General features: G+C 37.1%; 6 protein-coding genes and 1 long non-coding RNA gene across 9 annotated transcripts; 4 read left to right on the plus strand and 3 right to left on the minus strand.

The window, feature by feature from the left end:
- Positions 1 to 3,172: 3,172 nt before the first annotated feature.
- LOC110859106 (mitogen-activated protein kinase mpkC) lies at positions 3,173 to 5,590 on the plus strand. The gene is made up of 2 exons (XM_022107974.2): positions 3,173 to 3,465; positions 3,757 to 5,590. Exons 1-2 carry the CDS (start codon positions 3,349 to 3,351, stop codon positions 5,302 to 5,304), a joined length of 1,665 nt encoding a protein of 554 aa, XP_021963666.1. The 5' UTR covers positions 3,173 to 3,348; the 3' UTR covers positions 5,305 to 5,590.
- A 1,182-nt stretch (positions 5,591 to 6,772) lies between these two features.
- LOC118438698 lies at positions 6,773 to 7,178 on the plus strand. Its single transcript, XR_004837000.1, has 2 exons — positions 6,773 to 6,891; positions 6,961 to 7,178. It is a non-coding gene; the product is annotated as an uncharacterized LOC118438698 (long non-coding RNA).
- Positions 7,179 to 11,546: 4,368 nt separating this feature from the next.
- LOC110859131 (progranulin) lies at positions 11,547 to 12,148 on the minus strand. Its single transcript, XM_022108004.2, has 2 exons — positions 11,692 to 12,148; positions 11,547 to 11,575 (listed from the first exon to the last, which is right to left on the minus strand). The coding sequence occupies exons 1-2, from the start codon at positions 12,056 to 12,058 to the stop codon at positions 11,571 to 11,573; spliced, it is 372 nt and encodes a 123-aa protein (XP_021963696.1). The 5' UTR covers positions 12,059 to 12,148; the 3' UTR covers positions 11,547 to 11,570.
- Positions 12,149 to 25,547: 13,399 nt separating this feature from the next.
- Positions 25,548 to 28,212, plus strand: LOC118438674 (zinc finger protein 624-like). The gene is made up of 3 exons (XM_035859256.1): positions 25,548 to 25,919; positions 26,207 to 26,614; positions 27,131 to 28,212. The coding sequence occupies exons 1-3, from the start codon at positions 25,809 to 25,811 to the stop codon at positions 27,506 to 27,508; spliced, it is 897 nt and encodes a 298-aa protein (XP_035715149.1). The 5' UTR covers positions 25,548 to 25,808; the 3' UTR covers positions 27,509 to 28,212.
- Positions 28,213 to 47,381: 19,169 nt separating this feature from the next.
- On the minus strand, positions 47,382 to 49,443 carry LOC118438657. The gene is made up of 2 exons (XM_035859200.1): positions 49,400 to 49,443; positions 47,382 to 48,929 (listed from the first exon to the last, which is right to left on the minus strand). The coding sequence occupies exons 1-2, from the start codon at positions 49,436 to 49,438 to the stop codon at positions 47,382 to 47,384; spliced, it is 1,587 nt and encodes a 528-aa protein (XP_035715093.1). The 5' UTR covers positions 49,439 to 49,443.
- Positions 49,444 to 60,092: 10,649 nt separating this feature from the next.
- Positions 60,093 to 61,383, minus strand: LOC110859149. The gene is made up of 3 exons (XM_022108019.2): positions 61,079 to 61,383; positions 60,387 to 60,523; positions 60,093 to 60,291 (listed from the first exon to the last, which is right to left on the minus strand). Exons 1-3 carry the CDS (start codon positions 61,273 to 61,275, stop codon positions 60,182 to 60,184), a joined length of 444 nt encoding a protein of 147 aa, XP_021963711.1. The 5' UTR covers positions 61,276 to 61,383; the 3' UTR covers positions 60,093 to 60,181.
- Positions 61,384 to 61,520: 137 nt separating this feature from the next.
- LOC110859151 (protein ALP1-like) lies at positions 61,521 to 66,409 on the plus strand. Of its 3 annotated transcripts, none has more exons than XM_035859283.1 (6): positions 61,521 to 62,498; positions 62,572 to 63,059; positions 63,616 to 63,735; positions 63,819 to 65,468; positions 65,531 to 65,770; positions 65,840 to 66,409. In XM_035859283.1, exons 4-6 carry the CDS (start codon positions 65,225 to 65,227, stop codon positions 66,379 to 66,381), a joined length of 1,026 nt encoding a protein of 341 aa, XP_035715176.1. In that variant the 5' UTR covers positions 61,521 to 62,498; positions 62,572 to 63,059; positions 63,616 to 63,735; positions 63,819 to 65,224; the 3' UTR covers positions 66,382 to 66,409. The 3 variants fall into 3 exon arrangements, with proteins under 3 accessions (XP_035715176.1, XP_035715175.1, XP_021963713.2); XM_035859282.1 differs by having other exon boundaries at positions 63,616 to 63,684; XM_022108021.2 differs by lacking the exon at positions 63,616 to 63,735 and having other exon boundaries at positions 62,356 to 62,498.
- The last annotated feature ends 5,680 nt before the right edge of the window (positions 66,410 to 72,089 follow it).

Raw genomic sequence — 72,089 nt, forward strand, 5'->3', positions numbered from 1 at the left:
TCGTATCCTTCCCTGTACTACAATCCACAAACAAAAAAACTCACTTTGCCTCGTCCATCGTATCCTTCCCTGTACTACAATCCACAAACAAAAAAACTCACTTTGCCTCGTCCATCGTATCCTTCCCTGTACTACAATCCACAAACAAAAAAACTCACTTTGCCTCGTCCATCGTATCCTTCCCTGTACTACAATCCACAAACAAAAAAACTCACTTTGCCTCGTCCATCGTATCCTTCCCTGTACTACAATCCAAATTCTACCCAAAAATAAGTATTCGCCCAAAGCACGAAAATCGATCACAAGCAATATCTGAATTGTATGTACAATAATGATCGCCGATTCAAAAGTTCCATTCAGAAACTTAATTGTACAACCATGTCGGAATTTCAACGAAAAGGATTCATGCTAGCTCGAATTTGTTGGCTTCATGTACCAAATAAATCAGGGGGAGAACTTGTATCTCCGGGAATGTGGATTGTTCTAAACTTTTACAGAAAGGTATTCGTAAAATTCTCCATATTTCCATTTTCGGTCGCATTGTCTGAACGGGGGATCCACTTAGATCGATTTACAAGTAGGAAACTCTCTCATGAAGTGAATAATAAACAGACTAGCATTGTAGTTCGACGGGATTAAGGCACACCCCCACTGGGAGAGTCTTGAAGCGGTCGTTGGACGGGCATCTACTCTAGTAAATAAATATAAATGAGACGTATATCTTAATTATTTATGTAAATGGTTGTCTAAAGTTATAGAAAAAATTTGTAAATACATATGTACAAAACAGACGAAATGTATTAGGAGGAAAATCCTGAAGATAACGGGGAATAATTTATTCTCAAAGTTTACTTTTCGAATAATTTAGGGAATAAGGAAATTGTACTATAGTACAACTTCTTATCGCCAACTAAATGAATACAAACAAAATTTGGCAGATAATGCTGCAATAATTTATTCGGAAATCATTACAATTTCTTATCGCCAACATCCCAAATTTCGCAAATTCATTTCATGCAAAACATCAAAAGTATTGTCTGGACGTTGGATATGTAAAACCTAAACAACTAGTCGGACAAATCACATCGAATATGATTTATGAAATTGCGTTTTTTTTAGTTAATTTGAATCACCTTTAGGTGAGCTAATATGTGTTTGAAACTACTAGAATGTTCGTCATTATGCTCATTGTTAACTACATATCATATTTACTTAAATAAGTATGCACACATATCGTATTTATCGTATAATGCTGAGACATTATGATAGCAGGATATGTAAAGTAATGCAATGCTAAAATCTCATTCAGTTTATAACTTTGCTAAATTCAGAGTTAGGGTATGAACTTGTGCAGAGGTCGACGCCGCCGATCGTACGCCGCCGCGCCGCCGATCGTACGCCGCCGTGCCTCCGATCGTACGCCGCCGTGCCGCCGATCGTACGCCGCCGCGCCGCCGATCGTACGCCGCCGCGCCGCCGATCGTACGCCGCCACGCCGCCGATCGTACGCCGCCGCGCCGCCGAACACCGGTGCATTTTAAGCGCCGCCGCCGCCGAAAAATTTGATTTCCTATTCGTTTAACATTGCAACGCCGCGCCGCGCCGCGCCGCCGACGCCGCCGAAAAATAATCAAAAACTATTCGCCGCCGCCGCCGAAAATCTGTCGGCGTCGACCTCTGAACTTGTGTGATGATCGATTCCACTGGCGCCAGGTTATCAGTTAAGATAAGCTCTGACACATATAAAAATGCAGACAATTATCTGCATATTTCATACTGGACGAAACAAAGTTCAACAAATGGTGATGCAAATAAGTTCGCATGAAAATAATTTCATAATGCAGACTCATCCTCAGTTTCCCACTGTTATGTTTATCGCAAATTTTCCATGGTTTTCTTAGTTCAGAAGTACATATAAATGTCAAAAACGCCTGGGATTGATGTCACATTAATTAAATAAACTACGTATTCCTACTACACGCGCTTAATACCACATATAATTTTTATTAAAATTGTCGACGCGGGAGGGAGGAGGAGTGTACTCCGAAACTAAATCATGAATTATGTTTCCCTAAGTTCTGAGCAATACTTAAATTACATACATACATATTTACATAAACACTTGGAATGAAACGTCTACGCATTTTCAAAACAAAGAACTTGAGAGTTGGAGATCGATTCAACTTGATATATTCATTAAGATACACCATTTAGCATACTGTATTATTACAGAACATAAGTAATCATTTCCAGTAATATGTAGCCATTTATATGTATGGACACACATATTTTCATACATATCTTTATTCGCGGTGCTGGAGGTTTTCTGTGAAATTGGCTCTTGAAGTTTACAGGATATATGACGCTGTGCAATATGTTGAGTGATGTTTTCCACTGTGAAGAAATGATCCCAGGACGTGTATCTATATTTGCATGACGAACATGCAGATATTTGTTTGCAATATTTACTTTGTGAACATTGGGAAATAATAAAATGCTTCAATACACTGTTATACAACCAAGTTTTCCACTCTGTCGAGATCTCTTGCTATCAGAAATTCCGGAGCTTATCATGTAATTATCTGGCTTTCGAACATATATTGTTCCTACCACTTTATACATATACACTCAAAATAAACTGGTGTCAATTCCGCGTGGTGTAGTCACATATAGACACTACGCGGTGTTGGTACGGGCAATTAACACCGCGTGGTGTCTATATGTGACTACACCGCGTGGAATTGACACCAGTTTATTTGCAGTGTACATAACTTGACTCTGATGATGATGTCACGTTAATGCGCAGTGTGCAATTTTTCCCTTCATTCATACCCACGTATCTTGCTCATGCTAAGCTTGACACGAGTTCTTAATCATCCGGTAAAGTCACGCATGTAATGATTTCTCGGTAATAAATTTGATAGTAATATTTTACCACGTAGTAAAAATTCGTCACCATGATGGTAAAACTTTATTACAAAGCCATGACCACACGCCACACGGTACCACTTATCATTAGCACTATGGTAGAGTCATATACTTGGGCTGTTCTGTAAGGTTTATTAGCAGATTATTCACAGTGTGCCAACGCATAATAATAACTTGTTGCCTGCATACTTACGTCCATATTTATCGCTTACGCCCTGGCTTAATTCCATATCTGGGATTCCAGAGTTATCATGCATCCATTTCATGCCTACGTATCTTATCTTGTTGCTAACCCAAATTAAACATAAACCATGATAATGCCAACTAACTACGCAGTTAATTATTCCAGCAAGTCTCAATATACTCTCACTCAAGTTAACTGCAGGTAAAAAAATATTTTGAAATACCCCGTATTCAAAAATGGACGCCATGGAAGTGGATCCCGACGTTCCTGCAGAATCAATTTCATCCTGGTTTGATTATCTAACGTTGGAATCTTTTCTTGGATCCGGGTCGTTCGGTTATGTTTTCAAGGCGGTAATTTTAAATTTCGATTTTAATACATATTAGGCAGTTTGCAAAACAACGTTCCGTATCTCGAAACGTAACCGTAGCGATGTTAATAGTTATGGCTACGTTTACGTTACGTATTACGTCATGGAAATTGCAAACTGCCTATTTATTAACCTAAAACTTTATTCGATAATTTTTAGACGCGAATTTTGCCATCCTTTAACATGACTAAATATACGCAATTAAAAAGTTGCAAACTCGTAACCTTTAATCCAGATAATTAAACTGATCAAATAATTCTTCGTTTTATTGTAGATCAGTGGTCAGGTCTACCTTTCCGCTGTCAAAGTCATATTCATCGACGTCGTCGTAGACAACCCGGACGACGAAGCCGAGAAACTCCGCCTCTCCCGAGAATATAAACTAATGAGAGGAAAAAAGCACAAAAACTTGGTGGAAATCTTGAAATCAACCGACACACCTTTCACAGAAGAGGATGTCAACGTCTTGCTAAACCTTCCATGCCTTCAGGACAATGAGACTGCCTTGGCTAACCTGCAGAAGTTTACTTTTCTAGCAAAACGACGAAAGAAAATTGAAACGTTGTGCATCCAAATGGAGTTATGTGGTAACACGTTGCGTCAATGGTTGCACATTAATAATGAAATTGACGACCCAGCATTGCATCCGGTTCGAAATCAAATTGTGAAGGACATGTATGAAGGGCTAAAATATCTGCATAGCTATAACATTATGCATCGAGACTTTCGCCCGGAAAATATTATGTTTTCCTTTTCACTAACTGGAGAAGAGTTCGAGTTTCCGGTTAAAGTAGGCGATTTTGGCCTATGTCGACAGATCCATAGCGAGCAAACTAAAACCAAGACACTAACCCCGGAAGTAGGAAATGCCATTTATCGGGCACCTGAAGCTAATACCGACCAGTACGGCATCCCGGCAGATCTATTCTCATTTGGTTTAGTGTCATGGGAGGTTCTACAGCGAATTAAGCAGAAAGACACAAGATCAATGTTCCATAACTTGGTACATGGTCCAAGGAATAATCTTGTTCAGCGCAAAAAGTGGTGGTTTAGAAAATGGGAACATATTATTCTTAAACTAACTAAAACACGCCCGAAAGACAGAATTAAGGGACATGCGGAAATAATGTTAATTGCACCACAAAATGCCGCAGAAATAATCATTGAATCAAAGGAGCAATTTTTCAATCTAAAGACCTTCTTAGTAGAAGGTGATATCGTAACTATTAATCTTAAGGACAGTGGACTAAGCGATTACTGTTGTTCCACGGATAATGTTACCTTCCGTGGCATAAATGCTTTCAGTCACCAAAATTTAAGTTTGGAAATATGGACCAACTCCTGTTCAATCATGAATCTGAACTTGAACTCTTTAAACTTGGATGGGTGTAACGATAATGTTGTGAGCAACGTAATTTGTGGTCATTTAACTGTTTCCGGCAATAGAAACTGTTTGGACAAGATTGAGATTTTACATAGTGGTCTGGACACGTCGGGAATTGAAGTTAGAGGAGATAAACATGTTTTACGATCAATCAAATGCTGTCAGGATAATCATCGAGAAATACAGAATTCCGAAATTAACAAATATACGGATCTCGACCTATATAACGGCCGAGAATGCTTGCGTCTGGACAAGCAGAGCTCCAATTGCACAATTACAAATGCTATTCTACGCAATGCACACATCGACGGAACCGGACATACTTTGAAAGACATTAAGTGCGATAGTTTTTTGATAATTTCCGGCAAAGATCATTCTACAGAAAATTTAGATGCTTTATATTTTACTCACGACACAAACAAAATAACCGTAGATTAAGTACATATTGGCATAAATATAACAAAGTACTACACTGTGAATAATAATAAAGCTAAACATATAACGAGAAAGTGGAATGGTATGTAAATGTTTTTTGCTCGTGTAAATATGTAATCAATGCAGATGGGCGTGTATATAGTAAAGTTAAAAATATCATATAAAGGGAAATACTTAATAATATTTTACACATGTAATTATTGGATAAATTAATCAATGTGTGTATGTGCGTGGAGTCTAATAAAATAAATCAGATTTGTCATATTATTGTAGGACCTACTTATAAAACAAACTCAATTACTGAATCTGTCATTTAAACGTCTACAATCCAATATTCCTACGGTAATAAATTACTCGACGAGCTATAATTAAATACTGGGTCATGCACATAAATAAAACTGGTCAAATATTGGAAATTGTATCATTTACTCGGTGACTCACGTGACATATACATATACACATGGAAGTGTGTACTTCATCACTCACTAAAGCTCCCGTTGATACAAACATACATTTATGTATACATAAAAGAATACCGGTTGGTATTATTTTAATACTGTTTTTCTAAGAGTGCATTTAAGATCAATTTAGAAACAATCTCGTGCACATAAAATATTTGTTTAATTTAAATAAATATTTTTAAATATTTTTAAAAATATTTTATAAATATTTTTAACTTTCTATTAAAATGTTTTCAAATTTTAGACAGATTTTCTTGGTCGTTTCCACAGTTTTTGTAACGTTTCTGATCCTCCCATTTGTCCAGATTTTTGTGCTTTTTCCACTCGCGATCTACAGAAAAATTGTGATCTTGCTGTCTCCCTGGAACAAGAAATTATCCGGGCCCTTAAGTCTCAACGATTGTGCGTGGGCCTGGGCCGATGTGTACAATCAGCAACTTGCTGGAATTACGGGGGTACGTTATTTGAAGGGGTCGCATTCATTTGGCGACCTCGTGGGTAGAGCGGAAAAGGCATTTGGCAAGGTTAGTAATTTTTAGGTATTAGAGTTATTAATTTAATTGGTTCGATTTTTAGCTCTGGTAAATTTACAGTTAAAAAATCTGGTCGTAATAGATAGATTGCGAGTTTGCGGATGCTCACGTAAACGCAAACATAAACGTAGAATTTAGCGTTAACGTTTAGGTTTACGGAATGCACGAATTTCACGCTTGCGAACTCACGTGAGCGTAAACTTATGCGCTAAATTTGAATTTCATTTCAATGGTTTGTTTACATTCTTGATGAAATATTTTTAGTTGCAATTAATTAATTTGGCTGATTATAAACTAGTTTGAAATGGAAATACTGTCAAAACAAGTAATAAATTTATTTTCTGCATTGGACGATTCCGAAATAGAGGACATTCTTCTCTTAGATAATCAATATCAGTCCATTCCAAGAATTGAAACTTTAAAATTAAATTCATTGGTGCACGAGTTCTGCTGCTCAACGTTCGATTTTACAAAATGGCTGTTTGAAACTTAAATACGCCCTTAAACTTTGGGGCACGATTGCTGATCAAAATGGAATTAAGGCGGGGGTCATCAAAGCTCTGTGCATCACTAAGAGGATTGGCATATTCTAGCAGGTAAGTGAGAGTATTTTATCAATCTAGAGCAAGTCAATTCACTAAATCATTTAATTATTGTACTCACAGATATGTCAACTTATTGAACCCTTGAAACCTGTCACGAATTTTTCATCAAAGCAGAAAAACGTCGGATTACTTTTGTGAAGCATCACCAGATCTTGCACATCATCTTAATTCTCCATGAAATTATACTTATAAAAAATATAGATGCCACATACTAAGCAAGCCTTTAATCTTGTATTGTATTAATTGGATAAACAATAAATTTACTTTTAAAAAATTAATTCAAATAATGCCTTTGCAATTGTAGCTCTTCTTTATGTGCTATCGTATTCACTTTCCATACTTCTATTTCCTTCATCCAAGCTTGATGTTTTGTTTTTAATAAATAGTACTACAACAGATTATGTAATTATTAATTAATTAATTTACAACTGACAGAAGCAAGAGAAAATTTATTGCTTATTTAGTTTGACTGAAAGCCTAATCATTTTTTATTTCTTTCATGAGCCATTACCAGTTCACTGTTTGTTTTGTTGCTTCACAATTAATTATTTATCACTGGAATTAAAGAGCTTATAATTAATGCATTTGTCAACAAGAAATTTACTAATAAACAAAAAAAACTGCATGCTTATTGTTCGTTTTTCTTAAATTTGTATGAAAAAGAAGCTTTACATAATTCTACGTAAACTGCACGCTAAAGGGGTTGATTTAACGTCCAAAATAACGTGAACGTAAAGAAAACGCACGTAAACCTTAAACGGGCGACGCCGAAAATTGGCGGGAGGCAAAATTTAACGTTTAAGGGAGAAATTTTTCACGTTCAAGTAAACTCGCAACCTATCTAATATTCCACATAAAAACACTTTGCAAGGAATCTTGTGAAAAACCAAGAATTGGGCGGACTCACGTCAAAATATTTTTGTTCATTTTTATTTATATTTTTGAAACGAAAATGTAAAAGGTTTTAAATTATCTCATTTTCTGATCTAAAGAACGTCCGGGAATGAATGGGAATGCGCGCTCTAGCGAGTATATTGACAAATCAATAAACCCGCGAACTATAATAATTTAAATTTCTGAAAGCCCACTTCATTAGGGTCAATTTGGTATATCACTCTTAAATTTCAAAAATGGATAAGGGTAGAAGAAGCTTGTTTGAAAGGGAGCTGTTAGCAAAACGAGTGATGGAGTTCTACAACACGACAGCCAACCGAGACTCCAAGGTGACCTGGAACTTTTTTAAGCAGGAAGGAATTCCAAGTTCAAATGTGTATTCCTACATAAAAAAGTTCAAGGATTCCGAAAATGTGCAATTCAAGAAGCCAGCTGGTCGTCCGGCGAAGCTAGCGACCACTCGAGTGAAAAATAGAATTGAAAAAATTTTCAAAACCAAGCCATCAACGTCAGTAGCTGTAGCTGCCAGGAAAGTCAAAATTTCCAAAAGCTACCTGGGGGAAATTAAGGTCCATAAATTAGGAATCAAAGCAAGGACCAAAAAACCTGCACCAAATTACAAGCCCGTACAAGAAAGTCGGATCAAGGATTGCTGTCAAAAATTGTTGAAGAAAATGCGTGGAAAAGTAGTGATCCTGGATGACGAAACGTATGTTCCGGTTGACCCTTCAAATCTTCCAGGGCGTCATTTTTTTCATAGCTCGGATCCCTCTGAAGTGGCTTATGAAGAAAAAGTACGAAAAAAAGACAAATTTCCAAAGAAATATTGCATTTGGCAATGCATCTCCAGTCACGGACATGTATCAGACCCGGTAGTTCTCGAAGGGAATATCAATCAAGATATTTATCTGAAAAATTGCGTCAAGGCTGGATTGGAAGCATTTATTAATAGGTTTCACAAAAATGATAAAGTTTTGTTTTGGCCTGACCTCGCCACTTGTCACTATGCAAAGAAAGTGACCGAGTACCTCAGAAAGAAAAATATTGATTTCGTACCAAAAGATATCAACCCACCTAATGTACCCCAACTCCGCCCAATCGAAAAATTCTGGGCATGTTCTAAGTCAGTATACTCCCGGCTTCAAGATGTGCCTGACACCTTTCGAAAATTCAAAGGACGATGGAAGAAAATCACCTCGGAAGTGGCAAAAACTTCGGGAAAAAATTTAATGAAAAATCTTCGCAAGAAAATCGAACTAGTCGCCAACGGGGGTGTGGCGGCCTTAGCTATTAATTAAATTATGTAGGTACGTATTTGGTATAATACATATGCAAAAAGTTTAAAATTCCGATAACTCATTGTGATTTTATGACCACATTTTCAGACCATTCCCATTCATTCCCGGACGTTCTTTAGTTGTCAAGTTTTTAATTGCTCATTAATTAAAGTTTACAACGTAATTAATCAAATTTTTAACTGTGATAAACTCCACATAAAAAATCAACACGTTTCTACACAAAAATGTATTTTGAATGGAAGAATTACGGAAATTAACGAATTTGATTGACTCACGTAGTAACGTTTACATATTATTAAATGTATTAATTTTTCCCATGACATTGTTAATTTTTTAATATTCCATAATTTTTATAATCTGATGTATAAAATTGATCGTATAAATTTGCTAAAATTGGAAAAAATTTAATCAGTTGGTAGTTAACTCTCAGAGATTGATTTAAATACATGCACGCCACGCAAGCAATTTTTGCAACGTTTTCTGAAGTTTTTAGATTATATTTTAAAGGTCGTCAAAATTTATTTGAAACATTGGTTTATCGAATTTCAATTATAGCTAGCCAAAATTTTAATTATAATATGATTTAATTTGAATTTGCAATAGTTGTGACAAATGCATCTTTAAGTTATTAGTAAAAACACAATAAACCCCAATAGAACTCAAGCTACAATTTAAACATGATTAATTGACCCCTAAATTTGTGTGATGCCTTTATCACGCTTAGGAAATTTGGTATATTTGTTTTTTTATGTTCAAAGAGGTCCACAATAAAAATACACATTATGAAAGCAAGGTAAAAAATCGGGTCCAATATTCTAAACCAAATAAAAATTAATAATTTCCACCTGATTAGTTATTTGAATCCAATTACAATATTAAAAATTATTTAAAATTATTTAAAAACCACAGATGAAAAATGGATGAGAACTTGGTTGATAAATTAATAAACTCAATTTTGAACGAAATGTGAAAGCGGATGACCTGGGGAAGATGAGCGCAGGAGATAATCGGAAAGCAGAGAGGTGAACTCCGTATATTTAGTTTCGCAAGGTGAAAATGCGCATTTTTGCCCACTTAAAATCTTCATTACTTCGCGAATTCTTCAGAAGTGCTCAAGTATCACACCAATTGTTGTTTGTGCTTAGCTCCTTGATATTTTAGTGCTGGTTTGAAGAAGATCTGTGAGAAACATGTATGACATGTGCATTGTTAGAACTGCTTTCACTGTACATGATCCAACCATGGTGCGGTACTTGGCGTCGAAAGCGTTGGTTATTGGGAAGTCGCAAGCAATCGTATTCACCTCCACGGTTTGACATGTAACCACGTTACCTTGGGACCTCCTACCTGTTCACAGGCCGCTTCCATTTGGGAACAGAAATCTGAGGAGTACATAGTTTCAAATTTCGAAATTTGGAAAATGCATTTATGAATTTTCTATGTTGTGTCATGTGTCACATATTTCAATCTACCTGAACTAGTGATAAGTAACTGGTACATATTAATGTTTAGTAATGTTGTGGCAATGAAAAATTTACCGCACAGAGACAAACTACTACCAATTCGGTAGGAAGTTATTACCAAATTAGCACCAGTATGGAATACTTAAATCACAGTGACTTTAGCGCATTTTTAACAGTGTGCACTCTTAGAAATTCAGTATTAAAATAATTCCAAACGGTATTTATTTAAAACTCTAGCGAGGTAGTATTTCTAAGATGTGTGTACATAGTAATTGGTATGTTGGGATTAAAGTGTTACCGAAGTTTTACGGAGTTGTGTAACTTGTGTAACTGTGTTGTGTAACTGTGTAGCACCAAGCCGTGGCAAAGTTACTACCGGCAAGTTAATATATACCTGACTATTCGAGATTTCCAAGAGTGTGCTTTGTTTGCAATAATCTACATAATCCGAAAATTACCTTTTTTGATTGTTGCAGCATATTAAATTTACCTCCGGCTTCAGCTCCAGTAAAGTTTATGAACACGAAAAAAATGACAAATACTACAATTCTTTCCGCCAACATCGGATTAATCGAACTTTTCCAGGCAATAGGAGAACTACGTAGTAGAAACCAAGCTTTCAAAATTATACCAAATAAGGTATGCACTCACTCAATTTTTGGTCTAAACTTCTTTACGTATGCAAATACTCATGCAGATGACGTTTTATTATGATGAAAATGCTTGCATTCCTTTAATCATAACTCATTCTTTATCGTAACGACTCTCAATTGTTGTCGCATTATTTCATTGCACTGAACACATTTATGTAATAAGAAGGACGCATTTATTACGTGCTGAATAAAAATAATTAAAAAAACAATGAACAACTTTTTTTGAAATAATGTAGCCCTTTTGATAATTACATAAATAGATATGGGCAAGACTTTACAATTTTATTACTCAATTTACAAAAGAAACATGAATAATTTTAAATTTGGCGATAATTTTGCAACCCTGGATTAATTATTTATTTCTAGCCTGCAAAATTATCAGAATCAATAATTAATTACCGACCGATTTTTACATTCCCCCCCCCCAAAAAAAAAAAGTTTTGCCAAAAACCGTCCCCAAAATTTATTTTAATCACAACTCACCCATCATCTTCCCCAAGAGAATAATCGCCACCCCCATCATAAAAACGGTCCCGATTATTGGACGTCCACTCCCCGCCGCACACTCATCTCCAAGCCTGCTCGGACATCGATACCCGGACGGACAACAGCCAAATAAATCCGGGCAACAGACCGCGGAAGAATACTCGCAGCAACCAATCAAAGCTCCCGGGAAGGTGCAGCACGTCTCGGTTCTGTCGCACTCTGCGCAGGTCGTTAGAAGGGGCGCAATGTTGCTGGAATTTTGGTAAATTTCGCTAAAAATTGATTTATGACCGAGATTTTCAGCTCCCTCGACCACAGCGAGGATCACGGCAAGGGCGACGATGACTAAGAATTTTGCAATCATTTTGGCAATGTTTTTAGCAAGCTTTGTGTTTAATGAATTGGTAATTATTTTATTGCGACCCGGGCGGCGTGGTTTTATGCGGAAGCTTATCTAAATTAATCGAGGACGTGGAGGACTTTGTCTGCTTTTATCAGTGATGGGACATGCGAAATTTGACGTTGGTGATGTTGGCGACAATGTATGTTTGTCATGGTGGGGACGCGCAAACCATGTTCAGTCCAGATTAACTTTTGACCAGCATTGTTGTTTAAGTCAGGATGGATGGACTCAGGATGAGTGACTCGCTCGAAGCAACGGGTTTTTTGTACTAAATTACCAGTTCTCTGCAATTACTTGAATTACATTACAAAGTGTACCAAGTGGGAGTGTTTTTTTTAAATCTAATGCAAAATGGTACTTAACATTCTTATTCATGTTGTTGCTAAACATTGTTTTTCTCAAGAGAAATCCGTCCTGAGTACCAGGCTTTAGAAATAACATTTAATATTAGAACCTGTGCAGATGCGAAAATTTCAGCTAGTTCGCGAAACACTAGATTTGAGTGCAATTTGGCGTCATCTAGGCCGTTTCGCGAAATGGCGAGGCCCTTAAGTTTCCGAAGTTTTCGCATCTTCGCAAGTTCAAACATTAAATGTTGTTTCTAAGAGTCAGCCTTTCCACTGAAAGTTTCTAATACTTAAATAAACCAAATTTGGACGAGTTCGGTGCAAAATTTGCAAAAATTAGCTAATTTTTCCTCGGCTCTCGAAAAATGCCAGCTGACCACCCCAACTGTATTACGGATTCTTAATGTTCACAAAACTACGGACATTTTAAGCCACCGAAACAGCTAAAGCGTGAAAAATAACTTTATCTCATTATATTTATATCTTAATAATCTGGCTTGAACATGGTTTACGTCCCCGTTGTAAGCGTCGTCATTTGTTCGACAACCATACATACCTACACACTGCATCTTCAATTGTTTAATTAAAAAAGCTCACCATCCTGGACACAATGGGTGGATAACGAGATAAGAATAAACCAGGCGCCGACGACTGGACTGGACATTGTTCTGTCTTGTGCGGAGAGTGGAGTTTTTACAAGGACGAAAACGAGCCCGTGTTGAGCCATGACGCGTGTAGAAACCAAATTGGGACATATGAACATACACTGCAAAATCTCACATCAATCTTTAACTACTGACGTATCACAAATAGCATTGCGAGTCATCCGTACCACTCGCTGAGGAAGATTATTCAGACCGTGGAGACATAAATTTCCATGTAAATTTAAGAAAAGTTTGAAAAATCAAAATCTAACTAATTGATACAAATAAAATCGCATATATATTTGAATGGCACTAGCTGTAGATTTGCCTTGCAATTGAATGTGAAAAGCAATATTATTACCAAATTTCAATATAATTTTATAATTATGGTTTAAGTTATCGTTCGAGGTCGCTGTCGATTTTTTATACTTCACGAATTCGAAACCGTGGCCACGGTCCCCACGCGAGGGGACAAACGCATTGTATTTTCCCACGGCAAAATTTTTGTAGGGACAGTGTCCCTATGTCCCCCCGCTTCCGCGGCCACGGATCCGTACTAAACCAAAGTACAATCTCACTTGGCCGATACGCGATTTTTACTACGTCCGTATTGAAACATGTAACCACTGGTGTTTGTAGAGAATACTTTTATACATTGTTTACACTGTAAATAATCTGGTAATAAACACTACCGAAAAGCACAAGTATATGACTCTACCAAAGTGGTAATGATCAGTTTTACCGTGTTGTAATGGCCTGGTAATAAAGTTTTGCCCTCATGGTAACGAATTTTTACTGCCTGGTAAAATATTATGACAAAATTTATTATCGAGAAATCATTACCTGCGTGACTTTACCGGATTATTAAGAGTGTACACCATCGTTTGTGTCATTTTACATTATAATGTCACACTTCTTAATAGTGACCATACATATCCAAATTGGGTGCTTACTCATCTGTAAAATTCCGTCACCTCGTGCTAAATATGCAGATACAGGCGGTTAAGTCATATACATATTGACACGGGCGATGTTGATTTGATAAATGTTTGTTTTGAGTGTGCATAAGTATGTACATATTTCACATTTGTACCGTACTACATAACAATACATATGGTGTCTACCCACATATGTACATAATTATGTATAACTGTTTCCGACCCTGTGTATGCACTGTGATACTCGAAAATGTTTCACCTTAATAAGTACTTAATTGCGATTTTACTTCTGAAGTGAATAAAATGTGGGAAACGAGTGAATTATTTTTACGGAAAATCACTTCTTACGATATAAATATCTAACAAATATAATTTTTAAAAATTCATCACCACATTTATTAAATCCGCAATAGTATAAGTATTAGCATACCGGGCAGACTCTATGTGGACATAAGACATTTGAGTAGCTTCTTCTTTCAATGCGATGACATGAAGTGTAACTTTCCGATTTGATTGAAATTTTAAAATTATGTGGCCCAAGTCAATACAACCAACGTTTCTTGAGGCAGTTCAGAATTTGACAAATATTTGAAGGCAAAGTTGAAAAACGGACGATTTTTACCAGGCGGAGGAGTCAAAACCAAACTCAACTTCTAATCTCTCCCCATACCAAAAATCACATAATCTGTGATTTTGGATTAGATGAAACATATTATGTTTCAACTTTTCCCCAAAATATTTTGGAAAATTCTAGTACCTTCAATTTGATGTATGGGTCGACCCTAGGTCATTCACTTTTAAAACGGGATTTAAGGTACCCTACAGTGGTAGTGGGGGCCGAGGAGCGGTGCACCTATGTCCTGACCACAAACCAAGTAACGTATTGGCACATGTACATAATTCGAAAATTTGGACTCTGTCCTCTCATCGGGTCAGGACCACGCCACGATTTGAAGGAGAATCAGATCTGATACAAGCAATAATGAAGACGAAGATATCCCCCAGCCTGGATAAGTACAGATGTATGTACATACGTACGTAACTAAATTATATAAGCATTTACAGCACCAGTCCATAAATTTACACCCGGTGAAATGCTGCGAGTTCCGACAGATGTAACTTATCAGCCAATTATATTACATCATTAACGTTAGGCTCATTTTGTACAGAATTTAATTGGCTTTCCAACGGTAGTACATTTGGTAGAAAAAATTAGTATGAATTCACAAATAATTGTAATGCAAAAAATCATAGAAAATTCGCCGGCAAAAGTTTAAACCCGTTCAGAATTAAGAATTATTTCCTGTGGAAGTGTTGTGATACTGGGATTCAAATACTTTTCAACGTCATCCTGGTTCCTTTAGTTGCAAAAAAAATAATAATGGGGAAGGGTCGAGAACTGACCGTGGCGGAAAGAAAGGTCATTGTAAATCTGCACGAGCAAGGCATGGAGCCTACAAAAATTAGTGCTATTACTAAGTGTAACATAAATACTGCCAAAACCATCATTACGATTTGGAAGAAAACGGTCTGTGATAACTAGACCAAGACCGGGGAGACCACGGGTCACATCTGGGCGAGTGGACCGAAAAATTGTCAAGACTGCAATCCAACACCCTGGAATCTCCCTCCAAAAGTTGACCTCTGACATCAACAAGGATTGTGGGATGCAAATTAGCGCACACACAGTGAAGAGGAGGCTCCATGAAAATAATCTAAAAGGAAGAAGAGCTCGAAAGAAGCCGTGGTTGTCGGTGAAGAACATCAGCCGAAGACTGAAGTGGGCCAAGGACCACGCGGATGGACCGCGCAAGACTGGAGCAAGGTACTCTGGTCGGACGAGAGTAAATTTTGTATTTTCGGGAATAAAGGGGTAAAGTATGTTTGGAGGAGACCAGCAGAAGGTTTGAAAAAGGAGTGTCTCGTCCCCACGGTCAAGCACGGGGGAGGTAAGTTGATGGAACTAACTCCAACTTTTTGTAAGACGCGTAATCGACTTTATATGATCAGGAGCTACTATGGTGTGGGGTTCCATGGCGGCTGGTGGGGTTGGAAACTTCGTACAAATCCCAACGACAATGAACAAAGAAGTTTATCTTCAAATACTAGAGAATAATCTTCTCCAGTCGGCTACAAAACTGAGACTTGGACGACGATTCACATTTCAGCAGGATGGAGACCCCAAACACACGGCGAAGTTGGTCACCAAATGGCTGCAAACCAAAAAAATTAAGGTCATGGAGTGGCCTGCTCAATCACCGGACCTAAATCCGATCGAGCATATGTGGTTTGAGCTGGAAAATCGGATCCGAAAACGTCACGACCAACCAAAAAGTGCGAAGGACCTCTTGAACATCTTAGAAGAGGAATGGTTAAAGATACCGGAATCCGTGACAAGGAATCTTGTAGAGTCCATGCCCAGGAGTGTTGCAGCAGTCATTAAAGCAAATGGGGGTCACACAAAATATTGAATCTTTAAGTTTAAGGGACATATTTGCAAACGGGTTTAAACTTTTGCCGGCGAATTTTCTATGATTTTTTGCATTACAATTATTTGTGAATTCATACTAATTTTTTCTTGACCAAATGTACTATCGTTGGAAAGCCAATTAAATTCTGTACAAAATGAGCCTAACGTTAATGATGTAATATAATTGGCTGATAAGTTACATCTGTTGGAACTCGCAGCATTTCACCGGGTGTAAATTTATGGACTGGTGCTGTACATAGTTATGTAAATTAGGATGTGCAGCATAATTAATTGACCTGCGGATCGAATGAGAAATAACGTCAAGTAATAGCTTATCTTTTATTTCCTTGTGATACACGAGACGAATAAGTAAATAATCTTGAGAGCTGCATGTACACACAAATGGGTACATATTCGTGAAGGAGATACACACATATTAATAAAGTAATCAATGTTGTGACAATTTGTGTAAAGACGAATATTTACTTATCAACAAACTAGCCTATAAGCCCGTCTTAAAGACGGGCTTAATTTTTTAAACGTTTCTAAGGAAAAAATGTTGTAATGTTACAACATTTGTTATAACAATTGTCGAAATCATATGCTTGCTGTGATTGGCGGATTCAGAAAGCAATCAGCCAATCAGAATGCAGGAATGTCACGGAAAATTTCACGGGACGGACTTTTGGAAATTATATTATAGATAAATAAATGTGCAGTTACCTAACTACGTACACAATCTCTGCAATTTGTTACAAAGTGAAAAAAATTGAGCACCATTTGCTAGGCAGTTCAGGTATGATGGTGAATAAATTTAGTAACCATTCCCCCGGGTTTAGACTTCACGTTACCATTACGTTCTCCTCCCAATCCGATTTTTTGATTGGTCGAAATTTTTAATTGTCTTAGTGATATTTTTGATTAGCCAATCAAAAAATCGGATTAGGAGGAGAACGTGATGATAACGTGAAGTCTAAACCAGGGTTAGTTACAACTGGTTTAATTAATTCGAGTATAAATATAATTCTACTCGCAAAAGGGTCTCGAATTATAAAACCTAGGGATGACATGTCGCCGACAGATTGACATTTCATACATGTCCAGTTTTTCAGACATTTCAGACAAATTCAGTCATTCTCTAATCACAGCGTGTCCAAATGTCATTTTTACATGGAAATTGTGTTACATCTTCGGACTACGATTGAAACAGAAACATGCACGAGACGAATCTACTCACAAACAATAGTTTTGCAAACTGTGCTAATCTTTAGAGAAACAATTTTTTGTGTCCACGGAACTTCCGGTTTTACTTATGATTACTAATTTATTCTCCTTTATACCCACACATTTTGACAAAATTCTTACAAATTCCTCCCTTGTCATCGAAAATTCCTAAGGTGACCCCCATCTCTTTAAACTTCTTTAACCTCGCCATCCTCACGGCCGCCTTCCCCCTCTCGATCACGTGGTAATCCACGTGGGGAAAAACCGTGGATATTCTAGCATAAAAATCCGGCACCTCGTCCTTCCAGCCCCACGCGGTGCAGAAATCTTCCCCTTGACACCGCCTTTCATTCTCATATTTCCCACATCCCAGTTTTCTGTGGGAAATCGAATTTCCAAATTCCTTAAGGTGTCACAAGGCGCGACACCTTCTGCCAAAAAGGTTTCTAACAGAAAAAGCATGGTCGCCTCAAAATGTAATTTGTCATCGGGATAATTGTTCACATTTCTCCGCCTCCATGACGCAGATTCCGGCACCATGCGGACAATTAACCTCTCCAACACGGGAAATTGTTTTCCGTAGTCTAACTTAACCTCATCCCTATCAGTTTCAAACCTTAAATGCAAATCGGGTCGAAACCAGTATGGCTTATCTTCATAAAGGATACCTTGTTGTCTCAAAATTTCGAAAGTTTTCAACCTAGGCATAATAGGGATCGTGGTAAATCTCCAACTTACTAGACTCTCATTCGGGGGGATGTTTCCCACCTCGGTAATGACCACGTGTTCCAGCTGTGGCGCGAGAAAGTGCAGTACATCGGATTCGCTGGTCATTGCGCCAATCGGAATGTTAAACTCGAACCGGGTTATGGTACCAAATTCTGTGCGAGGGGTGTCGTAAATTTAAAAAATTCCCCGAGTATTTTATCGGTCCGGGGTGTTCGTAAGAAGGAAATTGACGTGACGTGGAGTAAATTGAGAGGTCGTTGAATCAGCCAGCCAGGCATGTCGATTAAGGTGAGGTTTTGCACGTGCCTGAATACATATAGAAATCGGGTGGTCAGAAAGAAAATGAGGATTAGTTGAGGATCTGGCAAATAGGAATAAGGATGGATTTCGGAGACGTTAAGGGTCAAAGTTGTGAGTTTTGGGGGCATGTGGAGACTATCGGGAAGTAGGTCGGGCCAGTTCTGATCGGAAGAATATAATTCCTTAGAGTTGGCCAAGACTACTTGCAAGTTTAGAGATCTTAAGTTTTTGAAGGATTCATAAATCCTGGCTAATCGAGACGCCACGTGCCGCAAGGAGTTATCGATGGGGATTTTGATAATTAACTTTGTCACGGTTTTGAAACTGATGGCGGTAAACAATTCTATCTATGAAAGTAGAATCTCTGAATTTTCTTGGTGAATGGGGGCTACGACGTTGAGGTGTTTGGGGGACAGGTTCCTAAGGTGGTCGAGATCCGTGGGATCGGTGACGTTGTGGAGGTGGACATCGACCGGATTTCGGTCGATGTCTCAGAGCTTCTTTTTCCCACATGGAGTTGACGAGAGAAGCCGATTCTACATCCGGAGTGGGGATGAATTCCATAATTTTGAAAATTATCTGAAACACAGTAAAAATTCAAGGTACGAATTATGAAAAGTTTAGTTTACATAAAAGGACGCATAATTAATATAATTTCAAATTATTAACAAAAATTTCCTGTTGTTTAAAAAATTCGACAAAAATACGACAAACCTTAAATTCTAGCAAACACAAACTAGCCCATTTTTAATAAAGGCATAAAAACTGGCTAAGCGCACCGTCAATATTAGTACACATTCTTAATGTACAAAATATTTTGCAAATTTTATGTTGCCATACATCGCAATCGTTAGAGTGCGAAAAAATTTAGATTTTTTTTGTATGCATGCATACCTACTAAAATTATTTGAAGTTTTTCAAAATCGTGAAAGCGACAGTTATGCACCTACCTCAGCCAAGTTCGAAATTAAATGGGGCTTTCGAGTAGAAGTTTCCATTTTTACGTGCACTTTGATGGTTTTATCAGCTTTTTGAAGTATAATTCTCAAACCAACTTAACGTTTCGCAATAAATTCAGATTTTAAACTGTGAAATCGATTTTTACAATATTTTAAATCGCGATGTGAAGTTGTTCAGGTACACTCTAAATAAAATTTTTGCAAATCGCTACCAGACGGTGTCTATATATGACCTCACCGGTTTGGTAGCAGACTGCTACTAAATGGTAAGCGATTGTTACCGGTTTTGTAGTAGCCTCTTACCACCTGATAGCAACACTGCTACCATTTAGTAGCAGTGTCCTACTATTTAGTAGCAGTCTGCTACCAAACTGGTGAGGTCATATATAGACACCGTCTCGTAGCGATTTGCTAAAATTTTATTTAGAGTGTAGTGAGCTCTAGTCTGAAGGTATGAAGAGACTGGTCCCTTTTTGAGGGTCAACGACTCAAATGAGGTTTTCAACCTTCTCGGCAGTTATAAGTTATCCCGTGTTAAGCAAAATGCTGTGTAAAGGCAGGAAAGAAAAAAGCTCTAAAAATAACCTGGGATCAAACGTCGAAATATAGCCGTTTATATACCTATAAACGTGCGTTTTCGGGCTACATTGAGGGGGTGAAACTCTGAAGTGCGCAGCTACCAGACCAAGATATGTACGGTTTCTCACTCCTATGGGAGGGTACTACTAGCCTGAAAACAAGGGTGCGTCGGGAACCTGCGCTGGTTACACCCCCTCAAACTTTCTTAAAAAGTGCCATGTTAAACTTATTAAAAAATATGGATCCTGAAATTTTTAAATTTCATTCTTGATACAATTGAACCTATCGAACTGTTTTTTACATTTTGTATCCGGGGTGCACTTGAATCTCCAGTCACTTATATTGAATATTCGAAAATGTTTGACCTAAATAATTAGATGACAAAGTTGAAAAACGGGCGATTTTTACCAGGCGGAGGAGTAACTTCTTTTCTCTCCCCGTTTTAAAAATCGCATACTTTTCAAATCAGCCCCCAAATATTTTGGTAAATTCTGACCTTCGCACAAACTGCTTCGATAAACGTGGATTGTATCGATATTGAACACATAATTTCAAAATTTCAACCAAATCGAAGGGTTACACTTCACGCTATCGCATTGTTAGTGAAATACACAGGGGAGAGCATTTTCCCTATTGAAGAAATCTATGCAAAGCGTGCAGAAACACATCTCCTAATGAAACTCAAGGCTTAAAGAATTATTTATTTACATCGATATGCGACCTGGTTCTAATTAAATATTTAAAGAAACTACTTTTTTCATGGTTATTTATGTATGTACATCACATCCATACTTAGATACTGTAAGTGGCCTACTGACACGAATTCAAGACAAAAACAGCTCGAAAGTCGACCCTATTCGGGTGGTCGACAATCTGCGTGCAGGATTTTTTGGGCTAAAATGTGCCTAGACCTGCATGTGCATATTCCTAGGTCCATCCAGCTTATGTGCGGCTCCTAAATTTTTAACGAGGCTAGCATAAACAGCAACTTAACAGGTCTCAACTATATTTTTGACTTTCGGAAGTATTCCTTAGAAATTGCAATTGCTCTTAGAAATATTTAGCACCAACTTGTTTCGAAATTGTTATAAAACTAGATTTTAAACTCAAATCTAACAATTAGTTTAGGAAATAATCGTTTTCAACCAAAATATTTTCATACAAAATTTAAAAAGCGGCCTCTCACAATGGAAATCAGTACCATGTTAAACAGTGTGACTAATTGTGAAGCCCAAATTATCTACGAATCCCCCATGTTGCAGGACACCTTTCCCCTAAACCCATTCCTCCCTTACACCATTATTCTCATGACACCCTACGCCAACGTAAATTTGGCTTTGTTCCCTTTCCATTCCAAACTTCCCTTTGCCATCGACATCCTTCAAGCTCGATTTGCCGCTTGCAAAATATCACTCATGATCCCCCCGCTTTATCAAAGTATGGTCGGACAACGGCCACAAGTTGATCTATCTCAGTGGATGTATGCCCCACTAAGGCGAAGTTTATTCATGTTTACAACAATTCACAAAAAAATTGGCCGAACTGCGATGAGTCTCGGGCAAAAGAATCATTTCATGATTTTAATCCGTTCTGACGATATCGAGGATGGCTTCGTCTCCTGGATGCTATTTCGGTGTGAGCGGTATTTCCAAGGGGGTAAAATTGAGAATTTTGCTATTGTCACAATCGCCAGGGGAGGAACTAGGCATATTTGCGTTCTTATGCAAGGCTCTTATCCTAACTTGAGAAACATGAAGTGTCAAAGTGTCACAGTAGCTGGAATATCTGAACACCTGCTAGCCAGATTATCTACACCGCCACGATTCTGGCGTGGTCTGAGAAACTCTTACTTCGCAGCAGGAGCAATTTTTAATTACATGATAAATCTCGTCGTAAAGAAGGCCAACGCGAGTACAGACATTTCCAAAGTTTCACAAGTTGAGGAACCTTATATTCCAAGTATATACTTGGATCGTGCATTTGCTGAAAGTATTGTCACAGACATTATGCAAATCCAATTCCTATCGTGCTACTCAGTAAAATATTTTTCCTTCATGTTCTACCTACTTCCGTTCAAACCCGATTTGTGGGCCGGAATAGGGACGGCTTTAATTGTGCAGGTGATAGTAATCAAAATTTATCAGATGACGGTAGACACACTAAAAAATGTCTCAATTTCCCCATGGATTATCTTCTTTGCAACATTGTTTGAAGAACAATGCATTCCGTCAATTTTGGGAAAGACCCTGTTTTTCCGTTTAGTATTTGGCACTTGGTTGATATCCGTAATGCTTTTGACAAGTTGCTACAACAGTTTGTTGACAACCGAATTGAACGCCCCGCTGCCAGGAAAAGGTCCAGAAGCGTTTGAGGATTTAGTTTGCGAGAATTCTGAGCTGCTAAACTCCGCCGTAAATTATAATTACTCTGAGCTGTCAGCTATTCTAAAGTATGAAAAATACCACAGCTACTGGCGCACTACGTACGACTGGTTTTTTGAAATAGATAACCCACATTCTTCTACAGACTGTTACGCTATGCTGTCCCAATTGGAGGCAAACTACGTCGGGCCAACACGTAATATTTTCCAACTTCTACAACAAACTTACTACAACGATGAAATCAGAGTTTTCACAATTTTTGAAAATCCGTCCAGCCGCGACATCTTGCCGATTCTTTTGGCAAACCCGAAACATCGATTGTCACCTAAGGGTGTCAATAAATCTTTAACATATTTTACGCATCGAGAACTCGTTGAACTGGAAACTGTGGACTGTACACAAAAAACTGTGTTCGTCGCACGGTCTGACTTGTTAAATATTGAGTTTGAGTTCCTGTCGAAAAGTTATCCCCGTAAATTATTTAAGAAAAGTGTTAACAGCTTAAGCACCGTAATGATTGGTTGGTTTTTCGACGTCATGGAAGCTTCCCAGATTTCCAAAAATTTCAGACTACTCTCAGAATCTGGGATATATGGGTGGATGACTCAAGAAATGTTGGTGTCGTTGAATTTGAATAGAACGGCTGCGTTAAATATTGAGCAGGAAAATGGCGCCGTTCCGATGAGAATGGGTGGAAATATCGATACGCTCTTCATCCTCTTTGGGACCACGTTGGGGTGCGCCGTATTATGCGGAGGAGTGGAATGTCGCAGATATTTTTATGATTTGGTTGTCCGAACCAGTTTCTTAATTAGGGGCAAAGTAAGGCAGCTCTTAGGGCGGCGGAAGAAAACAAAAGCTCAACGCTTGGTTGGGCGTTGACCATGATTTTTAGGTTAAAGGTATTTCCGCTTTGGGTCACGGTGAACGGCGCAATTTGATTGAAAACGAAATTCTACACGTGGTGTAAAAACCAAGCTATCTTCTACCCGAAGTATAGTGTCTTTACGTATATTTAATTGTGTTCTGATCGTTGGATTAAAAGAAAGTGACTGAGTGAATATACGTGCAATTTAATCTACTTAAACTAGATTTTATTTCAACTAATTAAACGTGTACAGTAATTAAAAGAAACTAACAATTCTTTCAACTCGACTGTCTACCACGACGACTCTCAAGTAACTGACGATTTTCCTACTTACTACATACTACGACTTATAACAAAGAAAGACGCACACCTCTTTTCCCACTCATGACGTCACCATGGTGACCACCACCACGTCAGGGGGCAATTGTATACGAATACTCATTTTTACATTTAACACGTGGATTAAAAACATAGAAAATAGTTAGAGACAAAATATAACGACAATAATTTCAATTGGCCAATTTGCTACATTTATTTCCATCGTTGTTGGGAAAACGCCTTAATTAAATCAAGCACTAGTAAATCAATAAACATATATTAATTATGATTAATGACAAACAACTTTTTATTATTTGTACGACTATAAAGAACGAAATGCTTATTAATAATTTCAACAATTGTAAAAGCGTCACCTACCATCCAAAAATTCACGGCGATGCATACATCGCAAATTGGTAAACGTAATGTCTAGCTCGACACGAATATTTTGAATTTCTGGATAAAGGTGAGGTTCATCAGTGGCGAGAGTAAAAAAAAGCACAGAGAAAATTAATTTCTTACGTGAGAATTCTTCTGACTTAAACAATAATGCTTTCGATATTGTGTTATTGTTCAAAATTTAAACATTTTTACCCTTCTTTTATGCATGACAAAACAAGTACTATGATGACATGCATATAAATATGTTCTGTGTATAAAATGGAATAAATAAAATCTCAAAAAATGTGATTTAAGTGTGCTCTAATTTGATTTAATATATCGTAGATTCCTAATCATACCTATATTTCCACATATTTTTAAGTCTGTACATTTAGCCAATACCGCAAAAAATAAATTATGTCCTCATAGGCATCTAGAATTTTAACTGGCCCAGTCATTGCAGGTAAGTAAGGAGGAGTATGGGCCAGAGCTCAACGCCGACCAATTTGTCGGCGGCGGCGGCGCCAATTTTTGTAGATTTTTCGGCGGCGCGGCGGCGTGCAATCGGCGGCGTTGACCTCTGGTATGGGCGAGTTTGGTACTCTGGACTGCTGGTACAGGATGTACCATATATTTACTTATGAATGAATGAATTTACTAATCCCGCCTTGGGGCGAGGGGCCACATCATTGCGTTTGATGGGGTATAAGTATTCTATCATATAATAATAATATATTTACTTATTTGAGAATTCAAACAGCGGTGAAATGTCCTTTATGTCTAGAAAGCTAGTATTTAAAAAAGGTTGCCAGTAAACAATTTTGATAAAGAAGATACCCAAAAGAGATTCTAGCCAGCTAGCTGGGCTGATAATGGAAGGCCCAGAAAGGCAAAAATTGAATAGAACCCTAATAAAAAGTCTATAAAATATATTCTATATTTTGGTGACAAAATTTCTCATCTTCTACTAATGTCTTGATAATGAATGGCAGATAGCATTCGAAATATTGACAATAAAAAAATTTCTCTACGAATTTCCACTAAAACTCCGTGTAGTCCAATTATTTAAAAAAGTCTATAAATAAAATATCTTTTTACTACTGGATACATCAACCTTTTCAACATTGACCACTCGTCCTAGCCTACATACAACTTGGGACGTAGAGCAGACCCATCCTGCCATCAAAAGGGAAAAATAGGTTCGTCGACCAGTAAGGGTGCATTCCTCGCAGGAATTTCCTATTACATCGAGGTTTGGACTCGAGGTTCCAAATAATTCCATATTCACCTCAAATGCATACCAACTAAAATTTTTCTACCAACATAAATCTAGTTTGCATGGACCAGTTAAGTTTTCCACACAGCTCAACGTTTTTTTGTGGTTCGTCAAAAGCTAATAATATTTTGAAATACTCAATGAAGTAATATTTTATAAGTAATACTAATACTTGTTTTACGTGCGAAATTAATAACCGAGAAAATATCAATTATTCGTACTACTTAATTACCCAACACATTAATTATTCGATGCTTAATTTTTGACAAATTTATACTAATCCATACGTAGCAAGAAATGGAGCCCTATACTGGCCCAGAGTTGAAGTGTCCTACATGTTTAAAAATTTACAAAACAAACAAATATCTAGAGAAGCATATCCTTTCACACACTAATCTAACTTGTGAGGTAAGGGAGAAGCAAATATACAGGGTGGTTGAAATTTCACGCTACAAAGAAAAATTTTGCAAAGAGACAAGTCCCTAAATCTCCACTGGTTACAATATTTGGGATAGAGATTTTTATTTGTATTGACAAAACTGATGGCAAAATTTTTAAAATGATAAATTTCAAGTAACTAATGGAAATTTACGAATTTTTCCCTGGCATTTAAACCACCCTGTGCATAAAATCTATATGTCCACATTGTAGTCGTCGATTGTGCAGAAATAATCCCTATTTTCTCATTTTAACAGATTTGTGTGAAAACTTTTAAAAACCCCACGTGCCTCCGTCAGCACATCTACTACTTGCACGGCAATCGGCCTAAAAAAGCATGTAGCATTTGCCCCCGAGAATTTAGACTTTTGGCTCATTTAAGACAACACATGAAGAGCGTTCATAGCTCTGTGAAAAGACCTCGACTCCCGTGTAACTTCATCGGCTGTGCGAAAACGTGTTTGAACGAGCGAGACATGGCGTGGCACTTTAGGATGGAACATGCCGCAAACCCTGTCCGACTTTATTGTGCCCTTTGTAGCAGAGTGTTTAAAAAAAGTGGAGATCTTCACCGGCACATTGCGACTCATACGAAGGAGAGAGCCTACCCGTGCGCAATATGTGGGAGCAGGTTTGGGCAAAGTAGAACTTTGAGGTGCCATGAGGTAAGGTTATTTTTTAAATATCAGTTTTCGACGGGCAGAGCTGGGTGATTATTTGTTTTTGAGGGTGGATTAAGGATTATGGATTGAGCACAAAATAACATTTGTTTATGGTGATTAAATTATTTTTGTGAGATTAATTCATGTCCGGATTAATCCATGGATTCCGGAAATTTTAGGATTAATAATTCGGATTAATTGATGAAGAATCACGATTGAGATTAATCTGGATTAGTAATCCGTAATCACGATTATGGATTAATGACATTTCAAGGAATTATTCCCGGATTAATTCTAATTCCAGAAAAATCGGAATTATGAATTAGGATTAATGTAAAAATAACTGTTATTTCCGGATTAGAGATTATGTATTAATAATGCGGGATTAAAATTCATAATTCTTAATCAGGATTATCCCAGCGCTGCCCACGATGCAAAACCTAATAACGGTTTTTACCGCTCGGAAAACCTCACGCCGTTTAGACAAAATTTCGATATTTCTTTTTGATTTTCTACTAGCGAACCCATCAGGACACGTCATCCCGATCAAGGTTATCTTGCCGGATTTGTCCAAGGACGTTCTTGAGCAAACTGGGGTTGCAAAACCACCAGAATTTCCATGAAGGTCGCAAATATCCTTGCAATTTGTGTCATAAAACCTTGGCGACATATTCCGGCCTGAAAATTCATATAAAGACGAAACACTCGGGGGACAAATTGCCACGTTTTCCTTGTGGCCAATGCGAGTACAGAACATGGACCAAGGGAAACCTCGACGTCCATGTGGGACGAATGCACGGAGGGGTGAAGGAGCACGGTTGTTACTTTTGTGGAAATAAGTTTTTCACCTTTCACGGCTTAGTGAGGCATGTCAGTTTTCACATAAATGAGAAATAAACCGTCGTAAAGGCACATAAGGAAGTATCTTTAGACTAGAGTAAGGAAAACCCCGGGATTTTGCTATTCAAAATCCATACCCCGGGGCTTTAGCTGGGTTTTGCGGGTAGTCGGGGTAGTCGGGGTTTTAGGGGCTAACTGAGTCACGACATCATGTATTAAATTTTGAAAACACTAGTTTATGTATATGTATATATATATATATATTTTGGCAATTTCGCAACAAAGCAGCTTATTAATTCAAATTTAATAAAAATTAAATTGTTTAATTGTTAGTAATGTCCTAACACGATGCTTCATGAAATTCGAAAACCCCGACTACCCGTTGGTATTGCTCATTTTTGCTACCCCAAAACCCACCAATACCCGCAAAACTTCAATTCCCCAAAAACCCGGGGTAGCATACCCTGCTTTACACCCATTTTACCCCAACCACTCTCACGACATCGCAGGAAGACTATATCAATAGATTCAATTTTTGTAAAAATCTCATTTTACCCCGACCACAATGATTGAAATTTTTGATGTTGATTATTTTCATAGTTAGAGATATATTTCATGAATTTTATTACGCAATTAATAAAGTCTCTAAAATTAACTTACGGAGTAAAACATTTAGTAAAATATTTAGAAGAAACACATTTTCTTCAAAACTGGCAATGTTCATATTATTATGGATAAATATATAATTGTATAATTAGTAGTTTGATATATGTGGTATATGGTCCAAGTATTTCCTGCTTGTGCGGGGTTTGGCCATTATAATTTTGTAATTTATGAATTTTAAAATCTGAAATGCGACTTAATAAACTATAATAATATAAATAACATATGTTTGGAAATTTTATAATATTTAAAATTAAAAATAAATAAACCAAAATATTTATCAATGGGAGCAAGTTTGGTCTCCATTTTGCCAGAAGTTGGTACCAAGTTTATAGATGAGCTTTGTATTTTACATGTCATATAAGAACCACTACCTGCACTCACACATTCTGCTTGTACTCAAAGTGTTTAATGGTCGAGGAATTTAAATTAAAAACATTTTCATCAGCATTGCCTAACCCAAAATGCACGAAATCTCAATTTTAGTACGAAGATTATCGTTGTGTGCATTAATTTTGCATGGATAAGCTCAACATGAGTACATATTTTAAGCTGAATGCAATAGACAATTATGTCCAAATATAACAATTTGATGACATACTGGACATATATACCATATAACTATTCTATATCATGATCATTGTTGGCATAAAAACAGGTCAAATCGAGTTGATTCGACCGATATTCAAATAAGTATAAAAGATGGCAAGCTTATTAAACTCCATATCGCTCAAATTTACTCATTCATGGATTATACTTATGATTAAAACCTTCGATTGTAAACTAATACCAACAAATTGATTTCTCAACGGATTTAACTGAACCTGAAACACTTATTTACGACGAGTCTTAAAATATCTCTGTCCAACAATAGGTATATAACAATAGGTACATGCATTCTTGAGTCATAATCATGTTGTTCATCTAATCCCTCATCCATCAGTAAAGTGCGAAGTTGTGTTCCTACATAGTCATCCCACAATAACGTCAGGCGTATGTAAATATTTATTGATTACCACGACCTCGCTAAACACTTAATAAAATCCACACATACCTCGATATTCCAAGTTATACATTGGAATGTATTATTAATTACGATGATTTGCTTGTCTCTCCCAGCCACATTTATAAATCAGGTACGTATGCAAGAAATTGGTTTATTGGTTTTGTAGGAATCTGCGCAAAATATAGGTGTGGTTTTTTTGTGTGGGATAATTGTTGAATTGGAGACGTTAATCCATAATTAAGTACATCAGTTATTTAAATTTTTTTCACCACTTAATTAGGGCGGATTACTTTGGCCAATTTCATAGAAAAAATTATGTACGTAATCAATGTTCTTTTTACAATTTGATCCGTGTGACCATAATTTGTAATTTGCAACTTTTTGTTTCTTGGCCTTAAACCGGGTTACAATTGTTTCACTTTCTTTTTTCGTCCATTCACATGTTGCGTAGAATTTCTTCCACATTTCATTTCTTACAATATATCTGCGTCTGTTTATTTCTCGATCTTTATTTCCCCATCTATTCCACCTTAGAACACATTTATTGCATTTTCACCACATTATATTTCTCATACGTTGCAAATCATGCACTTCGGACACCATTTTGTAGCATCAAACATGACAATGACGAAACACTGTTTTAATTAATTACAAATTAACATATTTACACAATATAATTTTGACTGCATAGCTGTGTATGTAAAATGACAATGTTCACGTCAGTTCCACTGAATCAAGCAGAATGGCATAAATGGCATTGAAGAATTAACTATGCAACGAATAGATGCAGTAAGTCTGACTAACTTTGAAGAACGTAACAGTTTTCTATACAGCTAATTTGTCAGTTATAAAATGAAACATATTTTAAGTGGATTAGTGTTAATTTTATTTAGTAGGAAATGTGTGGGAAACTTCACTCCGGTAAGTTTCTGGTATCCTTACATACGAGAGATTTACCGCTTACAATGCAAGTCTTTTACGTGTGAAACTCCGATCTTATGGGGACCAATTTTATTTTGTTCAGCACTAAAAATAAGCTTACCCGTATTTTTGCATTTTCCCTAATGCGCTAATTTAAGCGCGTGGAGCGAATTTTAAATTGTTTTCCAGCCAAAACCTCAGGTTTAAAAAATTCCAGAACTCTTCGAATTTTAGCGCGAATTAAAAAATTCGAAAACATGTCTTTTCGGAATGACTTATCTGCCATATTAAAAATTCAAACAACGCGACAATTGAATTTTAGGATTTTTTTCCTGCTTTGAAGTTTTTAAAAACTGCGAACCCCTGCAGAGTTTTATATTTTTTAAAAATTTTGCAATTGGATTCTAAATAAATCAAGTAAGTCATGAAGTCGTTGACGTTGCCAATCAGTATGTCCCGGAAAATTTCACGGGACGGAGTTCTCGAAATTACAATACGGGTATGGACTGTAAATATCGATTAGTAAAATATTTACCTACAACTATTTTGTACTGGAGGCACAATCTTTCCAAAATAATGCTCCCATCATCAAGCCCTTATTACCGACACGAGGGTACTGTAAAACTGGGAATAGTCAGTATGGGGTCCTGTCTAAATTTGGAAAGTCTCGAAATTCACTTGAGAGGTTTAAGAAAAATTCCAGAGCTGATATTTCCACCTTCCACGTTATTGTTGGACATTTGTACTACATTCAAATTAATTATATGCTATGTTTATTCATTGGAGTATAAATTGTTTTCGCAGAGAACAAATAATTCAAATTCAAACATTCGAATTAAATAACGATGTACTTATGTACAAAATAGTTTACTACGAAGAAAGAAGCGTTCCAGTCTACTAAAAAGCTTAATCAGTTCAAAGCCATTTTCAATTGCAATATCAAAATTGCAGAATCCTATAACTGTCATACATAATTTTATGATGCAAATACGACTAAGCTGACGATGAAATCTTTTGTAGAGGAAGGAAGGAGTCAGTAAGGAAGGTTGACTTCATTTAGGCGATGCGTCCAACTTTTGTTAACATCATTTACACATTTGTTTTCAAGTTTTGTTAAGAGGGTAGACATTTGTGTGAAAATACATAAACAATTAGCTGTTAAGTTAAATGAACTATGTAATATACTGGTAATCTTATATTGACTAGATAATTTATGGTTGCATTGTTGTGTACCAAAATAATTCAAATTAAAAATTGTCAATAAAATTAAACTTAAAGGCGTAGAATTTAAAACCAACTTACTACATGCATTCTACACGCACACGATGACACAGTGCATTTTGTATATGATTACGATTAGTTATTCCATCATATCCAACCTCTTCTGTTTAAGGACAGGGAAATTGACCAATGGCTACCGTACACGTGCCTTCTCTAGTGTGTGTTGTACTTCTCATTTTTCTTAAAAATACTTGTTCCCCGCGGAGCTTCTACATACTTTTATTGTTCTCTTACAAGCTTGTTTAGCCAGTCCAAACCTTCCTTCCCCTTCCATGCATACATTTTACCATAAAAATTTTAAGGTCGTAGCTTGATTGAATTATTACTAATAACTTAAACCCGTATAACTGAAGGAACTCACCACTTCCGTTTGGGTATGACATATTTATTTTATTCATTAATTATTTAGTATTTATGTTGATTTTGGAAAGCGTGGCTTAATCTGGAAATTAAATAATTTTGCATCCCCACGACTATTTTTCAATAACAAAACCAAAATTGCCAGGCTGATAATATATAAATTGGCAAAAAGCTAAAACGGATATTATGGTTGACCGAGGTACGCATAGCAACATTTAATACAAAACGTGCATTGTATAATATTGTGTGCTTATTCCTTAGTTATTAATTTAATTAAGGTTACTTTCATAGAAGCATCATTGGGTAAACAACATTTAAAATTTCCTGCAAATCCTAACGAAATACAATTAAAATGAATTCATTTTGAATAATATATCGAATTTCCTAGCCCCAACTCATGTAAATAAAATTATATCAGCACAAGTCAAAGTTGCGGACGCTTCATGCGCTAACAAATAGATAAATCGTGCTTTAGGAAGCCAAAATAGTATGGCGGCTGTAATATTCAAAGTTGCAGGATCGTATGCAAAAATTTACAAACGTTTCCCCCGTCTTCCGATCGAATTTGATTCTAGAACTAATCGTCTAATCGCCGTCACCAAAATCCAGGACCTATTGGGATGCATATTTGGTTGCGTCGTAAGCATGGCTTTATGCGCGTGGATGCCAAAAATTGCGCAGCTTCTATATCTCATATACCGATCCCTTCAGCAGGGTCACTTTCCAACCACCGCGGAGGAACCGTTTGCTTCACCAATGCAACTTCTCTCCATCGCGATAATTACGTTCGGATCTGGCGGTGGGACTGTAATCACAGTGTTTTCGTGTATCTTCAACGTCGACCTGGTGCAATTGATGAACGGACTCCTGAATCTCGAAGAGGACTTGGTTCGCCGGGGAAGTTTAAATTTCGTTTGTTTGGCTGTACAAGTTAGATAGGGGGGTTCCTCATAGGTATATAGCCTGGAAACTTTTCTTACCATTATTTGCCTACATGGAACCATGTATGCAGCGTCTTAGATTTTTGTAATGTTTGTTTCCTCTTGTATAATTGTAGTAATTGGTTTGCACGTAGGTATTGAAATGGAGGAAATCAACAACAAGAACAAGTTTAAACATAAGAAGCGAAAAATTCCCGCTGTGAAAAAACTTATCGGCGATTTTGTATGCCTCCTTCCATTCTTTGTCATTTACATGGCGCCAGCTTTATCAATCTTTGGCGTCTACAATGAATTAGACTCCTTTCACTTCGTATTCTACTGGTGGCCTGCATATTAACACAATGGTATGGTGCGAATGGGTGTGAAGCTCAGCTCCTTTATCTTCGTCACTCTTTCTGCAATATCGGCTGGTCAAATCCTTCTCGGAATGGGGTACATATTTGTGCTCACGACATGGATAATTCTCCACAACATTTGCCAAATTGACCTGGATTACAAGCAGCGAGGAGTTCTGATTGTAGCGCGAAAAGAACGGAGGTAGGCAAATATAATTTTTTAAACCCTGAGACAGATTACAAAACCTAGAAAATAGATCGCTAATTGATGAGCAGGCAAAATCTATGTAAAATTAGCCAGACGTACTCGTTTGTTAAACTAATTTGCTGGGAAACCGGATGCATATATTTCAACCTCTTGTATACAAACTTGCCATCTAACTAAAGAGTTGACTTAAACAAGATGACTAGCCAGGCACAAGCTGAACTGTTTAGCTCCAAACACCTAAACTAGCCAGTCCCAAGACTAGACAAAATACTACAATGACCAAATTTTTTATTCTTTACTATTATGCAGAAAAATGTATCACAAAAAGTATCCCAAAAAAAAACTGACTACGCAGGAGTATAAAATACTTAATTTTATGATATAATAGCTTTAAGTTCATTTGGGGTTAAATATTTGTATTTCGAATGCTCCAGGGCAACTGTGGTCTTGTACAACCGAATTGTGCTACTTCTCCTCAACGTGGCACCACCACTCTACTCCGTCGCACTCTTCATGCTGGTCGGCTGCGCCGGTGTTATTGTGGTACTGAACTTAATGTCGATCAAGATGCATGGAATACTTCCCTTGAATATTTACATACTGGGACCGTTCTTTTCCCTTGGCCTCATCATAGTTCTGAACACCGTGCTGAAATGTGCCTCATCCTACGAGGTTCGAACCAAGGATATGTTACACAGGTGGAAAAACGATACTCAACTGGTGGCCTCTGGAGCTCAGAAGGAGCACAGTAGGCGAGTTGCGGCGATGCGACCAATCCTTCTCTTTATGGCGGTATGGCGGACCAACATCCTCCCGGTTGATATCAAGTTTATGTGCGACTATAATGCCTTCCTTGTGGATGGCACGATTGCAGTACTACTAACTGATGAATAGGATCCTGATTTCCAATTCTGGTCACCAAAGTGTCTAAACTGACAGTCCGACTCTACATGGAAGTGTTTGCTCGTGTTGATGGTTATGAACGTTATTCCCACAATATAAATGGCTTGTTAGTTGTCCTAATTTAAAAAATTTCGAGCTTGAATTATATTGCTACGATAATCAGGAAAAGAAATTATTTATTAACCCACTAAATAGTGCTTTGTCCTCTAAAACAATAACTCTGTTGGGAACATATTCGTAGATATGTTGAATGAAGCAAACTGGTCTAGCTAGACATAAACGTACAATACAATGACGCCAGCGGTCTCGCTCCGATTTCGACGAAACCAAGATAATTGTCAAATTACCACGTAGTTAAGTATGTACATATTTAAAATTATATTTGTGAAATAATTAGCTAGACATTTCTATAGCGTTTGCATATTGTATGTCTGCAAAACTCGATACCGTTTTGGATAATGTGAAATTGTGAACGATTGTAAAATTGAACGTTTGTCAATTAGTCAGAAGTAGAGACCGTCAAAATTATGTGACTTGTGCGGTACTGATTAATTTTTACGTGGTCAATAAATAGTTCTTGGGAGCGAATCTAACTTTTCCTTGAGACAAGTCTTCTGCATTTACGAGTCATAGTCTAGATCGGGTAGATTTAGTCGTCTTTCGAAATTTGGTGACCTCGACGTGATACTTGTCAAGTATACGAGCCATGGATCGTCCCAGGAGAGCAAGAGGACCACTGCGACGTTTGTTCACGACAGTAGTGAATAAAATAAAAGAGGAGCTGGCCAAGGAAGACCCTGATGAAGAGGTCCTTGAAGTCCAACTCAACCGTCTAGAAGATCATGCTGAAAGGATACAGCACTTGGATAATGTGGCTATGGATGCACTACTGGATGCAAATGCCACAGAAGCAGAACTGGATGAAGAGATAGATTGCAATGATGAATACTGGAAGGAGCTGATGACCATGAGGTACGCGGTACGCAAGTTTCTTTCGAAGAAAGTGCGGTCAGTCAGCCCTTACCTAACCAGCGTTCGTGGTCTGGAGTCTTTTCCAACCCGGAGGAGAAGACGTATCGCCTACCGAAGTTGGAAGTGAAGAAATTCGGAGATTTCGTACAGCAGGAAGTACAGAATAAAGAGAGAATATCGTTGACATGTTCAGGATTTGTGATGACAAAGGAGGGAAAATCTCAAGAAGATGGTGGTGGTGATAATTCTGAAGCGTCAGCATGGAGAGGAAACGACAACATTGAGGTTACCTCAGTTTGTTTGACATCAATGGACGAGTCTAAGCTGTGGGATCTTGGTGTCATCGAATTAAGGACTCACCGAACACCTTGCCAAAGAGGATCGAAACAAGGAAGGAGGACAAATTTTAAAAAATCAGTAGTTCGAAAGAGTTTAAACAAAATTGTGCATACCTTCATTATCTCCACAGAGAGAAGAAATAGATCACATTTCTTCCCCAGTTTTTCCAACCAGTACAAACCGTCCCCAACACCCCAAGCGAAACAGTCATCGTCACTTTGATTATATGCGTTCATTGCTCGAACAAATAGGTCATCCCGTGGAGAAATATATTTCACTACTTTTTCCACTAATTCTGTAAGAAATCTGTTTTTGCTTCAAGATTAGGGCAATAATGGGATTCTCGGCATCCCAAGTTTTTAGTGTTTCAGAAACTTCACAACTTTTTTCAATTTCAATTCTGAATCTACCTCGTTTTCACTTTCTTCACGGTAATCTTTTTCCGACTCAAGAAATCTGGCCATCTCTTTACCCGAAGGTCTGATATTAACATCCCAATCTAACATTTTTTTGATTAATGCAATTTCACCCAGTTTCGCTTCTGATTGTAAAGATTCTGGAAGGTTCCGTTCGTCAGATGGAGCCATCGCGGAGTAAACGGTATCCTTTAAATCCCTTAAGGTCGTAAATGGGCACAGCAAACAAATCCACACAAGTCCCAAAGAATAAATGTCACTTTTATGATTCGCACCTATACTCTAGAAAAAATTGAGTAAAATTTACTCAAGTTTGAATGAAATTGCCACCCAGACAACCATTGAGTAAAAGTTGCCCGACAAAAGTTACAATTTATCCAACTTTGAGAGATTTTTGCTCAACCTTGAGTAAATTTTACCTTTGGCGGGGTAAATTTTACTCAATAGTTGTCCTGGCGGCAATTTCACTCAACTTTTTATACAGTGTACCACAATTTGTCCACTTTTCTGAAATACCTCTAACTTTGCCCATTCTGGAGGATGGAAAAGCCGCCGGTTTTGAATTTCATTTTCCATCTCTCCCCCACTAAATTCTTCATCCTCGTCTTATTCTCTAAATCCTCTGGTGGTAGAAATAATTCTTCTGTAGGATGCCGTTAGACCAAAATCTGCCAAATTTGCGACAAGTTTTCCACCACTCTTTTTACACCTCGTTAAAAGCACATTGCTTAATCTCACGTCACAATGAACCAATTTCTTGATTTGGAGATAGCCCAGGCCTTGCACGAGTTGGCTAAAAATTCCTCTCCTCATTCCGTGATTATTTGCAAAAACTATCCAGTTGTGTAACGTTCCTTCCGTGCAATGTTCCATTTGCATGACGAGAAGTGCAGGGATTCGGTACGGGGTATGTTTGGCACGTATAATTTGAACGGATGGATAGCTATCATCCGGTAAAAGATCGCTTGGCAAGAAGTTTAATAGATTTCCGATTTCTTCGCAATCCTCTTCCGCCTAGACGTTGTAGCTGGCAACGATATTAGGATGACAAAGTTTCGACATGAACTTAACCTCGGAAAGTTTACCTTCTGGGATTAATTTGAGGGCGAACGTACCTTCAAGATCCGGCTCGATTACGGAAGATTCTTCATTCCAGGACAGGTTGTACACATTGAATTTGTTAGTCTCGAATTCGACTTGATCTGCTCTGAAGACGCAGCCAAATCCGCCCGTTCCTAGGGGTTTTGGGCCTAGAGCGAAATGGGAAAAAAGTGGGGACGTAATATTTCCTTGGGGGGAATTATTATTCTCCGAGGTGGATGTTGAAGGCGATGGATTTGTGTTTGGATGCGACATTGAGAAGACAAGTATGTTATTTCTGGTGCGTTTGGAAAAATACGAGAATGAGTTGTAAAAATAAACAAAATATTAACTGGTTAGTACTTCAATCGTTTCACAGTACAATAAGCATATCGTCGCAGTTCGTGCAAAACTTGTTCGATCAAAAACCAGGTGGAAACAAAAATTGTCGCCTCCAAACCTGCTGAAAACAAAAGTTGTTCGCCTCCAAACCTGCTGAAAACAAAAATTGTCGCCTCCAAACCTGCTGAAAACAAAATTTGTCGGATAAAAATCCGGGATAAACGAAACACCATGTTAGAGTTATGAAGTCTCATGTCTCCCAAAAAATCATCCGACAAGTTTTGTTTTCAGCTGGTTTTTGATCAGACAACGTTTGTACGAACAGCGACGATATGTTTGATACCCAGCTGAAGTAATACGTATATGTATTACATACCTCAGCAGTATTAATTTCATGGTCGGCCGATTAGTGTGATGAGTATAAATTGTTTGGTCAATATCTTATCTTGAACCAACACGGCGAAGCATGTGTGTATGTACATAAATACAAGATGTGTGACGCATCATGGAAATCAGAATTTGTATCATGAATCAGTTTTCTCTTATTTTCTCTTCTCTTCAGTTTATTGGTCTATTTTGTTGACACATTTTATAGTCCGATATTTATGGAGTATGAGGACGTGAAAAGACCTCAACCGCTATACTAATGCACAGTTGTATTTTTTGCATTACAATTGCAAACATGTTATAATATCACGTACATATCTATGTACATATTTAAGTAGGAAGAGCCAACTACATATCGTCGGAATGATTCTAAAACCACGTAAGTGCACTCGCTGCGTAATTCTAAAACCACGTAAGTGCAGTCAATGTTTAATTCTAAAACCACGTAAGTGCACAACAAAAAACAAGAAAAATAACCTAACTGCAATTCCAATGTAGTAATTTTCTTATTAGTTTATAGTATGATCTTGTATAAATAATTAACTGTATATTACTTTGGAATTGCAGTGAGGTTATTTTTCTTGTTTTTTGTTGTGCACTTACGTGGTTTTAGAATTAAACATTGACTGCACTTACGTGGTTTTAGAATTACGTAGCGAGTGCACTTACGTGGTTTTAGAATTAAGATGAGACTGCACTTGTGTAGTTTTAGAATTAGTCCGACGATATGTACAAAGGAGTCGAGCAATATAAAACCCTTATTTGGACGGAAACTCACCTGGACATATTTGCCTCTCATATGTCATAGATTATGGTGTGAACATTAAAAGAACGGATTTTTACCTTTGCTGGAGCATATTCACATACATGTATAACGTTGAAACTTAAACATTACATCGTTTGGCCTGGTCGCTTATGCAAAAATCGTTATTTGTGAAAAGTATCAATTTGAAAATAATTGTAATTTATCGCCCATCGCCACAATTTCATGTACAATTAGTCAGTTTCATGGATTTTCATGAATTTTTATGAAAATTTTTTAGTAAAAATTATTTCTGGGTGACGATTCCCCGGACCTTTTTGGGCTTGCCGCTCCTCAAATTTATAAGAAATTTGTGATTTTAGGAACCTTTGCAACTACAAAATATTCTAATTTTTTTATCCAATGTTCTTCATTTGTGGGAGGTTCATTTGAGATGATAAAAATTTTCTTAGGAAATTTGCCCAATTTATAAAAAGTCGGGTCTAACCTGCCACCTCCGTGTTTCACTGTGGGGTTCAAGTTCCTCGGTTTTAGAGCTTCGTCGGACTTCCTCCACATCCTGGCACGCCCATCCGAACCAAATATGTTATATTTACTCTCATCAGACCATAAGATTGAATTCCAGAAATTTTGATCCTTGTTTACGAGCTCCTTGGCAAACGCAAGACGTTTCTTCAAGTTTGCTTTTGAGATGAGAGGCTTCTACCTAGCTCGGCAACTCAAGAGTCCTTCGGATTTCAGCACTTTGGATGTGGTCTTTCTATCAGCCTTCTTTCCGGTTTAATTTTCCACCTGAACCCGGATTTTAGAAATCGTCAATTTCGCATTGATCTTGACTTTCTTTACAATGGCGCGCTTCTCCCTCACAGAAAATTTTGGCTTTCGTCCTCTACTTTGCTTATTTACAATCAACCCGATTGCTCTGTACTTTTTTATAATAGACTGAATAGTGGGGCGAGGAATTTGAAGCAATGTCGCAATTTCCTGTTGCGTTTTGTGGCCATTTTCATCCCCTTCGTAATATAGAATGACCAAGTTACGAACGTCCAACAACGTCTCCTTCTTCTTCTTCGGCATGATCTGTTCAATATCAGAATGATGTGCAAATTGAAGAAAAATACCTCCTTTAACTAATTAAAAATAAAAAAAAATTACCACCTCCGAATAAAAATGTTTCCAACATAAACACTAAAATGATGAATAATTTTTACCCACTTTAATTTTAAGTGTTCACAGAAAAGTCTTCATTTCCCCCAAACATATTTTTTTTTGACAAATCATTTTAAGGCATGATATTTTCAGTTAATTTATCTACCAATTGCAAAAAGTTTCACTGGAATATCACTTTTAGTTTTGGAGAAAAACTCTTTGCAACAAATGGCGTGGCCAATGATGAATAATAAGTCGCCTCAGTGTATTTGCATACGAAGAATTATTAGATGTATGTGGGAATTAAATAATTATATCAGAATTTAGCACTTAATAATTGAATTAAAAACAAGAGAATTGAACTAAAAAATTAATAAAAAATATATGTGTATACCAGTAATTACCTGTTTATGTAGATAAGACTGATGGGAATTTATGTCTTAAATAAAAATCCTCTGCCTTTCTATTTTATAGGATGGAACTGTACCAAAAAATTGAAAATGTTTGCTTTACGAAACTATATAGATATATATTCGTATACAGAGTACTCAGAATGTAAATTATGTACAAAATATCATACCTTTAGTCAAGTTTATAATACACAATTTGAAATATGACAATTTCTATAGTTTAAAATTGATTAAAAATTGGTTAAACATTGATTAAAAAGTATATTTAGTAATGTCTGGTATAGTTGGCGAGAGTGAAATACTTGAGAAAAAGCTCATACAATTTCATATCAAGCTCAAAAAAACATTTTAAAAATACTAACAATGACTGACAGATGGCTGCTCTAGGTTGGTTCAGACTTGTGTAATTGGTTATTAAATTTTCTAATGAATTAGGGATAAAATAACTTAATATCAATTTCATATAATAATTTGTATTGGTTTCTACTTCATAGTTATGAATTTCACTATGTAACCGTTCAATAATTATTGATTTATAATTATTAATCTTATAGAATGGAACATTAATGAATATCTCATTTTGCTTATAATCAGACTTATTATTAAGGTGGTGAATAATGGGTTGTGACAATTCGTAATTGTTATATGTAAGATGATCTATAATAGCCTTACTCTTTGGTGCACGTAGAAAAATTACATCTAGATTCGATAATTTAGTAAAAATATAAATTATAATGAGGGTGATAACCCTGCCGAAATTGAAGTACGTATTGCCGAGATCATCAACCCGATAGTTGTGAAACCCCACAAAGGTGGAACATGACCCTTTAGATAACCGGTCTAAATACCTATTTCCTCCGTCGCCTAAAAACCCTAGTTGTCTTGCATTCAAAATACCGGCGCACCTTGATAAATCCAACGGAGATTTTACGAACAGGGGTCATAAGCATGATTTCCAAATCCCTCATAACCCCCAACAATCGAACCCATAATCTTTCACCACTCGAAGCGACCTCCACGATGTAAACAACCCCCAAAAAAATGGTTGATATACCCACAGTTTTGAACAAGGATCTCAACGTGTTCATGGTAGGGTGACGCATCTTTCACATCTTTCCACTTCATTGCCAACAAATTGTATAAATGCTTTAACTGCTTTTCACATAAAATAGGAAATCCTCCTTGGTCCAGACTTTTTATTTTGTTTCCAATCTCAACTCTTATCATGTTGTGTACCACGGCAAATCTTCCTTCCATCACGGCGATATCAGGAATCTCAAAACATTCGTACTCTCCTCCCAAGACCAACTTTTGTAAGCTAAGATGTTCATAAGGTACTGAGTGCTTGCCGTTCAAGAGGATTACGTTTCTTGGAGTGTGTTTCCTGACGTAGGAAGTTTGATTGCCCCAGTGGTCCCTTGTAATAACAATGATCGGTTAGTTACCACAACATACAGCGAGAAGTAAGCTCTGCATATTTGGCAACTTTTTGTAGTTAAACATTAACAATATTCTCCAGCGTGGTTTAAGTTTAGAAAAAAATGTTTAGTGGACTTTTTGTAGGGGATAGTAAGGTGTTTAATAGCTGCCCTACCAGTAGTCTAGTTTACTAGACATACTGTCGAGTGGATTAAGCAGGCATACCAATCTATGGGTGTCTTTGCATCCAAAGGGGCGTACATCAAATGTGCAAATAGTATGGTCAGGTATGGATGGAGTGGCTACTTGGGTCTACTGGTCTGTTGCAAGGGGCAGCAATCCGGGGTAACGTTGCGAACTTGTGATAGGGATGCAGGAAACGTGAGGATAGGGGGTCCGCCCCGTTCTCTAACCATCACCTGTAAAATACCTGCAGATCCTGTCTGCTCATTACCACCACCATGAGTGAACCGTGGGGATTCCTGTGCTCCACTGGGACTGTGCATGGTGAGGTAATCATATAGCAGTGAGGACATATGCAGGATAGCCATACTAGCACGTGTATTTGGGGAGCCGGCAATTAGACTTGAATGATCTACCGCCGTAGGCTGGCTTTCGGGTCAGTCTACCCACCAAAGTACAAGGTGTTTAATAGAGTTAAGTTGCCTATCCGTCCGTTGGCAGATCCGTTGACCGATCCGATTCATACAGATCTGATCGAATCGAATATATTTGAAAATTCAAAAACGAATAGAATCGGATATTTTTGAAAAATTGAAAAAACGGTTAAGATTTGATTTTTGAAAATGTTCGAAACTGGTGTTTAACCATATTTCGAACAATCCACGTATGCTTATCGTTTCTTCCATTCTTAATTAAAATATTAATGTTTATCTGTGATGGATGAAACAGTTACCAAAGGCGCAATTGAGCAAATATAATCACAAGAAGATCACCCAAGGTGCCGACCGAATCTTGGACTGATACTTCAACCAAAACGGTTAAAGTTGTCGCCTAATGAAAGAATGTCAAGGTTTCGGTGGAAAACAATAATTTTTTACTATACGGTGTGATGACTGGTATGTTTGAGGAATTAAAACTAGAGCCATTTCTTGATGAAGTTTCATAAATAAATGGGGGTAAATGGAAGGAGAAGGGCTTACTTTGTAGTACTTTGAAGGGTCCGGATTAGGCCTTTTTGTCAACGTTTCGGCCTCAAGGGTCTTCTTCAGGATGACGAGGATTTTTGGTAATTCGTGAGTGAATCATCCGGACCCTTCAAAGTATTACAAAAGTAAGCCCTTCTCCTTCCATTACCCTTATCATATCCTCACTGCACAATTGAATCATTATTTCATGGGTTTAATTAGAATATGTTCTTCCATAATAAAAGAAAGTATCAAACAAGTGGAGGGTGGAGCTATTCGAACTGAAGCATGTTCCGTTCTGTTTAACGGAAAGGTCTGAAGCATGAGATATGCGAGGGCGGTAGCTAAAAAATTATTTTTGATAGAAATTTGGTCCCTTTACTTTTGCTTTACTCAAGCTTTTTGGTTCAATTGGTATCACCTGAGTTCAACAGGCGCTTGGAAAATTTTCTCTCAACACAATGCAATTAACAAATCAGTAATGTACCTTAGAACGATGGTTTTATCATGGGGAAAGGCACCCAATTTCTTCCTGACAAACTCCTCCTGTAATCTGGACTTCATAGACTGGTATTTTCCAGTTTTCTCAGACGAATAAACAAGGGTAAAATCGTAAGTAAAAAATTCACTTAAGGTTTAAAGTACTTTATAACGCGGTGGCGCTAGCAAATTCCCCGTCAGATACAACTCAATCTGGGCAAGGAGCATAGCACTTGCGAAAAATAGCGATATAGTGGTCCACATCGTGAGATACTTGCTACTTGAGTCTTGCCTCAGAAATTTACAATAAATTGCGAAAACCAACTCCCCCACAGTTCTAAGTAGCTCGTAATTAATAATAATTTTTTTCATCAGTATCATATACTTCGCAATGCGTGCACGAATTACAGCCACTACGATTATAAAGCTAACAAGCCACACCTCGACCGGAAAGGGTGACACCCACATGGCCAAATCCGAGTTTTCTGACCATACGTTGAAATTACAATACACGGCATCAAGTCCTTCCTCACGGAATGAGTATAACATGCTAATATCTGAATAAGAGTAACTGTAATTTAGGTTGTGCTGGTAAAATCCCCACAAATAATCACCTATGGCTGAACTACGAAGCTCGACCGAGGTAATATTTAGACTGGCAGCTATTGTTAAATATTGCATTTCCGTAGGGTCCCAAGCTTCCTTGTAGGGTGCATTTAAGTTTTGCGGCTTCATACCAAGCACTTCTTTATCTACTTTTTGCGCAAAGGAGACACCCAGTTGGAATTCTTTCCTCCAGTGCACTTGAAACCTACTCAATGTTAATGTCTTAACGTTTGGGGTGTATTCGATACGACGAAGGGAATATTTACAGTAGGCGCATACAAAGAACCATTCCATATCCAACGATTCAAAAAAATCAGTTCCTATGTTTAAATGAAGTGCAAAGATTCTTGCCGGCTGTCGGTAATCATATAAGTACCCAAGAAACATTCTCGGTTTCGGAGGTGTAGGACAAATGAATACGAATACAGAGTGCATCAGACTTCTAGAGGCGTCTCGATTTGTTAATAAATAATTTACCCGAAATTGAACATCCTCGATGCCAAACTTAACGAAAATTGTGACTGTACAGGCCTCAAAGAAGTTGAAGTCCATTATCTTCTTCTCGTTGTGTGTGGAAAGGTTGGAAAACTTTGGTTGGTCACTTACTGTATAGACAAGATCGGCTGGGTTGTTGCTGCGGATAAGGTGTTCCATTAGGTCGACGTATTTCAGATTAGTGCTCAGTTTGACAAATTTCAATACACAAGGTCCAAAATGGCCAAAGCTCACGGAAGGAATTTCACCAATAGTTGGGGACATCTTGATTATGAGGACTCCCAGAAGGAAAATCTTCAGAAACATCTTAGCTAGAAATTTATCCAATTGGTGCAAGGATTTTTTCCCCAACCTTCAACCTAATGTACCACAGGAAATTAATGTTAAATTTCTCCGTAGTTCATCCTACGTGACGATTAAAGGTATACTTCTGTGGCGTATAAAATGGACCCCACTCTACGCAAAGTGGTAATAAAAAAGTGAGTGGAATAGATATGTGACTCTACCGCGAGAGTATTAAACGTACGATACCACCTTGGTATTGATTCAGTGATAAAATAGATCTTCATGGTAGTAATTTTAATGCTAATCGGTATTAAATTCTTAACCATTTAGTATTGATTTACTTATTACCAAATCATTACAAGCGTGGTAGAGTTATACATCTATTCCGCACATTTTATTTTCATTACCTAGTTGCTACGAGTGCATGTAAGTAAAATCCAATTATTTTAACTAACAAAGCTGGATTAGGTCTCATTATTTCATGCAATTGGATTTGTTATGTTACCAAATTACTTTCCTTGGAATTTCCATTAAAACTAGAAAACTACCATCGTGTGAACTGTCCAGTGTAAGGCCACAATTAGAATAAAAAACTACTTTGCGTCGACACAGTTAAATATACACACATAGGTATACAAATGCGAGGTGTTCAAGTTTAAATTTATTATGTTTTTCGTTTGTCATAATAGGGTAACTTATAAAGTGCAAGTTTCAAACAAATTTATCGTTTCACAGGGATAGAAAATAAAAAATGCAAATTGCAAATTTAAATTATTTAGTGTTTTTTATAATATGTAGCTTTGGTAGACCCGTCAATTAACGCAGGTAGTGACAACGGAACTGGTCCCTCTACCATGATTGGGTGACGGGCAGCGGCAAAAGTAACTAGTTTACCCTTTTTGTTAAGAATTATCATGATTAAGCATAAATCTGTAAAAAGAGCTGTTTAAGAGGGACAAACAAAATATATTGAACAAAATTATCACCGCATAAAGCCAAAAGGTCATCGAACTTAAATTCTACATTTTCATATCAACAGGTCGCATATTCTAATACATATTTATGTATGTATGAGAATTGTATATGCACTGCAACAAATCTTATCTCTCCAAATAGCCATAAAATTTTTATGAAATAAATAGCCAGAGAAAGTTATTTGATACAAAATTGACGTCGGCATTATTAATAAGCTGATAATTAATTTTAGATCAGCATCAAATTTCAAATCTACGAGCCCCCTATTAAACGTACTCCAGTAAAACACAACTTAATCGAAGTTTTGATTAACTCCTTTTTAAACCCAAACGTCTTGTAAAGCTCCGTACAAATGCATTCGTCGTCATCAGAAACCCTCAACGTATCTCCAATCTACTTAAACTTGTTTATTTCGCCGCTCTCACTGCCGCCTTCCCTCTTTCGACCACGTGGTTATCCAGGTTCGGAAAAATCTTTGAAATTCTGTCATAAAAATCCGGCAATTCTTCCTTCCATCCCCACGCGGAGAAAGAATCCTCCCCCTCACACGTCCATTTCATTCTCATACTTCCGACGTCCTATTCTTCATTAGGGAATAAAATATCCAAATTCCTTAAGGTGCCACACGGCTCGACACTCTTCGCCAAAAAAGTTTCATACAAGAGAATCATTGTCGCCTCAAAATGCAAATTGTCATCGGGACAATTCTTCCTCCTCGATGAGACAGATTCCGGAACCACGCGCACAATTAACCTCTCCAACACGGGGAATTGTTTTCCATAGCCTAACTTAACCTCGTCCCGCTCTGTTTCAAACTTTAAGTGCAAATCGGGTCGAAACCGGGTCAGCCTTTCTTCATGAAGGACACCTTGTTTTCTCAAAATTTCGAAAACTTTTAATCTAGGAAGAATAGGGATCGTAGTGAACCTCCGGCTGACCAGGCTTTCATTCGGGGGGATATTCTCTACCGCGGAAATGACAACGTGAACGTTAAACTCGAGCCGGGTTATGCCCCAAAACTTGGCCCGAGGGGCTTCAAAAAGAAGTTGGGACTAAAATCATGTCAATACATACATGTTTATGTACGTACGTACTCCTCAAGAAAACTCATATTCCCTCATTATTAAACCGCATATAAAGAGGTGTGTATATTAAAAATAAATCCGTAAAACGGTTTAAGTACAAAAAGGTTGTCAGTTGAAATGGCTAAAAATAAGTTGGGAGCAGAATTACCTCACTACGTGCACAACTAAATACAAAATCGGATTCCCCAGCACGAGTACGTAAGCTACACTGTGAATAATCTGGTAATAAACATGATCGAAAAGCACAAGTATATGACTCTACCAAAGTGGTAAGAATAAGTTGTACCATGTGGTAATGGCTTAGCAATAAGGTTTTACCATCGTGGAGGCCAGTTTTTACTACCGGGTAAAATATTATTACCAAATTTACTTCCGAGAAGTCATTACCTGCGTTAAGTTATTGGATTCTTGACATTATTAAGGAGGCCATGCGGGAAAAATGCAATCAAATTAATGAGAGGGGAGGATAACCCTGTTCTTTCTCTTATATCCAGGGTTTAGTTTTTCCCGTCCTTAACTATTTTTTACAACGGCAGGTGGGAAAAACTGGGAAAACTTGTTTTTACCATCCAAAATGGGAAGTTCAGTCCATGTGTTTACTTGGTAATGGGAAAACTTCTTTAATCCACAACATTTTCTACCATAGCAGGATTCAACAAAATATTGTGTAAGTGAATTTTATTTTGAGAAAACTTTAGATATTTAAATTAATGTTTAAAATCATGCAAATCTGTAACACGAAGTAACACTGATTTATATACAATTTATAACAAAATTTAATATAACAATATATTTATAACAAAATTTAATATAACAATATATTTATAACAAAATTTAATATAACAATATATTTATAACAAAATTTAATATAACAATATATTTATAACAAAATTTAATATAACAATATATTTATAACAAAATTTATAACAAATGTTCAACCAACCACAAATTTCAAATCCACTTAAGCAAAGTTAACTTTAGTTAATAGCATTTTTGATTGAAATTTTGCCATGTTCCACATCTCACTAAAATCCTCGTAAACTATTCCCTCCTCATCAAAAATCCCTAAGGTGACCCCCATCTCCTTAAACTTCTTGAACTTCGCCATTTTCACGTCCATCATCCCCTTCCCCACCACGTGGTAATCCACGTGGGGAAAAATCTTAGAAATTCTGGCATAAAAATCAGGAACTTCTTCCTTCCATCCCCACCGGCTAAGTTCATCATCCCGCCCCACCCGACGTTTCATTATCATCCCGCTCACATCCCAAGTTTCCGGAGGGAAGGAAATATCCAAATTACTTAAGGTCTCACACGGCGCGACGCCCTCCGCCAAAAAAGTTTCATACAGGAGAAGCATGGTCGCTTCAAAATGCAAATTTTCCTCTGGACGCGGTTCGATTTTCCTCCTCTTCCAGAGAATTGGTTCCCGCACAACGCGCACAATTAATCTCTCCAGAACAGGAAACTGTTTTGCATACACTAACTTAACCTCATCCTCCCCAGTTTCAAATTGTAAAAAGAGATAAGGTCGAAACCAGTTCGTTTCGTAGCTACAAATTAGACCAGGGACTCTCAAAATTTCAAAAGTTTTCAACCTTGGCATAATCGGGACTGTAATGGACCGCGAAATGTGGAAATTATTTGCCGGCCCTGTATTTTGTACCGCGGAAATGCACAAATGTTCCAACTGTGGCGCAAGGAGGTTTAATATCTCGCACTTGCGTGTCGTGTCATTGAGCTTAATGTTAAACTCGAGCCGAGTAACGTTAGAAAAGTTTTGCTTAAGGGGAAACTCAGAGGTGATAAATCTCATGGGGTTTGTGCTAATATGATACGTCGACAGGAAGGAGATTGAATTGAGATGGGGTAAAATGAGATCTGCTCCTTGAATCAGCATGGCAGGAGTGTCGATCAGTTTGAGATTTTGCACGCATCTGAAGATAAATAAAAACCGGGTGGTTAGCGAGTACAGGTGACTCCATCGCCCGGCCCGCTCATCGGGATAGAGTTTGGACATGGCAACGGTCAGAGTGGTAAGTTTCTGGGGCACATGGAGACTGTCAGGAAGAAGGTCGGTCCAATCTTGATCGGAAGAAAATGCTGCGTTTGAAAGGTATACAAATGGGTGAAATTCAAGAGATTTCAAGTTTTTGAAAGATTCGTAAATCTTGACGAGTCGAGCCGCCACGTGGCGGGAGGAGTTATCGAGGGGGAAAATGAGACTTAATTTCGTCACCGTGTTGAACTTGATGGCGGTAAATAGTTCTATTCGTGAAAGTAAAATCTCCGCATTTTCTTCAGGCGCATGAACTGCTACGTTGAGCTGTTTGGGGGACAGGTTCCTAAACGGCAAGAGGTGCATGGAATCGTGTACGTTGTGAAGGTGGACAGAGACTGAATTTCGTACGAGTAGATGGAGTAAAGTTTGCTGCTCCCACGTTGAGTTGACGAGAGAAGCCGATTCTAGGTCGGGAGTGGGCAGGAAGTCCATAATTTTGTGGGTTGTCTGAAATCAGTGAAATTTTAAGTAACGAATTATTTAAATGCAGGGATCATTTGCAAATTTCCCAAAATCGTAAGAATTTCCAAATGTTGCAAAATCGTGAAAAATTGAAGTTACGAACTATTTAAAGGGCATGATTAACGAGTTTTTCCTTGCACATTAAAAATGCGTAACAAATAAATTTTTGCAAATTTTCAAAGTAAATATTTCCAAACGTTGAATAGATAATCGTAAAAAATTTTATGTAGTTTTGAATTACTAGAATATCACGATTAAACAATTCATAATTACACACATTAAGTATGCACAACAATTTGTTTTAATCTTCCAAAATAGTAAAAAATACAAAATTTTACCACATTGTAAAAAAAGTTACGAATTATGTGAATAACGGACTCGTAAGGCCACACATGTTCTAAAAATGTAACAAATATTTGCAAATTATCAAAACCTATAATGAATTTATTAAATACCTCGGGTAACCTGGAGATCAAGTGTGTAGAACTGTTCATCTTTATGTGTAACGTTGGATTTACCACGCTATAAAGTAAAATTCATAATTTCCTAAATTTATTAAATTCCTACACTCAAGTCAAAAATTTGTCAAATCAACACCGCTGGTGTCAATATATGACTTAACCCCCTTGGTTAAAATGTTGTATCCGAGTTATGATGCTTTTAATACCAGTAGTTATGACCGAACGGAAAAATTTCATTACCACTCGGAATCACAATTGTTGCCAAGGCGGTTAAGCAATATATTGACACCGACGGTGTTAATTTGACAATTTTTTGTATTGAGTGTAACGTTGGAAAAATTAGAGACAATTTATTTGTTTCTTTATTACAAGATTTTACGTTGACACTACAGTGTCGGACAGATGTCTACGTCCACATAGTCGCGTCAATTTCATTTTCAAATTGTCACTGAACTACTGAACCAATTTTCATCATTGATATATCAAATTCTCACAAATTTAACGTAATTTCATAAAACATATGAGTTATTTCTGAAAATTCTGGGAAAACTGAGAATCATAGTGCAGAGCGAGAGAGGATGAAATTTGAGCGGACAAAAGTCTACGTCCACTTCACTTTAATTGTCAACAACAAAAATCTCTCCAATTTATAAAATCAGGTAACTTAATAAATCTATCAATAACATATGCCGCATTAATTTTTAAATAATTTTCTTCCAGAAAAATATGATGGCGTCGACACGCAAGGAAATTCCTATCGCTATTCGAGATCTTGTCATTCAGGACTGGAAGGGTGGACAAAAAGGGGGGCTGTCGCAGAGACAAATAGGGACCAAGTATAAATTAGCAAGGACAACCATCCAGACAATCATTAAGAACTTTAGAGCTAATGGTTCAGTCCAAAACAAGGTCAGAAGTGGTCGAAAACCGATTTTGGCTCACCGAGAAGTACGCCACGTGCTCAACAAAGTCAACGTTACACCCTCACTTAGTGCTCCAAAGCTATCTACCGAGATCAAGGAGATGTTCGACAAACAAGTTAGTCCTAGGACCATCCAAAGAACACTGAACAAGGGAAATTTGAAATCCCACAGAGCAGTCCGGAAGCCTCTTATTGTACCGAGGAATGCAACCAAACGAGTGAAGTTTGCCAGAGACCACATTTCCAAGCCACAAACATTCTGGGACATATTTTATGGACTGACGAGTCAAAGTTCAATGTCTTTGGGTCAGATGGGCGTCGTAGAGTGTGGAGATATCCAAAAGAAGCTTTGAATCCAAAAAATCTCAACCCCACAGTTAAGCACGGCGGCGGGTCGGTAATGGTGTGGGGATGCATGGCTTCAAGTGGGGCAGGAAAAATGGAATTTATTGACGGAATTATGGACCAATACAAGTACCAGGGAATACTTGACCGTAATATCCAGGAATCTGTTCGAAAACTTGGACTTGGACGACGATTTGCCTTCCAACAAGACAACGATCCGAAACACTCTGCCAAGTCCACCATGGAATACTTCAAGAAAAAACAATTCCGAAGCTAGAATGGCCTCCCCAATCTCCAGACTTGAATCCCATTGAGCATCTGTGCGACCACATTGAAAGAGAAATAAGAAAACAATCTTTTTCAGGAATTCCGGGCCTTAAATCCAGAATTCGTGAAGTTTGGGAAACCATTTCTGAAGATGTGACCAAGAATTTGGTAAACTCAATGACTCGACGCCTTGAAGCCGTCCTTAAAGCGAACGGAGGCCCAACCAAATATTAAAAATTAATTGTTATAACATTCCTTATAAATTGCAGTTTTTTTTGTATGTTTTCTCTGACTGGACGTTGACTTTTGTCCATCCAATTGTTTTCATTTTGAATTAAAATACATCTCTGGCCTAAAATAAATTTTTTAGCGGAAAACTAATAATGTGCTATGAAATTACGTTAAATTTGTGAGAATTTGATATATCAATGATGAAAATTGGTTCCGTAGTTCAGTGACAATTTGAAAATGAAATTGACGCGACTATGTGGACGTAGACATCTGTCCGACACTGTACATAGAACTTACGCAGGTAGTTAGGCTGGAGTTGGTTGGAACGAACTGATTTCACGTGTGTCAAGGAGGGATTAAAATAGCTCCGTCATCCTTCTCGGCATGTTCGGTGATGAACTGTTGAATACTGAGAGTTTTGTGAAAAGGTTTTAAGGTACAAAGGTTTCTGGTTAAAAATAGGTTGGGTGAGAAATCATGAATACCTTTAGTGATTACGGTGTACATTCCAATGTCCACTCTGGGGACACCAATACATTCTGTTCAAAATATTTGGGTGTTCAATGTGTGCACCCACCATGATGTAGAATGTATTGGTGTCAAAAATTTCTAGTAATGCAGTAATTTTTGTAATAAATTTACAATTTGTGCACGATCCTCACACTGTTAAATGTGATGAAGTCACGTGACACTCCGTACTTGTACAGATTTATTTAGTAATATTTAGCTTCCTCTCCGATTAGAAATAATTTGGTTCTGAGTGGTAAATTGTCGTTACCACAACGCACACTTTCCCACCTCGTAATTTTCAGCATGGTGTAAAGAGCCCCCGGTGAACAGGGTGTCGAGCCATGATTAAGGCGTAAAAAACGGTTTTTCTGATTGTGTAAATTAGGGTAGAAATCAGTTTGATGTAATTGCAAACCGGCTCTAAATTTATCAGAGAACTGTTTTTGTTGCCCACAGTTGTGTAAAGAATGGTTTTATGGCACTCCAAAATCGGTTTTCGATTTTCTACAAAATTTGGTTTGGAGCCACTATACATATAAATAAATATTTACAATTTCTCGATCGGGTTCCGGGCATAATGACGACAGCGTGGTGCTGGACAAGACAAAATAAGGATGGCAAAATAAGGATAAGAAAAACCTGGACAAGGGTACAACATGGACAGCACTGTAAAGTGGAAAACTTACATTCGTGCTACATATCGTCATATTATAAGAATTATAGCTAAACCTCCCAGTGATCGGGAATACTGGAAGTCAGAGTTGAGTCCGCTGAACCCTTTTTCTAATCCATCCGAACCGAATTCAAATTTTCTGGTTGAACAAATTTCCGGCCAAACGAAATCGAATCCGTCGACTGAACAAATTTTCAACCGTACCGAATCCTAATTTTTCGATGGAATCCACACCGAACCAAATGATTCGGTTCAGATGCATCCTAATCGAATGTCGGATAAATTGTCCTTGGATAGTTTATCCAAATTTCGAATAACCGAATCTAAATTCCCACATATCTTCTTTACAAACCTGACAAATTCTTAGAAAAGCCACAGAATAGTTTTGTCTAACCTCAATTTTAAATCACTCTGTGCGTGTGCACTCAATAGTCAGAGGCAAAGGCAAAATAGAAATAAATACGAAAATAGTATTTGGAAATAAATTAAAATCCACCCAACCGAATCCGAATATTTCGGTTAAAAAATATATATCCTAACCAAATCCGACTTTCGGAAATTAGAATTGTAAAAAGTTCTAGGACAAAAACAGGTTTTATATGAATTCTAATTAAATTATTGATGCCCACCATTTCCTGATCATCACACTATCCTGATTTTTCTTTGGGGGAGGATTTCACGGGGGTGTGGCCTTTAATGTGTTTAATATTTACTTCATCAGTTTTCTCACACCTTACATATTATATTTTGGTTGATTGCCAATTATGACGTGCTTTCAGCAGTGAAATTGTCCTGTATTTTTTTCTTATTTCACCCAGCCACGTTATTACGGTAGTGAAAAATACGCTTTTCGAACTTTGGTAATTAAAGTGCAATCTTTTTAAAACTTAGAAAACTTCGACTGACACTATCTGTCTTTCGAATGACATAAATTTGAATTTCATGTTTTCGCGGGTTCTAAGAGTTATCGTCTCCTTTGTATCATTAATCTATTTCCGGGAAATCCTTTATGCGGCCTGTTGAGAGGTGATCCTGATGTTCCATAAGTTTGTGTCTTTGCCAAGATATAGGAAATGATGATTCTTACCCATTACATCAAGACGAAATAATTTAATATGCAACGTATGTAAAAGGAAATGTAGATATGTTATTTAAAATATGGAAATGCGGTTTGACCTACAAAAACTTCAAAGTATTTAATTAATGCTGGCTAAGGAACAAGAGTAAAGTTGAGTTATGCATGAACACATCAATATCTTGATCAGGATATCTTGTGAATTATAGATCACTGGTGGGACCTGATACATCTACGTTAAATGGGTGTGCCGAGAAATATGCTCATGTGATGTGCGAGAGCAGGAACGAGCCGACTGAAAAAACTCGATTTTTATACACTTTTATTGATTGTACTGGAAACAGGAAAATATGTACAAGGAAAACATGCGAAGTGCATGACAAGAGTTGACTGGAAGGGTCTGACAAGGGAAGGTTCCCGACTGCTCCCCGTCACAAACGTATTATAAGCCACGATATTACATTACTATTTGGTTAATGAGCTTTATTAATCATTATTATGACATGTTCCCTCCTCCATCTAAATACATAGAAACAAATAGCGAATACTTTATTTAACGCAATCTTTGTATGTATGTTTTATGCACATCTCGCAGGATACACCATTCACTGACAAGGGAAGGTTCCCGACTGCTTCTCGAGTTTAGGATGCACACTATGCTTTTTAGAATCTACCAGGACCCTAGGTGAAGGATTCATTCTTGCTTCCGTGTAAAACTCATATTTGGCGCTGTGGCGTGGCGCCACATTCGCCAAATTTGAATGTTTTTGTTTTTAAAACCGCCATAACTTTTGAAATCCTGGACGGATTAAAAAAAAAATTAGATCAAAATCATCGCAAATGGTGCAACTTTCGATTTCCATGAAGCTTTTCAAAAAATTTAAGTTTTCAAAATTTTGCAAACTTTCCAAATTTCTGAAACGTAGGGGTTGGCCGAAAATTTTGTCAATAAAAAAAAAATTTTCAATTTTTATTTTTTTCTTAAAATTTCGAATTTTGTGATCATTTTAAGCCCAAGATTTTGAAAATCCCTCGGAAACTGCAAAAGTTATGGAGGTTTGAAATTGGTAGAAAATCCAAATTTTTAAGTTTGGCGCCACGCCACGGCGCCGAATATGAGTTTTACACGGAAATATGAATGAATCCTTCATCTGGGGCCCTAGTAAATTCTAAAAAACATAGTGGGTACCCTGAACTCGGGGAGCAGTCGGGAACCTTCCCTTGTGAGTCTAAAAACTAACTAACTAAAAATTTATCTACACCAGGGAATGAAGAGGTCAATTCTCTTCATTCAAACTTGATTGAATTAAATTAAATAATTTGTCTCGTCGGCCGGACGCAGACGAGGTTATATTATCTCTAAACTTGAGAAACTTCTCCGTGTGTATCTCCGTGTTGAGCGAGTTCCTAGTGGCCAACTAAAAATTCGGCTCAGATTACATATTCATACAAAATATTTACAAGAACAACTCCATCCAAGGTGACAGATCAGGTCAACCTTGGATTGGGGTGTTACACTGGATACCAGGATGTTTTCATTCCCTAACGATTTTGACATATGATGCCTTCGCATTTACGTAATTTTGCACCGACAGAGATTCCTTAAATAAATTTTTAAAGGACTTAGAGGAGAACATCGGTAGTTTTTGCGGTGAAATTAAAAATGTGAGCATGTTTTGATAGATTAGGTTATTGCTTTGCAAAATTCTTTGCTTCGCGAAATTCAATGTTTGACTTAAACTCGGCCAAGTTTGGTGTCATATAACCCGAAATATTTTATTAATCCGTTTTTTAAACGATTTTCGGAGGGTGTGGCCGGCATATTTCGTTTTCATCAGAGTTGAATAACAGCAGGGTTTTTGTGTAATCATGATCCAAGAGGTGCAAAATTAGCCGTCGATAAGTCCCTAAGGGCTCCTCTGCAGACAACCAAGTTCAATGCATGTTTATATTTAAGTACATGTGTTCGTGCTTAGTTGGGGCATACGTTTTAAATCAAGTCTCACACCGTTATCGACAGCATTGCATTGATCGTATAATCAACAATCGCTGAGTAATACGACCCCCTTGTCGACTCTTGCAGAAAGAAGAAATTTACTCCAAACAGACCAAAAAACACTTTAAGCAGCCTCAGGGCCCTTAGCCGTTTCTTCATCCATTTCACTTCTCCAACTTTCGAAAATGGAGCCAACTGTAATTCCCACCTTGCCAGAATTGGTTGCGAGCCCTCATACACCTCCACAACGATTGGTGTCAAAACCCCCACAGCCAAATGGGCTGCAATGGCACTTACCGGAATCAGTGCAAAGTATGGCATTGAAACTGAGCTATACATTTTTATCGTCGCAAAGTTTAGCAGTACGCACCATACCCCTGTCGTCGACATCATGACGGCCGTCGTGGTTGCAAAGAAATCATATAGTAGTGTCATGATGAGGTTGAGCTGTGTGTATTGGGTCAATGTTTTCTGAACCCTGCTCACATTTAGGGTAAGTGGGCTACGAGTAAGAGCCGTAATGCTGCTAAAGATAAGGTGAAAAGCGACAGTGGACGAACAAAATACATGGGCAGCAATGCGATTGATTTCTACCGTTGCGACCATGGTTACTAGGATTCGGTATGGCAGTAGTACATAATTCCAAGGATAAATGTCGACCAGTTGGCTAAGAGGTGATGGCAAATATTTCAGGCAGATGTAAACCGGGTCAAGTTCGACATAAGGGCCGAAGAATCCCGCCGTGAAAGGAATTGTGGCACAGTTGAGGACCATGTGGTTTAAGACAATTCCAAGCAGGTCGAACTTAGCAGAGGGTTGGCCTTTGGATTTTGTGTCTAAAAACATCAAAGGTCACACTTTTAGTTGAATATAACGCGTCTGAATTGCCTTAGACAACCATTTTTGGCTAATATCCAAACAGCAAATTGACATGAACTTTGGTTGGGATATGTTGGTCTAATTGTTAAAATTACAATGGGTTCCAGAGACCCACAGATTAAATGCTCATGATTTTTTTAATTCGAAATTTTGGATTAATTTTAGCCGGGATATTAGCTAAAATTTAAATTATTTAGAGTACAAATGTTTGGTAGGATAGTAGAAAAGACGACCCACCAATTTTTGTAATCCCAGCCTCCATCTCTTTCAAGAAATTGAATCCTGTCGCGAACTCTTTGCCGTAGAATAATGTGCTAGCCTCAATCAGCATGAACTGTGAGATGACGAGGTAGAAGATGTTTGTGACGGTAGGGACTAATGGCATGGAAACCCACCCATAGATTTGTCCCAGAACTAACGCAACAGGTAATAAGCGTGCTACCAAACAAAAAGCTATTGCCACTGTCCAGGGAATTAGCTTCTTGCAGAAGGGGATATATGTATACTTTTTATATTTCTTGTCCCAACTAAGCGGGCATGGCCACACGTAGGCAAAGTAGGTGGTGAAATTGTCCAGGGACTTCCACATAAGAGGTGTCACCACCATCCTGAGTCAAGAAGCAAATACTTTTTGCATCATTTTTGAATAGTATGTTCGGATGAAAATTTGACAAGGCGACAAATCCGAAAGTTTACCTGGTGTGGTGGAGCACCGGCCTCCTCACGTTCCTCCTGCGATTCGAAGAACAGTTAGTAGTTCACCAAGTCTGCATAATTTAAAGAGGGAAGTGTAATTTATAATTAGTAATTGAGTTTCTTTGAAGAATTGTAATTATAATTTCTAATTTGTAATTTGACGTCCGAGTAATATGACCAGCTCTGTAACCTATTAATTATGGGTTGAAACGTACTGCCCAAGGTCTCCCTGGGTGGCGGGGTTTTACTCAATACTGGAAATTAACAGTTATAACGAAACGAACGTTTGATTACATAATGCGTGAATTTCTTGAATTTAGCAGGATTCACTATAAAATTTCAATCCAAATTTCCAGTAGAACCAGTAACAACAATGTGATACAACTATAGTTCAAAGTTAGATCTATAGATCATATAAGGGAATTCGAAAATTTGATAATGATATTTTGCCAGGTAGAAAAAATTCGATACCATGATATTAAAACTTTACTACCAAGCCATTACCACGGTACAACGTATTATCACCAGTTTGATAGAGCCATATACTTATGCTTTTAATGTTTATTACCAGGTTAATTACATTGTATGGTTCATTGAACAAATATATTTTTATTATGAAGCGTATACTGTTAAATCAGAGAATATACCTGGACCACCTTCACTTACTTTCCTTCATAGGAAATAGGATTTCAACCCTTCTTTTCCACATGTGCAGCTTTACGAATAGGAAGAATGGTATTTATTTACAAAGTTATTAACCATGTTCATACTCATGTTCATAAATACATATAGCATAAAACTTTCTGACACAGTTTTATCTAACGTGACAATGTTTCTTCTTATTTGAATATTAATGGGAAAATTTGTCTGAAAATGAAGGCACGAAAAACTGTAGGATTGAAAATTTCAAAGCGTTTATTCCTTCCATTAAAATTTTTTCAATTTTTTAAGTTACCGAACACACAGCAAACTGGTAGGCATTATGCAGCGATAGAAATTACCATATTGGGTAATTTCCTTCAAAATTACCATCTTGAAGGAAATTATTATTATTAGAATTACCATCCATATATGCTTAAAAGTTTTAATAATTTTTTTATATACCAGTTATCTCCTAATCGAGCATAAAGATATACATTTACATACAAACGTATTTCATTATAGTTGACTGCGGATTTACAAGTATTAATAATTTAAATTTGTCTGGATGTCGAGTATGGATTTTTAGCTACAGGGCGTATTTATCCATTTGGAAAATCTCTAAGGGTCTTACACAAAGCGTGTGATCGATTTTCAGGAAATGTTTACCCATACCCCGATGTGTGCACTCCGGTAAAGTCACGCAGGTAATGATTTCTCGGTAATAAATTTGGTAATAATATTTAACCAGGTAGTAGAAATTCGCCTCAGTAATGGTAAAACTTTGTTACCAAGCCATCAGCACGCGGTACAAGTTAGCATTACCACTTCGGTATAGTAATACATATACTTGTGCCTTTCTGCAATGCTTACTACCAGATTATTTACAATATGACCTATACGCACTACGTTGTAACTAACATAAGAACGATAAGATACCTGGATCTCTATCCCTCCCTCTGTTAAAATCTCTTACATGCTTTCAGCAAAATCCGATACAAATGTAGATATGTAAATGAGTACCTTAAGCTTCATCCATCAAAATCTTGTCAACAAATGGGCAACCCTTCTTCTCAACATATGTGTATGTTTCCTTGTCCTAACGGAAAATACAATTTTTTTAAGAAATTATTAACTATGTATGTGTCTACTCTTATGGATATATGTTTCACCAAAGTTTCTGAAACAATTCTACATAAGGGCTCTTACCAAGTTTGTTTCTTGCAACTAGATTAAAGTTAAATCACGGCAAACTAACTAAATACATGAAAATTTCAAACTTTTCTTACAGTCTGTGCTTTAGAATTTTACCTTGTACTAAAAAATGTGAAAGTGTGGCGAACTCAACGCAAACTGGTAAAAATTATACGGTAAAAGGGCTTACCATCTTCCCGAAGGAAATTAATTTTTACATCCTTGAATATATATGCCTAATACAATAATTCTTGACAAAAATTAATTATTTATTAAGAAGGTAAATTTTTTAATAATTTTATTTCTTAAGGTAGGTAAACCTCCTTAATTCGCTTATTCTTTATTAATAACGGAAAATTCAACGTTCGTATTTACATATATTTCCCTATAAACCTATATAAACTGAAGTTGGCTGCGTATTTACAATCACACAAATTTAAATTTTTCTATGTCTGTTAGGCATGAACATTGATTTTTCATTACAACCATGTTTCATCCATTGGGGAATTATTGCGAAGCGTGGATTTGGAAAAGTTATATACACATATGTATTAAAACTAAAATTAGGTAAACACAAATAATTTTCTACTCTATAAATTATCATACACAAGGGGCTTATACAAAGCCTCAAATAAAGCTTACTTAGTTTACCTAGTAAATGTAAAATTGAGTGCCTATAAGGAAACGGTCACCATGGTTACGGCGTTGTTTTTGCAGATACTTTTATGTGAACCCTTTGAAAAAATCAATCGCAATTCCTACATTAAGCGCAGAAATTTTAATTGTTTCGACGATGAAAGCTGATCCAAATTTTTTGAGTTCGTGTTAATGCTAGTATAGCTGCAGGAGAGAATTTCAAAGATATTTCTCTACAATAATCATTGTTACTTAGTTCCAATGTAACTCGATTCTTGGCGGAACTTCAAAAATTATCAAATTTAATTCTCTGCTTAGTTTAAAAAGAACGATTTTTTTAATTTTTCATTGTTCTTAGAAAACTGGAAGACTTTGAAAAATGTAATGTTTTCAAAAAGCCACTTCTATACCACTTTGGTAGAGTCAAATATGTACTTGTGCTTTTCGGTTATGGTTACCACCAGATTATTTACAGCGTAGGCAGAGTGAGCTAATTAAGTCTCGGAGAGAGCATACTCCTACTACCACGTCTTGCACATTTCTCGAAATTGAACCTAAGGCAGGCAATATTTATTTGTCGAAAGCTTTGTGAGGGAAAATAAAACTTTAATCTATACCAAAAAATTCTCCTCCGGCACCGTTTCACAACATATTTATTTGCATATTTATTATGTAAGTATCTAAATTAAAGACAAAATGTTTTTTATTGTTCTTCAAACTATAAATATGCTTTTTTGACCGTATGGTTGTGCTTGTGGTTGTTGCCCGTACTGTGGTGGTTGTTGTGGTTGCTCGTACCCTGCGGGGGGCGGTCCTTGCATGTCTGAGAAATTTATAATTATTACACACATATTAAATTATTTTTAATTTTATGTAAAATTTTATGCAAAACACAGAAAACATGTATTTCACACTTACAAACCACTTGGGTCTGTGGCTGGTCCCGTTTCCGACAAGCTGCAGAACAACAGTAACCACAACAGAAGCAAATTCCCAGTGGGATAAAGACGAAGATGAGTTCGGCGATAATTGAAATGACAATTGTCCAACCGACCCTGTAATATAATTAAGGCTTAAAATGACAATCTCGAAATTGCATCATGTGCCAAATAAAGGGGCTAAAAACTAGGATTTCCACGCTCAATAACAAGATTACCCTTTTGAAATACACTTAAGTGTAGAAGTTAACTAAAATACGCTAAATCCAGTCAGACTGACTTAATAAAAAGTAAAGTTTAGACTGGATTGTGTATAATTTTGTAAATTTAGAATATTACAATGCATTTACTGTTCCAAAAGGTTATTCCTACGAGTGTTTAATTTCTCCAGGACTGGTTTCACAAAGTCAAATTTTACATGTTGCCGACGATTTAGCGGTTATGCATACTTTGAGAAAATTAAATAAAAAAAATTATATAAAAAGCGGGTACTCACAAAGACTTAGGATTGTTTTGCTATAAAAAAAAGTACGCAAAAAAATGGGTAGCCAAGTTTTCTCAAACTTGCCCAACTTCAAACTAATTTATGTAATTCGAAATTATTTTATTTTCAAAAATTTGTACAGTGATAATGCGTACTGAATACCCTCAATAATTATTCCGTCAACTTACACTAGCAAGAGGTCTTCGTAGTAGTAGCAGACCCCATCCGAACAGTAATCGCAGTCCGAGGGGCACGATTGCAAAACTTCCGCCCCCAAAGGTTCGAATTTTTGGACACCATTCGTATCATTTTCTTTAAGTGTGGCGCCCTGTACAGACCAAGCTGCTGTGACGATGATCCACAAAAATACGGCCAACTTTGCCATTATTGACGTGACTTTTTTTTCCGTTAGGTTGAAGTCGAAGGTTAAGTTGAAATTGAAAGTTCTTTTCGCGTAACCTTTACTCTACATAGGTTTGAAAACTTTTGTTAACTCGTATTATCTCTGATTGGCGTCATGGAAACAGTTTATCTTAATCCGCCCGTGTTGAACATACAATTTTAATGGAGCTTATAGTATAATAAATTAGCCGACGTAGTAATCTATAACTTTCTACATACCGTGCCGACCAAAAGCATTAACCGCGGATACGTTACTGCATAATTAATTTTGTTACATTCCAGAATCGGCCAGCAATGTTGAAATTTCTCGGTCTGATTGTGATAGGAGGAAACGATTCCTTCGTATTTGACAGCAAAGGAGAATGGCGTAATCCGAAAAAAATACACAAAGAGGGCATCCTCGAAGCCTTTATTTTGTTAGCAACGTTCGAAAAAAAGTTGACTAGAAATATTTTTTTCAAACTTGCCCAACTTTAAGGTAATTTTAAATTATTTTTTCAAAAATTATGTATCATGAAAATGAGTAACGAACATCAAGAATATTTTTTTGGCAATGTAAATCTAAATATTCAACAATTTGAAAATTTGAGTTGTGTTTATTAGATAATTTGTGTTATAAAATGGGACCTAGCTTTGCATGAGGAATTCGATCTAATGATATTCAAAATACCTGACATAATTTAATCAGCTAAAATAAATTCGCGGAAACCGGAGAAAACCGGAAACCGTAATCATGCATAATCCCTGTGGCAGACAGTATACATGCCGGACGTCGATGCCAGATAAGAACTAATCTATATACACATCTATTGGATGTCGTCACGATTATAAGCACGTATTTGTGCAAGAAACAAGAGTGATGAATGCAAAATTAATATTTGCAAAGTTTTGCACATCTCGTAGCCGAGTACATTAACAGGATTTATCGATAACTTGGTTTGATTCAACATAACATAACGTCACAAAAAGTTGCTCTCGTCACACATTTTCAACCTACCATGCACAATTTCATGGTAACGGAACACCCAGGTGGTACAAAAATTTTCACCAATTATCAAAAATGTAGTACTACTTTTTTGAAAGAGTGTTAATTTTTTTAAAAGTTACACAACTAAATTAACTTTGTACTGTATTTGAGGATAGTGTTATCTATGTATGCATTACTACTAATTCGTGCATGGAAAATCATAGATAGACTACCGACCGGTAATAATTTTGCATTATGTTATTTATATCATGTAAAGAAATGCATACTATTCAAGCTAAATTGTATCCACAGATGTATGACATAGGTCATCTTCACTCCAAAAGTATGCTTAATCCGAGAAGTAAGAATACGTCAGAAGGGGTAACGCATAAAGGATGTCATCCAATTAACCATGTGACCTCATATCTTTTCAACCCAATAAAATATTATACTCGCTTTCTTCCTGATCTGAACAAAGTTCTTGGAAAATAAATCTAATTCTTTATGCATGTTTCATCTTGAACTTATGTAAATCTTAATCAATTTAATTTTGGGCAAATCAAAGACATAATCCAGATTTCGCAATATTCCTATACTTCTTCTCCGCATTTGGGATGATCTTGAGCATTCACTTACATGCATACTACACTCTTCACCTTGAATAATCATATGCACAAAAATTACACCGTATTTACATAAATAGTGTCTAAGTTTCTGAATAAATCATTTCGAAATGAATAATAAAATATTACTTGTGCTATTTCTCATCGCCGGAGCTTCACTTTCAGTCACATCGCACTGTAAGTTCGTTAAAAAGTGTGTTAATTAGCATATTTATGTTTATGAATAAAAATGTTACCAGTTTGGACAATTTTCATCCTTTACAAAACCAGGGATTAATTCTGCATTTCATTAAAAAATCGTGCAACTTAAAGCTTTTAATGAGTCAATTCACGCAGTCTTTCCCAAATTCGTAACATCTGGAAAATCCATAAACGTTAATTATGTAATATGTTCAAACAAATTCCCGTTGTATTTTAAAAAATTTTACTCACATCAATGTATGCATACAAATTTTGTAAAAAATTCTAAAACTATCTATTTCAAATTAAAGATTTTACAAAAATTTACCAATGACTACGTGAATTGCCTCAGTATAATTAATTTTACACAAAACTACAAACTCCAAAACTCATTCGATTACATAAAGCACATGTACCGTCACTCACTTAAATTGAGTCTACATTGGGGGACCTCAGACACGAAAAAATCGTCGTTTAGAATTTCGCTTCATTTTTCGCTTATCGATAACATGGCCAAAATTATGAAAATTTCAAAATTTTGTTTCGATTGCAGCTAACCGACCTTAACCCCACTTTTGAGTTGAGTTTCTGTTCGCTTGCCCCAGAGCTCGCTTATCAGGAGGTAAGCGAAAAACGAAGCGAAATTTTAAGCGACGATTTTTTCGTGTCTGAGGTCCCCTATTATAAACATCCAAAATCTGTTGCAGTATTCTCAAATGACCCCAAACTCACAATTTTGCCTTTAATTAATTCCAGATTGGCGACCGAGCGGGCAAGTCATCCGACTCTGTGGAACTACTACGGCGGGCGGAGTCTGTAAAAATGCCTGTGGTTCGGGCGAGGTCGTAATTTCTTCGCCGTACTGCGGATACTGGTTGACCTGTTGTGGAACCGCGCCCACCACAACGACGGCGCGAACTACAAGCTCCACTCCGACGACGACGGATGAGAGTGGCATTATAGTTTAAAAAATTGAACTTTGCTTGATTTTAGGGTTCGATTAAAATAACAAAATTTGTGAGTTTCGACAATTTTTAATCTTTACGTACTGAATAAATCTGCCTTAATTAAGCTAAATTTTGAGATATTAACCATTTAAAGAGGACAAGTAAAAATCACGATGTCCATAATTCGTGTCACCAGGCGACAGTAGAATTACCTTAATTCGCGAGGGAACATTATCTCTAAGGGATCATTATTCTTAACCAAAAATGCCTGTCAAATATCTTAATTCGTGACAACTTTCTCGCAAAATTTGTTGACTTTAATCAAAATATTACAGCGAATTTCAACATACAAGACAAAAAATTTGGCGACAAAAATGACCAAAAAAAAGAACATAGGAACAAATTACCCATCATAAAGTATAACAAAATCAATAATCTTGAATGGTGTGATAATTATTGTCGAAAGTGGTGGGACAAAGTGCAACGCCACAAGTTTCACAATGAAATGCAGTATATGACTTGACGCCGTGCTTGGTACACACATGACACCTTCTCGAACCAATATGGAAAATGGAAAATATGGTAGCCGTTAAAACGGTCGATTATTAAGGGGTGAAACCCCTTTATCAGATTGATATGTCCGTCCGCGCGATAACTTAAGAACGTTTTAACATATTGATTTGAAATTTGGAACATAAATACCTTGTGTAAAAAGAAAGGTCAAGTTCGAATATGGGAAATGTAGATCACACCCTTCAAGGTCAAAAGGTCAACAAGACGGTAGACCTGATACGTATGTCAATTTTAACTGATGTTCTACCCCGAATTCAATGGAAAAATGTGAATTTAAATTGAAAAAATCAATTTAAATTGAGTTTACAATTTAACAATTTAACCCGATTAGCCGACCCGATTCGGAAAATCTTGCCCACCTTGGAAGATTGGGAGACCGGGTTTATTTACTGTTTCTAGGTTGACTTTACTCAAATTCATGCGAAGCATTAGAGAAGTTTGGGTCGAAGCTGATATGCATTTGGTTTAGGTTTGGCTTCAACATTTTTCGAAGCCAACCCAAAACAGATTGTCTTGGACAAAACAGATTTGGTCACAAGCTGAATTGACATCAGCTTAGCCAGCCCGCAAAATTTAAACTTTGTTGACATAAGAAATCTGGACTTGTATCTCGCTTTTTGGTGACATTACATTACTTAAATTATGGAAATACTTATAAGAAGCCGAAGTATTTTTGAATACAGCTACGTTAAATTACTTCTTCTGTACTATCAGAAAAAAAAGAAAACTGTAAAGCAGTTGCGATTTTCGTGGTTATTAACTCCAGACGCAAAGTACAAACTCTGGTTTCGTTTTGAAAAACACGATTTTCCGCGTTTGATTCAAGCCCTGGGCCTTCCTTCTTGCTTCAAATGCCTTAATGGATTGCGAGTTAGCACAGACGAAGGTAGCAAAAAAAGACGGGTGAAGATGCACCAAATAAAATGTATAAATACAATTTTTTTGTAGCACTTCATATTCTTCTCCGAAGACTGGCATATCCTAATCGCTTATCGGATTTGGAAGACATTTTTCGGCGCCCGCCCTCAGAGCTATCTGCAATTATAAATAGTATGCTGAACATGCTGTATGACAAGTTTCAACACTTACTGACAAACATCGACCACCCATGGATTGATCTTGACGGTTTCAGCTTAGCAATTCATCAACAAGGCGCACCATTAATGAATTGTGTTGGTTTTGTTGATGGTATAGTGTATTGCAAAAACTTAGGTCGAAAAATTAAGTAATTTCACTATTCATTTTACATATGTACAGGAACTTTACGACCTATGTGCCGCCCAGGACGAGATCAACGTGAGCTGTATAGTGGTCACAAAAGAATACACGGAATTAAGTTTCAATCCGTCGTCTTCCCTAATGGAATTATCGGCAACCTCAGAGGACCCTATCCTGGTCGTCGTCACGACTGCTACATGCTCAGCGACACAGGGCTTCTGCCACAACTAGAACGCATGATGCCACAATACTGCCTATATGGTGACCCAGCGTACCCTCTACGATCAACTTTGATCAGTCCTTACAAAGGAGCTCATTTATGCCCTGGGCAGCAATCCTTCAACACCGCTATGAGTACCGTTCGGCAATGTGTTGAATGGGAATTCGGGAAAACAATTTCGCTTTTTGCATTTTTGGATTACCGTAAAAATATGAAACTATATCTACAACCTGTTGGAAAATTGTATCTTGTCGGTGTGCTGCTTAAGAATTGTCACGCATGTATATATGGATCACAGACATCACAATATTTTCAATTACAGCCGCCAAGTTTAGAGACATATTTATACGTACAAGTTTAGATGTGTAATAAAGCTCATTAATACAAAATTGGGGAGAGAAGCCCTGGGTATTTACTGCATGACATTAATTATTAACTACTGACAATCATGCCCACCCCCGCCACTATTGTTTTTTAGCATTTCGAGCAGCACCATTTTTTCTTCCTTTTCACGCGCCCACTTATCTTCCTCCATCCTCATCTTGCGTTCATCCATGTCTTGTTGACGACGCTTAATGCGCAGCTCTTCCTCCATCAAATCAAGCAGTCGGTCATCCCGAGATCTCTTTGACTTTGCGTTAACGTTACTTTTACATTTACTAGAGGGGTTGTCTGGCTTGCAACTTCATCGTTGAATTGTTCTAAAAATATTTAAAAAGCCACCAATTAAATATATAAATTATGTCCACGGCAATTACCAGTCTTATCCGACGTGACCATATTTCGCATTGCCGCATCCCTAATCGCAGCTGCCTTCTCATCCCCGTTAGTAGTTTTCTCTGGTTTGGATTTGGTTTTTCGATGTGGTTTATCCATCCTATCAGTCAAATCCTGCAGTAACTTGGCTCGCTCATCGTACTCTTCTTCTGTGCCACTTCCATCTGGATCCTCTTCCATCTGGGTCGCGGGTGTGCCAGGGCAAGTCAAGTGTTTCCCAAGGCCTTACCGCCATGTGAGCCTCGTCCACTCACACCCCCCACCTGCGTGCCTGGTGACACCCCCTGCCACACCCGTCCCAGCAACGACAAGCTGAGCCATCAGGCGAAGACGGATCTCGCCGGACCCTGTGTACGGGAGGATCTACGCCATCGAGGACTCCCCCAGGTAAGACCCTTGATTGGTATATTGGGGTGGTGAGCGTGTGGGGGTTTTATTATCCCATAATTCAGCCTTTCCGAGGGTGGATTATGAAACCTTTGTGAAACAAGCGGACACCAATAAGGATGGGAAGATTAGTATTGATGAGGCCGTGGAATGGTTTATCAAAGAGGGGGCAAAGGGATAATAAAATTTCTTGGAAGTGTTCGAATATTTAAGTGGGAAGTCTTATTGGGATTTTAATCAAAGGAAAATTGTTAGTGACATTGAACATATAAAGTGAAGAGATGGATAAATAAATAAATTAGTTACTTAATTTTGTAAATAATCATTAATTGCAAGGATGAAAGTTTAAATTAAAATAAATGATTTGATCGAGTGTTCTTATTTTTACGTTTATTTTGGAATTATTTTAATTTGGTTTCTTCCATATAAAAAATATTATTTTTTGCATCATGATTTTGTCATACAGATATTAGATAGTAGAGTTAACATAAATTGATGTAAATATATTTTGCATATGCATAGAAAAAACATATTGGTCAGTGCTTGCCGTTATGCGGTCCAGAATGCTAAATAGGAGAAACAAAGTGAACTGCGAAATATTTGGCAATCTGTGATCAGTCTTTGGAATGTGGGTATGGGATGAAAGTCATTGTCAAGAAAAAACAACATAAAGTTTGACTGTCTCGGCAGTTACGATGTCTTAAATTAAGTAGAAAGATCACCGGGATTCTTAGGATTAGTTGGACATGTTTATTGATAAAGGAGATACAGGGTGCCTCAGATAATTAGGACTGATTAAGTTTCAACGAGGCAGAGATTTTACGGTTTGGATGCAACAGTAATAAATTTTATTGAACTTTCTTAATCGGAGGTAACGATCATATTTCTAAAAAATGTTGGAGTGTTTAGTTAATAATGTTTTGGCTTATAACGCGTTATGAGCAAAAACTAAACGTATTTATTTTTTGGTATTGTTTGTCAAACACTATCAGGAAGATTAATAAAATTTAATTTAAAATAATTAGGCCCAGATTTCATAATGGTTCATTTGCCTGGTGGCAAATTTAAAACAAATAGTTAATAAATAATTGCTATTGGAAACAGATTGCGGTTGGAATGTTATATACACAATTTTAATAATACTATAATACGCACAGTAATGATTGATGTATGAAGGTGTATTTGGTTATGATAGATTGGAAAAATAAAAAATTGGGGAAATATGAAACTAAAATAAATATAAGTATTATTTATTTGCAAGTTATGCAAACCTGTACGGAAGGCTACATGTCTCAATTACTTAAGCCTTATTTATCATCGACAAGTAAATAGTTGTTCTAATTGGTGCTTAACATTCTTTCACATTTGCTTTGGTTGTGCAAAGTGTGTAATTAATTTCCCAAGTGGTTTGTATTAGTATTCTATAAAGGAAAGTGTTTATTTTTTGGAAATTCTTGTAATGAGTGGTTAATTGTGAAGAGTGGTCTTGATAATGAAATTAGCATGGATACATATATTGCCTAAAAACTTACTTAAATGCCATGAATACTTTGCTTCTATTTGGTTAAAGTATCTTGCATAGTTTATGCTAAAAGGGTTTGGCTAAAAGAGTCGTTGACCTGTTAATTCTATAACCCTTTGTGGATAATTATTATGGCCCCAGTCTAACCTTGCACAATCCATACACAAAATAAGGATGGTTTCTTAAATTTTCCGTAAGATAATATATGGGAGGCCGATGGACAATGGCCGCACAATATATTATCCTACAGAAAATTTAAAAAAACCATCCATACTTTGTCTATTGATTACGCCAGGTTAGACTTGGTGTATAGTAATTAATGAATTTAAAGAAGGTTAGGTCTCGCAGAAATTAAATGTTACTTCAATACATAGTAAATATGTGAAGGTTGTGTAAATAATGCACTACGCGTGTGCATTTTTACTGGATTGGAAATAGTTTTCGGAAAGACAATCCAGTCTCAGCTACATGTAATGTTTTCGAAGTAAATGCAGTTTGCAATTTCGTGCAAGGATTGAGTGTCTAGGTTAGAAATAGATTCATTTACTCTTGAACACTTGGCATTGTTAGATTGGCCAGGTCATTTTGTTGCAAAGTTTGATTCAATTTTTCTGAAGTAAAGCAAGGTAAAAGAATTCTTTAAAGGATGAATTTTTATACCGGATTCCAATTATAAATTCTAATTTGTTACAAGCAAATAAATTTAAGAACTTTAAAATGTAGAGATATTTAATGATTTGTAAATTACGTAGGTGAGAAGCTTGAAGCTTTTCATACGGTTAAAAAATATTTAGTGTTTTCACTTTAAAAAAATTTAATAATTCAACATTTGACTTTCGAATGGAGAGATTAAGCGCGATAAGTTCTGCATCCTTTAGATAATTTAATCAGACAATTAAATTATTTGTAGTCGTTTCATATGTAACGATTTATTTTACCAGATTGAAATATATATCTTGAAGTTCAAAACATTTCAAATTTTTAATTCGACTCAAACAATTCTAATTTTTTTAATAGCCCTTGATATTATTTTTAGCCTTTAAACAATTAATTCTAGATGTCCGCAACCAACCAAAGTTTCACTAGGACCGAGGTTGAGGCAGCTTTCAAGAAAATGAAGACCTACGACGACACCGCGAAGATCATAAATGTCTCCCGATTTAGCGGAATTTCTTCAACTTCTTGGCTACAAATGTAGTCCCGAACAGTTGAAGGAATATCAAAAATTGTACAGGGAAACGTTCCATGGGAGAATTCCGCTGGAACTGATCGTCTCAGGAATGGCGGTACTTAACAAAGGCTCCGAATTATTAAGGCTCCTCATCACGGCTGCAGATTCGGATAAAGACCGATTCATTGACGAACACGAATTTGCAGAAATTGTCCAAGTTTTGATGGTCCATGGTCCAGAGTTTGTGAGAGTGGATTATAAAAATTTTGTGAAAGAAGCGGACACCAATAAGGATGGGAAAGTTAGTATTGATGAGGCCGTGGAGTGGTTTATAAGTCAGGAGAAGAAGGGGTGAAATAGTTGTGGGGGAAATTTGAAAAGAAATGTTTCTAGAATTATGGATACGGTTGGAGAAATAAAAATTTAATTGATGAAAATGATGCTTAGGAAATAGAATTTATGTAAAAAAAATTGTTTGAGGAGTGATAATTTTTGGGTGGAAAATGATTATTAAATCTGTATTGAAATATTTGAGATGAAATTGGAGTCCTTTAACAATTCGATTTCTGTGGATTAACTTAATCGCTGAATTTGTACTAATGTGAATCTCAACCTAATAATTTTTATGTTGCAAAATTGCTAACCAGAAACTGTTGCAAATACTTGATAATACAATTACATTATTCTTATCTCGAATAATTATATACTCTAACTGGATCGCAAACAACATTACTGGATTTATTTGTAATTATTACTAGATATTAACTTCCACGCTATGGCGCCGTCCATAAATTATGTAACGCAAGGGGGGGGGGTGGGGGGATCCATGATTTGCGTTACACAGAGTTACGGAGGGGGGTGGGGGGCTCGAGGCCAAGCGTTACATAACTCTTAGTAAAATTTTTATTAAAAACACGACTTATGTAATTTTGCATGAATGCATAAATCGCGATGAGAAATGTGCAACAAACCGCGCGGTTTGGTTGAGTATCTCTACCTTCGAATTGCAAAGGGTCCCACACAATGTGTATTTACTTATATTTATTATTAGTAATTAAAAATGGACAAAGGGAAGTTATATAGAGAATTTTTTAATGCATTTAAAAGTGCGCACCCCACAATTCCTGCACACAAAGACTTGGACAAACGGGTGGGGGAAGTATGGCGTGACATCAAACATAAACACGATTTCGAATGTTTAGCAAATGAACTTATTAACAAATGGACACTTGCGGCAAATCAGAAAAAGATAACTCTCGATAAATTTTGGGTGAGTAAATTTACTCAACATAAAAATCAAATTACACTTATTGGAGGAATTTGAACATTTGCAGGGAAATCTTCCGAAGAAGCAAAATTCCACTGTCCACGTGGTCCCAATCGCGACCCAATGTATGCCGACAAGTGAGGAAAGCTCCGACGTCGGGGATATTAGTTCTGACGAACAAGAAACGCCCACTGCTCCAACCCCTGTGCAAGACAAGCTCCGCAAAAAAATTTCAACTTTGCAGACGGACATCTTATATCTACAGAAAAACGGGAGCAAGGTCTCGCGTCGGAGGACCAATTATTCCACTTAAAGACTGCCAAGTTAGAAATCATCGAAGCAGAGAAGGAATTGAAGATTAAAGCCCAAGGTCAAGTTCGGCAGCAAAGGAAACGAGAAAGTGATAAACACTACCTTGAAGAATTAAGGTGGACAAACCCAGAAATAGCTGCAGTATTTTCTAAAAGGCAGAAACCTGGTAGACCTAGAATAGAAGAAAACCAACCTGAACTTCTAAAAGCCATCGTCGACATTGCAACTTATGGAGCAGGTGCGGACGAACGACGTCGTTCGGAGACAATCCGGACAATTCAAACACTTGCTGAGTTAACGCAAGAACTACATGTCAGGGGGTTTCGGGTATGCAAAGTTTCCCAAGTTGCAAACTTAAGTCTAAAACTGAATTAAATTGAACCATTGTATTATTTTTTACGTTTAATATGCAGATTCAGCAAAGTGCCGTTTACCTACGCCTTCTTCCCCGTAATTCGAACACTTTGGAAGGCAAGCGCCATGTTAGCACCGTGCCTGTGAGGTTGGTTAGAGCTACCAATGACATCCACAAGCAACATGCGGATACTAAATTTTGCACGAGTGCAATAAATTACTTAGAGGAAGTGGCATCAATCTTAGGGCCAAACGGTGTCTTATTTCTCAGTCAAGATG

This window comes from Folsomia candida, unplaced genomic scaffold, assembly GCF_002217175.1.
Source record: "Folsomia candida strain VU population unplaced genomic scaffold, ASM221717v1 Fcan01_Sc024, whole genome shotgun sequence".
Classification (NCBI taxonomy): domain Eukaryota; kingdom Metazoa; phylum Arthropoda; class Collembola; order Entomobryomorpha; family Isotomidae; genus Folsomia; species Folsomia candida.

Excerpts from the sequence above, each read along its gene's own strand:
- LOC110859106 (XM_022107974.2), top strand. The coding sequence starts at position 3,349 with ATGGACGCCATGGAAGTGGATCCCGACGTTCCTGCAGAATCAATTTCA. Across the intron at positions 3,466-3,756 it reads TCGGTTATGTTTTCAAGGCG|ATCAGTGGTCAGGTCTACCT; the intron begins GTAATTTTAAAT and ends GTTTTATTGTAG.
- LOC110859131 (XM_022108004.2), bottom strand. The coding sequence starts at position 12,058 with ATGATTGCAAAATTCTTAGTCATCGTCGCCCTTGCCGTGATCCTCGCT.
- LOC118438674 (XM_035859256.1), top strand. The coding sequence starts at position 25,809 with ATGGAGCCCTATACTGGCCCAGAGTTGAAGTGTCCTACATGTTTAAAA. Across the intron at positions 25,920-26,206 it reads ACACTAATCTAACTTGTGAG|ATTTGTGTGAAAACTTTTAA; the intron begins GTAAGGGAGAAG and ends TCATTTTAACAG. Across the intron at positions 26,615-27,130 it reads GAACTTTGAGGTGCCATGAG|CGAACCCATCAGGACACGTC; the intron begins GTAAGGTTATTT and ends ATTTTCTACTAG.
- LOC118438657 (XM_035859200.1), bottom strand. The coding sequence starts at position 49,438 with ATGAACAGTTCTACACACTTGATCTCCAGGTTACCCGAG. Across the intron at positions 48,930-49,399 it reads TGATCTCCAGGTTACCCGAG|ACAACCCACAAAATTATGGA; the intron begins GTATTTAATAAA and ends CACTGATTTCAG.
- LOC110859149 (XM_022108019.2), bottom strand. The coding sequence starts at position 61,275 with ATGGCAAAGTTGGCCGTATTTTTGTGGATCATCGTCACAGCAGCTTGG. Across the intron at positions 60,524-61,078 it reads TACGAAGACCTCTTGCTAGT|GGTCGGTTGGACAATTGTCA; the intron begins GTAAGTTGACGG and ends ATTATATTACAG. Across the intron at positions 60,292-60,386 it reads GCCACAGACCCAAGTGGTTT|ACATGCAAGGACCGCCCCCC; the intron begins GTAAGTGTGAAA and ends TAAATTTCTCAG.
- LOC110859151 (XM_035859283.1), top strand. The coding sequence starts at position 65,225 with ATGGAAATACTTATAAGAAGCCGAAGTATTTTTGAATACAGCTACGTT. Across the intron at positions 65,469-65,530 it reads GCGAGTTAGCACAGACGAAG|CACTTCATATTCTTCTCCGA; the intron begins GTAGCAAAAAAA and ends ATTTTTTTGTAG. Across the intron at positions 65,771-65,839 it reads TTGTGTTGGTTTTGTTGATG|GAACTTTACGACCTATGTGC; the intron begins GTATAGTGTATT and ends ACATATGTACAG.